This window comes from Rosa chinensis, chromosome 1 (genome assembly GCF_002994745.2).
Source record: "Rosa chinensis cultivar Old Blush chromosome 1, RchiOBHm-V2, whole genome shotgun sequence".
Classification (NCBI taxonomy): Eukaryota; Viridiplantae; Streptophyta; class Magnoliopsida; order Rosales; family Rosaceae; genus Rosa; species Rosa chinensis.
In genome coordinates this window covers 15,129,656-15,201,391 of record NC_037088.1, presented here as the reverse complement: position 1 = coordinate 15,201,391, position 71,736 = coordinate 15,129,656, and the positions used below count along the sequence as shown (strand labels likewise).

The following is a 71,736-nucleotide window of genomic DNA, read 5'->3' as shown; positions in this document are numbered from 1 at the left end:
AATTTGAACTCTTTGTTGATATATTGATCTTCTATGGGCTGCTTGGTTGAAATTTCATCACAGGTCTGAGAATCTGAGATATGCCCACGAGGTGTTTGATAAAATGCCCGAGAGAAACATTCTATGAAGATGACGTGCTTTGCAGACTTGGGGGGCAGAATTATCAGTCCTCAGGACAAACAAGCTTGGGAGTAAGAGCACAGAATTTCCGGGACTCCAAGAAGAGCTATTGCGAGAAAGAAGAGCTGGAATTAGTTGAGCTTATTCGAGCCAAACATTCATGGCCGTGTAAATATCAAGACTTCCTTTCCATGGTTTTGTTGTTTTGCTTTCAATACTACAGGGCCTCAGATTCTTTATTTCATAAAGACCTCTGAATACAGAAGTGAATGGATGGATCAATGAGGGACTCATCTTCAGGGAAGCATGAAATTCAATTGTTATCAGAGGCAAAGACGAGTATACTCCCATGTATAGCAGCAGTTTCCTATATTCTGGAACATGAAAGTTAAAGCTGGGTGACCTGGCAACTTGTTGTTTTGTGGGGCTTTGATGCAAGATGAAAAAGTAGAGCAGCTAATTTTATATATATCATCAATGAACATGATGGAGAACTGTTCAAACAGAGGCTTAACTCAAAAATTGGAAGTAAGTGGTACAAAAAATGACCCGCGTGGATGACAAGCTCGTACTCGAGCAAGAAGTAGACAAGGGCCTTTGAATCCTAACCAACTTATGAGTACTGGTAGTGTGCTCGAGGAGGTATACAGGCTTTGAGTGAAGTCAAGGTTCCGGATTTTATCCAAACTTTGACCGTCACATATGTTGATGATTCAAGTGAGGAATTAAAGTCGGTTGGTGGTGACGATTACAAAGCTGGAGACGCATTGGAGAGATCTAGTTGATGAAAATCTAGGATGCAGCACTTGGTTTCAATGCAGTTATGCAGGGTCGCAGGTGATTGCTTCTTCTCACATAGGCGGAGTTCTGAGTTGCAGCGGTGATTGGTATGGAGCAATAGTTAGTTACCGTAGGCCAACCCATGTGGCCTTTGAAGGTTACTTGCTGTTGAAACAAAAAAAGATAGATAATAAAAAAGGACAGAAAATGCGTGAAGGTCAATTGCCCATAATTACACATGAGCTTATTAAGTATTAGAGTTTGATTGCAACTGATGCACGGTAATTCCCTGATAGGGATCATAGTTATCTCTTGGTGTTTCATGTCATGTCAAGTACAAGAGTCTCTCTAAAACTCAACCATACCATCAGTACACTATATAAGAGGCCAAGAAGGCCGTACAAGAAAAAAAAGAAAAAGGAGGCAGACGGAGAAGGAAAGCAAAGGAGACAGAGGACGCTGCAGCGTGTTCCATAGGAAAAAGGTGGAGAATCCATCTCTTTATGGTTTTACCACTTTCAAAGCTCCGGTGGCGGTACCTTTCGGTGCCAATACTGTTTCAGAGCTCCATTCGGCGTGCCTTAGGGTGCCGAAACTGCTTTCAAAGCTCCGGTGGCGGTGCCTTACGGTGCCAATACTGTTTTAGAACTTTGACACGGCGTGCCTTAGGGTGCCGATTTTATCCTCAAGTTTTGGCTGTTTAAAACACCAAACTGACAGAGGGCCCTTTGTGAATTACCATAGGGTTGTGATGGTTCAATATAAAAAAAAAAATAACAGTAACTCTGTCAATTCCTTTTAAACACCACATATAATTCCTCCCTGCATCTTTTCAAAACTCCATAGCCGAAAAAAGAGCCAGTCCCAACCTCCGTTCCGAAACACCTATTCTAAACAAACCAGTGGGAAGTTAAAAAAGTCTCACCCTTGAGTTTGAATCCTGGAATTCCGATACTTGGCCGAACTGCAGCTGCTATCCTCGCCTTACACCTGCACAAAGGGTTTATCAAGTTTAAAATCCTTAAAGTTGCAGCAGTAGGAGTTGACAAAGCACAAAGAAATCGTTTTTGGTGCAAAGAAACTAAAAGAAAAGGACAGAAGACTCACAGTCGAAGTCAGAAGTCTGGAACTCTAGAATTTTTGACACCACAGCTCCTGTACTTGTTTTGTACCTGAGTAAAGACAATAATAACAAGGTTTCATCAAATTAACGAAAGCCTTGAACTTGCAGCAGTTGAAGTTACCAAAATACAAAGAAAAAGATACAAAGGAAGAGGAAGCAAGAATGATGTTCTGGTGGCATTTGCAGAGGAGAGGGTTCCATCAAATTGCACAAGTACAAACTAAATGACAAAAGTGTCTGGCGGTGGCTTTAACCCAAGTCTTGGTCAATGTCAACAAAGCAATTCCAGACATTCACAAATGCACAAAGCAATATAAAAAAAAAAAAAAGTTCTGGCAATGTTGCAGGGCATGTGAGAAGGTTTGATTAAGCTGAGCACAAAATGGAAGGCTTAGTTAACAATTGCACAAGTTACAAGCTCGATGAGGTGTTGCCATAGGAACAAATGAAGAAAAGTCTGGCATTGATTTTTATAATCAAGCCTAAAGAAAGTCTGGCGGTGGAATGACAAAAACAAAACAACTTGAAGCTTTGAATGGAGACAAATTGGTACACTGTTCGTCAAAAATATGTTGAAAGTGCACTATCATTCAAGACATATTCCAAAGCCAAATTAAATGTATTCAAGGAGAGGGCAACAAGTCCTGAACCAATATTGTTGCAAGAGGCTGAAGAGGGGCTCACATGGAAAAGTAGAGAGGGAAATATCTTGGTCTGGGATCTTTTAAACCAAGTATGATTGTTTAATTAATCATATCTTCCTTTTTGCAAAGTGTGCTGTGTGAAATAACGCCACAAAGAAGAAAGGATAAAGGAAGCATAATTGATGAAAACTAGTTTTGTCTCTTTACAAATAAAGAAGTCTTGAAATTTAGACCAAGAGCTCCAACTCAGATAGCACAAGGAGGGAAAAGATAAACAGAGTTTAAATGGACATAGGCTCACCCTGAAATTGAAACTCTGGGATCTCAACTGCAGCTGCTATCCTCACCTTATATCTACACAAAGGGCTATCAAATTTAAAATCCTTAAGGTTGCGGCATTAGGACTTGACAAAACACCAAGATAAATGTTTTCGGTGCAGAGAAACTAAAAAAGGACAAAAGAGCCGCTGCAGAGGGGAGAGTTCAATCAAATTGTGAAACACAACGACACTGGAGAATTTGTTTTCCAAAAAGTCTCGAAGCGGTGCCGGCATGAAAACTAAAGAAGAAAAGCCTTTGGCGGTGGCATCCTTGTCCATAGCATGAAACCTTAATCTAAGTGGGCCAACATCATCAAAACCATTCCAGAGATTGACAGAGGCACAAAGCAACAAAAACAAAAAAGAAAAGAAAGAGAGGTGATTGACATTCTGGTGGCATTGCGGATAAGAGAGTATAACCAAATTGTGCATGAGACAAGAACTTAATTAAGCTATGCATGAGACAAAAAGCTTAATTAAGTAAGGCAATAGAGCTTCGTACTGGGTTTGTTAATATAAAGGCCAAGAAGCAAAAAGGGAAAACTATAATTGAATACTTACCCGATACAAATCACCACGAGCCTAGGCCAATTCTCTCATCAAGATCACTGCAAAATATCAAAGAAAGGATGTTAAGACCTGCGTTCGCGGATTACGAAGCCAGAAGCAAAAAATAAAGTGGGAATTTTCTTACCCAATTTCCCTTCACGGAATAGGAGGATGAAGCTGATTGCAAGCTTTAGATGTTGGGGGAATTCTTTTGTGACGAAGACCCAGTTGCAATTCCATCTCCAAGTTGGCTTCCACCCTCAAGTCCATCTCGAAATCCAATTTGCAGAAGTTTGTGTCCTACTGTGTTTCGAATAGGGTGGACCGAAGGCAGTGAAGAGTAAAGCCGAGCAATAGTGAGAAAAGAAAAATAAAAGAATGGTAAAATAAAAATGTAGCAGCTGGGCCTCTGGAAAGCATTGGGTTTCTGAGAAGTTTGTGGGTGTCCATAGCAAAATTTGATGGCCATAGAAAAGTTTGATGCACGTCTTCGAATTTTGGACAAGAGAATTGAGACACGGAGTTCATTCGTTACATTGAGGGTTCCTATATTAAATCTGGGGCTGAGAAAAGTTCATGGATCGAGGAACATGACTCGCAAGGATACAAAAGAAGTCCATATCCAAATTTGGGCCTGTTGGAAGAATTCGGCAAAGCATGACGCTATGGGTTCCGTTTCCGGATGGCCAGGCTTTGGTTTCGTAAAAAAATGCTCCGGAACCTAAAAAAAATATCCTTTTGGTACAAAACCAAGAAAAAAAAATCCCAAATTTCCAAAAAAAATTATGAACTACAATGGTTTGATCCCTTCACAGGGTATGTAGGCAATCTGGATTTAAATCTGGATGCAACCACAACGTAAACCGAATCCCTGGTTCTTTTAAAACCAAATTCACCCAAACACCTCACCAGAATTGTTTCGATAGGTCATCAACCTATTGAAACTCCAAAGCCACGAAAACTTGAACTACGAGTGGCTTGATCCCTTCCGGGGTACGTAGGCAACCTGTAAAACAACCCAGGTGCAGCCGCAATTTTTCACAAACACACACATCTCCATATGTTAACTTTGTACTTGGAATCAAAGGGTTTTCCCTTAAAGTGAGGGGTTGTAATTAAGAGATTGTTGTTATCTTGAATGGGTCGAACCTGACATAATAAAAACTCTATTTTGTCAATAAAATAGAGCGAAATTGTGTTGAGTATAAATTTACAATTTTTGCTCAACACTTGCTCATCGACAAATTCATGTTTAGCACTCTACTGTGATCAGTTGCAAAGAAAAGTGTGTTCCCCATGTGTAGCAGCAGTAGAGTGAAGTGATGTTTCCCTGGAGGGAAATAATAAAGCCTGTGGAGAAAGCGGTTCTACATGCTCGCTGATAATGATTCAAGATTCTTTAGAGCATGAAAGCTAAAGAACTACTCGCAATATGAGTTCACATGGAGGAAACAAGATGCAGGGAAGGAAAGCTTTATTGTTTGATTGTTATTTCTTCTTTGTCAAAAGAGTGCATCTGAGGTGGTGAAGAGGAACAAAGAGAAGCGCAGATGAAGAGCATAATCATATCAAATTCTGGGCCAAATTCCATGTTTTTTTCTTGGCCAAATTCTGGGGGCGTAAGCTTTTGGATGCTCTTGTTTTTCTTGGTTCATGCTTGGGGGGCAACGGAGCTGCCACAAGAAGACGTCGCTACATTACAATGGTCCAGAGCTTGAGGAAAGAAATCTTCCCCTAGATGTGATAATGCTGCTATGAAGTGAACTACTTTCTAGGTTCTTTGTCTATATGCTTTTCTGCAATTTTACTCCATTTGATGTCGAGGTCTGAAGGGTATTGCTACGAGCCAACATTTCCAAGGTGTGAAATTTCAAAGTCGATCTAAGGCCTACCTAGAGGCTAGATCATAGTGGCTGAACCATGAAATCATTCAAAGTCCAGCTTTGTTGAGAAGTCAGAGGAAGGTAAAAGCTCTTTGGTTATTTGTCTCATCTCTTATTCAGTGACACGAAGAATGAAGGGGTATTAAACATGTGCATGCTAAGGTGTGCTGCAAAGAGACCATGAACACATGCCCTGCATTGAAGTTGGATTAAGGAGGCACCTTGACTCCATTTATGATCAACCTGATTCATCCAAAACACAATTGTTTGGTCATCAATTTTCAAGGCCATGCCAATATCTGTGGCCTTTTATTTTGGAAGCCTCCATTCTATCTTAACATATCAGATCAAGTCCCCGTGGCGGATTGGAAGAAATTCATCAAAGATGTTGATAGCATCCGCGATCGACGTACCAGGGGCCTATCTAGGATTCGTCTAGTGATATCAGTAAGTGATTTCAAATTACTACCCATAAGATTACTCATTTTTTCTCCTAATACCCAATTAAGTTTATTTCTTTTATTTTTTGTTTATTTGTGGGATTAATTGGCCTTCTCTTCCTTTGTCACTTAGAGAGAGAAAGAAGTTATCGGTGACTTGCCGAAATCCGGTCGCCAGAATAGGTTAGCAGTCACCGGATTTCTCTTAAAACCTCGCTAGAGGTCCCAAAGATGTTATCAAAGATCTCATAGGTCACCGGAGACTTTTATTGCCCCCAATAAAACCCAATAAACTTTTATTGCTCCCCAAAAAAAGATTTTGAATTAATGTAATCTCCTCATGAACTTGTTCTTCAATCAAAGTTTTATTTATCTAATTTAAAGGAGATTAGTTTTATTTATCTACTTTTAGAGAGATTAGTCATTTTTCTCCCAATAAAAGGTTTTAAATTGATGTAATCTCCTCATCTTTTTTTTTTTTGGAATAGAAGTTGATTACACGTATGTAATTATATCTATAACACTAGAAATAAGCAAATCTCTGTGTCAATTAATATATAATTAATATATTTTTATTTATTTTGTATAAAATAAGCGGAATTGCAGAAATGAGAGAAAATGGTGTGAAATTGGAGTAAATTGGAATTTTCAGACAAAATGACAGAATAGTCAATGCGAGTCAATATTGGTCAATGCTATCAAGAGAGCAGAATTCAATCACTTCCAATAATATATGTGGGAGTGGGAGTGCATTGAGAAGAGAGAAGAAAAGAAAGAAAATGAGAGAAGGAAGAAGAAGGAGGAACCAAAAAAAAAAAAAAAACTTACCGATGTCAGCATGCAGTGACATCATCATCATCAGCTTTCTTTTTGCCCTCCTTCACGTGGGCTGCACTTGTATTCTTATTTTATTTATTATTTTTTGCCCTTTTTTCTTCTATCTTTCTTTTTGGCTGGTCTCTTTCTCTTCTTCCTCTCTCACGGAGACAATAACCCATTTCCTCTCTTCTTCCTCTCTCACGCTCAGATCCGATTCCAATTCCTATTTTTCCTTTTCAGCCACACCACACCACACATCATTCTCCATTTCTTCTCCTCACCAAGATCCACACCTCCTCATATTAATGCTCAAAAGTCTGGCGGTAGCCAAACCTTGGTCTAACGCTGGTCCGGCAGGCGGACCGCTACTCTGCCGCTCTGAGGATTACTGCTAGCTGCCAAACACAAGACAGGGCGTTAGAGGGAGACCGCGTTGGGCGGTCTTCAACTCTCCGATGCCTAAGTCAGTCAATGCATATAGGCAGCATAACAATGCTGAGTAGTAAAAATGCGTCATTAATGAGGAGAGAGGAGAGGACCTTTTATAGGTGAGGAAGAGGATGATCTTCTCCTTGTTTTCGATGTGGGACTGATGTGCTTCAGTTCCCAGTTTCAGTAGCTTCTGGTGCTAACTTGACACGGCGCGTGGTGGCGCGTCGGCGGTGCTTTGGGGTTGATCCGGGGCTCAGGCGGTAACCCGGCTAGCTGTCTTTACGCCAGTCACACATATGGTGGGCGTTGGTACCCCTGGCGGTATAATGAGCGTGGCTCATTATAGCTAATTATGCTTGCAAATGCACATGTATGTACAAGTCCCCCAAATCCCCAGTCAAGGAGGGCAATCTTGGTTGGGGAGTTGATCGGCGGTTTGAAGCGTTTCTCCCGCTAGACTTTGCAGAAGCATAATTAGCGTCAGTGCGTCGTCAACCATGGATTTACTGAGCAAACGCTTTGTGCCCTTTCGGATGGGCCCCTGCTAGGCCCCCCAGGGAAACCTTGAACAAAAAGTCATCCCATCACAATCACCATGACTAACGGTAGCGGGGGAAATGTCGAGGAGCAGGCAGACCAGTCCGCCGTTCCCCAACCCGCCCACCCAGCGGTAAGCATCAACCGCGCACTATTCAGCACCCCGGTCAACCCTGGCGGTGAAACAAATCCAAGCGGCAGCCGCCCCCCAGGTCAGGACCTCACCTCCTTGTATGAGCTGGCGCTGGCGGACCTCCACAAAGCAAACAGAGAGCGCGAGCAGGAACGCAAGGAAAAGGCTGAGGCCCAGGAGCAGGTGGCCACGCTGATGACACGTTTCGACGAGCTAAAGCGGGCGCTGGACTCAAACGCCAACCCAGCACGAAATGAGCAGTCACACAGCACCGGACACAGCCGGCCTACCGCTGGTATAGGACCCATTGTGCAAATGCAGGTACCGCTAAACCCACCTGAGCTGGCAGGAATGGGACCACCCCCTGTCCCCCAACTGTTGGAGCAGGAGGCGGAGTCATCGCTGCGCACCCACCCCTCGAGAACTAGAGCAAGGACTGAGGGCAGTCTACCCATTCCCGGGCGAGGGTCAGTTCCGCGGAGCGCCCGAGCGGGCCCCGCTGGCAACGCAACCGCCCAAATTTTGGAGAGGATACAGCAGTTAGAACAGAGGCTAGTCCTGGCGGAGGCAGGCACCCCGGCGCCAGCCCCAAACCCACTCTTCGCGTCCAGGCCAGGACCATTCACCGCTACAATTTTGCAAGCCGTCAGGCCAGCGTTTGCAAAGACCCCAAAAATGTCACATTATAGCGGTAAGACCGATCCCTTCGTCCACATGGACACATTCAAGAAGGTCACCAACAACAAGGGATTTGATGACGCCACCCTGTGCCACTTGTTCAGCGAAACGCTGGATAGTGAGGCAATGAGTTGGTTTTTCGAGTGTCCGCCAGGGTCCATCGGCTCATTCCAGGCGTTATCTCATGCTTTCCTCTCTCGATTCATCTTGTTGTCCGCCGGTCATCACAACACGAGCCAGTTGTTTGGCGTCCGGCAGGGAGAGGAAGAATCATTGAAGGCATTCGTCACAAGATGGCGAGCGGCAGCATCTCAGTGCCGCGATCTCGACAAAACAATGGCTTCGGCGGCTTTCAAGCAGGGACTCCTCAAGGGACCATTCCTCTATCACCTCAACTACAATCATCCAAACGCGGCGTATGATCACCTTATGAGTGAGGCGGTCATTCATGCCCAAGCAGAGTTTATCACATATGGAGAAACCCCACCGCCACCAGCAACACCAACAAAATCATCTCAACCCTCCTCCAGCCACCAGGAGACCGCCAGCAAGGCCCCCACTGCACCGCCAGCTGACAAGAAGAGGGAGTGGCAACAGGGCAGTTATCAAAGCAAGAGGCAGAAAGACAACCACTACAAGGGCAACCGCCCATCCCATCGGGACAATCGCAACAAGCAGACGGAGTCCTCTCAGCGGTATGCAGTATTCACGGTCCTCACAGCCTCGTACGAGGAAATTTACAATCAGTGCAAGGATCGGATACCACCGCCACCCTCACCGAAATTCCCCAAAAAGGGCAAGCCAAGAAACACCGGCATGTGGTGCAAATACCACGAGGACAGCGGTCACAATACCAACAGTTGCAACGCTCTCAAAACGGCCATTGAGACCCTGTACCGTGACGGCAAGATGGATCAATTCAAGGTGCGCCAACCGCCACCTGTAATTGCCAACATTGAGCCATTGGGCCGCATCAACACCATCGATGGCGGGGCTCTAATCACCAACATGTCTCACAGGGCAAGAAAGCGTTACGCACGCGCCAATCACCCAAAGGAAGTCTGTAACATCCGCTACGAGAGATCCGCCAAACTCCCAAAGTCTGGTTGGGAGCCCATCACCTTCTCAGAGGAGGAGGAGCGCGGAGTACATCTACCCCATGACGACCCATTTCTGATCGATGCCATTCTCGACAGATGGTCAGTGGGAAGAATCCTGGTGGATAGCGGATCTGCTGTCAATGTCATATTCAGCGGTTGTTACAACAACCTTAAGCGGAACAAGAAACTACTGCAAGACCATGAGCCATTGCTTAGCTTCTCCGGCGATATCACTCAGCCGCTGGGTTCTGACTACATGCGGTTAACCATCGGCTCCAGTCCATGTATGGCGGAGGTACATACTGAATTTATAATTGTGGATTGTTTCAGTTCGTATAACGCCATCATAGGACGGCCGGCACTCAACAAGCTCAAATGCATCATCGCCGGATACATGCTTCTCATGAAGTTCCCCACACCCAACGGCACGGGTTGCGTCAAGGGAAGTCAGCAATTGGCAAGAGAGTGCTACTCAACCACCATTGCGCGGTCAACCCGCCGCCACGAAATCCTAACGGTAGGAAATCAGGCACCGCAGCCAGATATCTTCGAGGATCCTAGGGATGAGGAGAAGAAATATGTGAAGAAGGAACCGGTCAATCCAGAAACATCGTTGAAGGTCATCAGCATCTCCGACGAGCACCTAGAGCGGACAGTCCGCATAGGAGCTCAGCTAGACCCAGAGGTGGCGGCAGAACTCACTCAATTCCTACGGGACAACGCCGCCGTCTTCGCATGGTCATATGCAGACATGCCAGGTATCTCTCCTGAAATCATCACACACAAGCTAACCATCAAGCCATCCTTCTATCCTATCAAGCAGAAGCGAAGGGCCTTTGACGAGGAGAAATACCGCGCCATAGGAGAGGAGGTCGCCAAGCTCCAGGGCATGGGATTCATCCGCCAAGTAATCTATCCCCAGTGGATCTCCAACCTGGTCATGGTCAAGAAGCCTAGCGGCAAGTGGCGGATGTGTGTCGACTTCAAAAATCTCAACAAGGCGTGCCCAAAGGACAGTTTCCCTCTACCACGCATTGATCAGCTGGTTGACGCAACAGCCGGGCATGAACTCCTCAGCATGATGGACGCTTTCTCCGGCTACAATCAGATCAAGATGCATCCCAGCGATCAGGAGTGTACCACCTTCACCACCGACAAGGGCCTGTACTGCTACAATGTTATGCCTTTCGGTCTGAAGAACGCCGGTGCAACTTATCAGCGGCTGATGAATGTTATGTTCGCTGAACATTTGGGCAAGATAATCGAAGTCTACGTGGACGACATGTTGGTCAAGAGTATAAAGGCCAGCGGACATGTGGCAAACCTCAAGATCATAGTTACCATCCTCCTGGCCTATGGCATGCGCCTCAACCCAGAAAAATGCTTCTTTGGCGTCACCGCCAGCAAATTTCTGGGTTATATCGTCAGTGAACGAGGAATCGAGGCTAACCCGGACAAGGTACAGGCCATACTCGACCTGGCGGACCCTGAATATAAGGTACATGTCCAGTGCCTCCAAGGCAAGTTAACCGCCCTTTCTCGATTCATCTCCAGGCTCACTGACAGGTGTGCCCCATTTTTCAAACTCCTCAAAACGACTCACAAGAAAGTCATCAACTGGAACCCAGAATGTCAGACGGCGTTTCAGGGCTTGAAGGATTACCTAGCGGCAGTCCCACTACTCTCTATCCCTGTGCAAGGAGAGACACTGTTCATATACCTAGCGGTATCGATATCAGCGGTGAGTTGCGCCATTGTCCGGCGGGAGGGACATGACGAGCTCCCGGTTTTCTACGCCGGCAGAGGCATGAACGGGGCAGAAACAAGATACCCACCCTTGGAGCAGCTAGCTCTCGCACTCATCGTTGCCGCCAGGCGCCTCTGCCAATATTTTCAAGCACACACAATCCATGTGCTAACTAATCAACTGCTGAGACAGGTGATGCAGAACCCTGAACATTCAGGGCGCCTCAGCAAGTGGGCCATCGAGCTCAGTGAATTTGACATAGATTACAAGCCAAGAACCGCCATGAAGGGCCAGGCGGTAGCGGACTTCATCGCTGAGCTCACCGAGAGTCAGCCCAATCCCGGCACGGGGGCTGAGCCCGGGACGGAAATGGTAACCGCTGAGGAGCCAGCTCCCCTACAGTCAGATTGGAACCTGCATGTGGACGGCTCCGCCAGCGCCAAGGCCAGCGGCGCCGGAGTCATCCTGACAGGACCAGGGGGGCTGAACGTGGAATACCCATTGAAATTCAACTTCAAGGCCTCCAACAATATGGCGGAGTACGAAGCACTCATTGCCGGCTTACTCCTCGCCATCGATTCAGGGGCTGACAGTGTCAACATCTTCAGTGATTCCCAGTTGGTCGTTAACCAGGTCAATAGCAGCTTCCAGGCCAAGGACCAACAGTTAGCGGCATACTTGGGGTACGTTAAGACACTCCTCAAGAAATTCAAATTTCATAACATCACACAAATCCCCAGGGAAAAGAACGCCGAGGCTGATTCACTGGCACGACTGGCAACCGCCCAGCCACATCAGAGTCCGGCGGACACAAGAGTGGAGTGTCTTGACAAGCCAAGTATCACAAAAACCCTGGCGGAGATCTTCAACATTGAGGTCAATACCAGCTGGATGGACGAAGTCCTTGAGTACAAGCGCAATGGCACATTGCCGGAAGACAAAGTTAAGGCGCGACAACTCAAGCGGAGGGCAACCCGCTACAACATCCAGAACGGCAAGCTGTACCGCCAGGGATTCACCCATCCCAACCTCCGCTGCCTAACCCCAGAGGAGGGAAAGGTTGTTCTGGCAGCAATTCATAGCGGAGAATGCGGAAACCACTCAGGCGCCAGATCCTTAGCCAATCGCACAATGCGGCAAGGCTATTTTTGGCCTACTCTCGGCGATGATGCCCGCCAGATGTCGAGATCATGCCACAAATGCCAACAATTTGCTGATCTCCCACATGCACCGGCGAAACCACTATCGGTCATCATCGCTCCATGGATTCACTCAACTTGGGGCCTGGATCTGATGGGAAAATTTCGAACCGCCAAGGGCCAGTTCAAGTACATCATAGTTGCTATCGACTACAACAGCAAGTGGATAGAGGCGGAGCCACTAACGGCAATAACTACCGCCAAGGTAATTCACTTCCTCTGGAAGAACATCTACTGCCGTTACGGTGTCCCACACACAATAATCACAGACAACGGCACACAGTTCAACAACAAGGAGCTCATCTCTTTCACCGCCAACTTGGGTACCAAGATGAGTTTTGCATCTGTCGCCCACCCCCAGACCAACGGTCAGGTCGAAGCAGCAAACAAGATAATCAAAAAGCTGCTGAAGAAAAAACTCGACAAAGCAAAGGGTCTATGGGCGGAGAAACTCCCGGAAGTTCTATGGGCCATCAGAACAACCCCAACTTCCGCAACTGGTGAAACTCCTTTTTGCATGATGTTCGGAACGGAGGCTGTCCTGCCTATTGAGGTTACTCAACCTACCGCCAGAGTCGAGGGCTACCGCCCAGAAACCAACACTGACGGCATCAACCTGGACAAGGACCTCCTGGAGGAAAAGCGACACAAGGCCCACTTATGCAACCTGCAAAACAAGCAGCGGGTATCGCGTTTCTACAACGCCAGAGTCAAAGCCCGGAACCTCCAACTGGGAGACTGGGTAATGAAGGAAGTCATTCCACCGCCAACAAAGCTTCGCCCAACTTGGGAAGGTCCATACAAAATTGTGGAAGTCGTCAGCCCAGGCACCTTCTACTTAATGGACAAGGATGGCGTCACAACGACCCACCCTTGGAATACCGAACACCTTCGGTATTATTACAAATAGTCATGCCGCTACCCAAAGGCATCTTGACTTAGCTAAATTTTTGTTCAATATTTAGCTAAGGGAAGCTACCCAACGGGTACTACCCCCCTTTTGTAAACGCTGATCAGTCAGCTATCAATGAAACGAGGAATTATTCAAACCATTGTTACCAAGTCTAGCACTGAGGGCAACTGGCAACGCCAGGAATCGTCAGCGGACCACGTCCGCTACGTTGTGCACTTGGACCAATTTTAATTCCTTTAATGTTTCATTGCTTGGCAAAAGAAAAATCTCTAAGTCAAAACTCTAGTGGTACAAACACATCATGACAAACATCAAACTTTGAAATTTCATTTCAGGGCTGAGACTCCCCACCCAAAGTTGTTCATTACTTCAAAATGTCGAAACTCAGCCAACAAAAAAAAAAAACAAAATAAAATAAAAACAACACATGTAGGAGCTCAGCTCTTCGGGTTGGCTTCAACATCTCCACCTTCCGCAGGCGGCTGTGGTTGTGCGCGGCTTGTCTGGTCAGACCCTCTGGCGGTAGGACTTGGAGTCTCTATGGTGCCATCCGGACGAGTGTGTGCCGCCAGGAAACCGGCACGGGACACCTCCGACTGGGTAGGCAGAGGAGTCTGCTGAGAACCATCCGCGGGCTGTGCACCACTTTCCCCGCTTCCTGAGCGCACACCTTCAGGCTGGACAGGAACCGCAGCTTGCACCGGCGGAGCATTTTTGACTGGCAGAACAGGTGGCTGGGACGCCTTCGCAAAGTCAATGGCGCCCCTCTGCTTCAGTATCTCCACGTTGGCTAGGGCGCCGGCCTTCGCCGATTCAGTCATCGCCTTTTTGTACTCCGCCGACTGTTTGAATTTCTCCACAGCGGCGGCAGCGGCACGGGTCCCTTCGTCCCGCAGGCGAGCTACCTCAGCCTCCAGGTTCGTCACCGCTGCTTGCTTGGCGGCAGACTCCCGCTGCAGGATATCAATCTTTTTCTCCTTAGCAGCCACCCGCTCCTGCAGCAGAGACATGTCTTGTTCCATCCTGGAGATGTCGTTGTTCCGTTCCACGTCCCGCCGGATTGCCACTTCCAACTTGCCGCGAGCATCCGCGGCGTCGCAATCCGCCTTCGTCAGGCGCCGCTCCACATCCGCCAGCCTGTCCTTGGCGTCCCCCAGTTCCCTCTCGAGACCGCTGATCTCGTCCCTGAGCTGCCGCTCAACCCCGGGCTGCTTCTGCGCCGCCATGAACATCTCATGCAGCCCAACCGAAAGGTGACCAAAAGCTGAACTGAAGGGTGACCCGTCAATCGCCGTTGGGCGGGAAATCCCCGCCAAACCACCAAACCCCAGTATCTCGCAGAGGTGGTGGAGAAATCCCCGTTCATTGTCAGTCATGAACTCGGCATAGGCGGCAAACGAGTCCAGGTCACTCGCAGGCGCCTCTTCTGCAGCGGCCACTGGCGCCTTCAGCGGAGCTTGGCGGGCCTTCTTTTGCTGGCGGACCCCGATAACCTCATCATCATCATCATCATCATCCTCCTCGTCGGAGTCAGTCTGCCGACGCTTCCGCAACAACCGCGTCTGTCCAGCGGCCGCAGGCCTTGACCCCCGTTGCTGTTGACCCACCGTAGCGGCAGCCCCCGCCGGCCGCACCACCTTTTGTGGCCCACGTCCCACGTTGGGCACTCTCTCTGTCTACGGCGCGGCGCCAAACCCCTTCTTTCCACCCCCCACATTGGCACCCGTCTGAACTACGGGTAGGCCGTCGGCCCCAAGGTGGGAATGCAGCGGCATTGGCAGCACCACCGGGACCTCGGATGGGCTCACCGCCAACGTCACCGGGTCTATCAATGTCTTTTGAGCCGCATCCCCTGAGGCATACATGGCCTCCAAAAAGTTGTCAATCTCCGCGCGGTCCATGCCTTTGGCAAATGCGTCACGGCTCCTAGCGTTACCTGGCGGCGTCTCTAAATACACAGAAACCAACTCAGTCAACCACAGGGCCAAATTAACTAAGTGTACAAGGTAGCGGAGATTTCTTACCAACGGCGCGAGTCAATCGTTGATCGACCAACAGCTCCCAACCGGTAAGTAGGCGGAAGTCCAACAAATTGCGATTCCGCCAGCAACCTTTGATGCGCGCCACACGACACTCTTCTTCACGAGTCAGGTTGTAGCGCAAGCCCACTGCAAAACAAGGATAAACGTTAGCAGGGTTCAAGACTAAGCACCACGTAAACCGCCAGCAATATTCAGCGGAGACCGACAAACCACCTCGGATAGGTTGGAACTCTGACTTAATCCTAAACGCCGGTTCCCCGTCATTGGATTCCGCCTGATATTCCCACCCTGTCGTGGCAACGCAAAATGTGTCCCGCCAATACGACATAGAATCCCTCAGGTTCTCTATCAACTTGGGGGCTCCCTGGCGGCGACTTAAGTTCACTTGGCCTCCGCAGCCCTGACGCTTCACATACGTCAGCTCATAGAAATGCAGCACCTCTGCCACGGTTGGTCCCTCACAGCCGGACAACCGCCACAGCGAAGTCATCGCCAACATCAATCGCCACATGTTGGGGCAGACTTGCCCAAAGGCTAGGCCGAACTCGCACACCAAGATCTGAAGACTGGGCACGAGCGGTAGTGTCACTCCCTGGCGGAATATTGCCTCATGCACAGCGGCAAACCCCCAGGGAAGAATTGAAGCCTTTTCATCCACCGTCGGTGGACGCAGTTTAACCGCGCCGGGCAACCGAAACATCCGCTTTATCCGGTTGACATTGGCAACGGTCATCCGCCCTCCCGCCTCGTCAATAGGAATCGCATCCGGAAGAACCCATGCCGATTCGGTATCCTCCCCTGTCGCATCTCCCCCGTCAGCGGAGCCACTGGCAGCGCTGTTACTTGCCAACCGCTCCTCACGCCTATTCTGAGCAGCGGCAGCCTCCCTGGCCCTAGAACTCTTGGGGCGTGAAGCACGACCCATTACTACTTCCCAGGGTATGGTTTGTAGCGGCTCGATGTCTAGCGGTTCTGGCAGTGAGGTTCCTGCACGGGCAGACGGACGCAACGAGTCAATAAAATTCCTATCCGCCGCGCTGAACGACACGTCAAACCCGGAATCCTCACTGCTCGAAATCTCTACGACGCTAGCCATCCCAAACCCTAAAACCCAAACCGGTCAGTTTACACAAGATCTAGCCTTTACCTATATTCGTTTAGTGCAAAAACATCAAGAATAATTACCCAGAAAAATACCAAAACAAGAACAAACGCACACTCAACCCAGACTCGACCATCTAGCAAAACCCAAAACCCCAACTCTCTGTCAAACACCATAACCTCCCTCAAATCTCTCTCTACACCCTCAGAGAACACCAAAGAAACAAGATCACACCATTAACAGAAATAGCAAAACCCAGAAACCACCATTGCAGATTCAATGAAACAGGAAAAGGATTCGAAATACCAACCTCACGTCGAAGCTGTGGCATGCAACTCGTCTTCACTAACAGATATTTCGTCCTCTCGAGTCCGACAAGCTCCACGCAAACCGGGGAATCTTCTTCGCAATTCACAGACGAACAAGGCTCGAAGGAGGCGACTCAGATTTGAAGATTTTCCAGAAGTGTCGAAACTCGCTGAGTTCCCCCCCTTTATGTCAACATCAAGCAATCCTGAGCCGTCCGCTAGAAAACGACATCACGTAGCAACAGTACACGTGTCCCACGTCTTCAATGACTCCTCGGATTAACCGAGGCGTCGCCTCGGTTACGAAATCCATCATTACTCGCATTAATGACGAGAAGACGGCTAGGCTTAGGAGACAAGCCTCAAGACGCTAACCCTCTAGGAGTTGGCCACGTGTCAACCGTCGTCTCCTTTAGCTTCCAAGGGAAGTAACCACTTGAGAAGAAAACCCCCAACCATTGGAAGTCTCCGCTGAGCGAAGCCCCGCCAGCGGATCTTCACCTGTCATGCTCCAAGTGACGGAATCTCCGCTGAGCGAAACCCCGCCAGCAGATCTTCACTTGTCATGCTCCAAGTAACGGAGTCTCCGCTGAGCGAAACCCCGCCAGCGGATCTTTACTTGTCATCCTCCAAGTGGAGTCTCCGCTGAGCGAAACCCCGCCAGCGGAACTTCTCTTATCACCATCGAAGTCTCCAACGGAACTTCTCTCGTCGTTCGGTAAACGGGGCGTTCTCCGCTACACAGCACACCGCTAGCGGACCCCCTTTCTCATCTGACAAGCCGCGTACTTTATTCAGCGCAATACCGCTCAATAAAATACCGCCAAGCACGTCTACTTGACGCTGCTTCCTGCTACATCTAGCGGGGGACTTCCGCCAGCGGCGGATCCCAAGGCCACGCCTCTGACAACGCCGCCACGCGGAGTTACGGTCAGAATGTCCCTACGGGACACGGGGACTAGTCAACAGTCTACGACAGCCCTGATCAGGTACGTTGACCCCCGTCATTTGGGTGCTAAGATTGGGCTCGCAACCCAACACCCTCTGCTCCGTGCAGCTCCCCCTCAACAAACAATAATAACGACCATCCGGAGGTCCATCTTAGCCGGGGAGTGGGGGACTCCCTGGGGGGCCTAGCAGGGGCCCACCCGAAAGGGCACAAAGCGTTTGCTCAGTAAATCCATGGTTGACGACGCACTGACGCTAATTATGCTTCTGCAAAGTCTAGCGGGAGAAACGCTTCAAACCGCCGATCAACTCCCCAACCAAGATTGCCCTCCTTGACTGGGGATTTGGGGACTTGTACATACATGTGCATTTGCAAGCATAATTAGCTATAATGAGCCACGCTCATTATACCGCCAGGGGTACCAACGCCCACCATATGTGTGACTGGCGTAAAGACAGCTAGCCGGGTTACCGCCTGAGCCCCGGATCAACCCCAAAGCACCGCCGACTCGCCACCACGCGCCGTGTCAAGTTAGCACCAGAAGCTACTGAAACTGGGAACTGAAGCACATCAGTCCCACATCGAAAACAAGGAGAAGATCATCCTCTTCCTCACCTATAAAAGGTCCTCTCCTCTCTCCTCATTAATGACGCATTTTTACTACTCAGCATTGTTATGCTGCCTATATGCATTGACTGACTTAGGCATCGGAGAGTTGAAGACCGCCCAACGCGGTCTCCCTCTAACGCCCTGTCTTGTGTTTGGCAGCTAGCAGTAATCCTCAGAGCGACAGAGTAGCGGTCCGCCTGCCGGACCAGCGTTAGACCAAGGTTTGGCTACCGCCAGACTTTTGAGCATTAACACCTCACTAAGATCCACCTCACTAAAATTTCATCTTCTCATCAATTTCACAAGATTCAAAAAGGAAGCACTTTAAGCATAAAGGGTTTAATCACCACTTGGGTAAAAGGGAGAAATTATAATTTCAAGGCTTGTTATGTTTGCTTTTTAGCATTTGTAACTTGTTTTGGTTTTTCTCTCTCTTCTATATCTTTTCCTCTTTTGTTTGTATGAAATTGATGGAATTGATGATGTATATATTTATGGGTAGTGAGTAGAAATTTTGTTGGGGATCAGGGTTGTGTGCTCTAGCCCAAATTTTATGTAATGGATGCCTATTTTAATGTCATGATGCAATTTAATTTGATGGATGCTTATATCAATTTTGGTTAGGTTGAAATGTATGTCTAGGAACCTAGTCAACTCTACGGTATGTATTTTGAGCATGTTTAGGATGGAGTTAAAGACTTGACCTCATCTTATTCCTAAGCTAGAACCCTCAATTTGGTATTGCAGGGGTTATAAGCATGGTGATTTACACCCGCCACGTGATTGCGAGGGTGAATCACTTAGTGGTCTAATTATTGAGCTTTATGCCAATTAGAGCAACTTAGAGACCCTTGAACTGACTCTAACTCTCTTTAATTGAGTTTGTGTGACCTTTGAAACGGCACATTAATACTATAATTGAGAAAATATGGTTATTGAGCTTTGAACCGCCTTGAATATAACTACCGCCTAATAAAAAATTTTGCGTCTACATTAGATAGCTTCCGACACATAGGATTTGAGTGAAGGAATCTCCCTAGCATCCAACACTCTGTTGTCTTGAATTTTTCGCAAACTACTTTATCATTGCATTTTCATTTTAGTAATTTTCTATTTTTGGTTCTCATATTTAGTTTAAGTTTTCACAATCAAAAATCACAATTTCAGATACTTGTTGCTAGGATAATTTGTATTTGTGCTTAGTTGTCCGTAACTAAGTGGGGTTCCCTATTCTCTTGGGTACGATACTTAGAGCTTAATTTATTTGCCCTAAACTTGATGACCGTGTTGTATTACACGTGAGGCGCTAGTATATGCACCGAATCAGAAGTTGAATTCATTAGATCAACAGCAAAATGGTTGTAGTTTACCAAAACTTACATAAGATATCCGGCAAGAAAATCCGGAGTGAAAAAATTAAAGATTACTGAGACACTCACATTTAAGCGAGCCTATACAAGAATGAAAAAACCTCCCCTCTTACGGAAAATAAATTATTCAACTAGCCCCTACTTGCCAGTCATGCAATTGTGGTACAAGTAAGACACTAGAAACTTCATAGAAGACACATAAAAGTTAATCCAACTTCACATAAGCTCAATACCCTAATACATTAGTGCCCAGATTGCCTTGCCCTAAGCCCAGCCTGTAGGCCCATGCCCAACTCAACACTTGACTAGCAAGAAGACTCCCTTGCGCCATCAGCCTAATGATGAGCCCAGGCCCAACCCCAAGCCAATAGAGGAGTCGCCTCCACCATCTGCACCGCCGCCCAGTTTGGCGGCCGTCTCTGTCCACAGACCATGTCCAACCGGCACTGGTGTCAAAAACTGAAACACCAAACTTGCCAAAACTCGGCCTGGAGCACCCCTGCAAACCGCTCCAACAAGTGATGAAACCGAAGAACCAGATCCCAATCCAGTAACCTTCGAACAGATTGAGCCTTCCTCCTTCGAGATCCGACGATATAGATCTAAGAAGACAACGTCAAGAAACAACCACCGTACTCTGCAATCGGAACAATCCAAATGGAAAGCCTCTAGTTCGTGCCTTCCCCTGCGCTCGATAACACCACTTGGAAAACACCTCGTTTGGCCGAGACCAAACACTGAGCATTGACGGACCAACCGAGCGCTGCCGGCTACTGCTTGCTGAATCCCTCCCCTCATTTGCAAACCTTGCAAACCCTAGAGAGAGAAACGGCGTTATTCTCCCAAAATTAGAGGGTTCATGTCTTCTTTCCTCACAAGAAAATTGTAAGCTTATAATCCCCTCATCTTCTTCCTCAATCAAAATTTTATTTGTCTAACTTTAAGGAAATTACTCTCTGTTCCCCAATAAAGATGAGATTTTCAACGAAGTCTCCGATTTAATTATTTGGAGGCCAGACTTGTCTTTTTACCTTTAAATGGGGTAAGTAGGCATAAAGTAAGTGGGTTCCTGTTGGGCCAAATTTTGGACATTTTTGTCAAGAGCCTTAAATTTTAATGAATTGTTTCCGATGGTACATGAGTTGCAACTATTTAATAATTCTATAATACAATATTTATTATATTTCTTTATAATATAAAGATAACATATAATTTATAAACAATAAACTTATAACATTAGATTTTAATGAATAGGTTTCGATGGTACATGAGTTGCAACTTATATTTATGATATTGGTTTCGACTAATTTTAATTTTCGGCACTATATGAGCATGGCACAATCCGCTTATTGGCCAGGCACAAGCATGGCCCTACACGTTGTGGGCTTGGGCTGTAGATCGGGCTGGGCCTAATGTTTGAGTATATGGGTCGCCCCGAACCTGATAAAAAAATGGGCTGACTAGGGCCGGCCAGAAACTCGATTGTTCCAACAAGGTCAACACCTATCGACGTTGAACCTAGGTTTGAATGGGCTTGGATGTGTCTTCAAGACTCACTATGAAGGACAGAACCCAATGACTCGAGCCACAGGCCTTGAGCCCAAAGTGAAGACCCGCAATTGTGACCTTATGTGGACCTGCCCTTGCATCTCCTAAACCCAACTCCGACAAAATTCCCTTAAATATTAAACCGTAGTTTGTCCCATACTGAAACACTCCGCACTCGCAGTACAAACCCCTCTCCTGTCCTCCCGTCTCCGCTTCCAGCCGCTGCCACCGTCAACCGCTCGCTCCGTCTCCGATTTGGGTACCTATTTCCTCTCCCTCTCTTTCTTTTGTTCTTTCAATCTATATTCCCTAAACTGTAATGGCTTCCCTTATCTGGGTTGCTATGTTTTTCAGCTTCTACTATTCTTGGAGTATCGTTTGAGCGACTGATTCCTACCTTTGCCACTGCTTGTAGTGCCCATGTTCCCTTAGTTTGTCCGTGCTCTTCAAGCAAATAGTTTACAATTATGCCCTTCTTTGGTTTTGGAATTTGTTGTTACAATGGCATAATCTGTAGGAATTTTATTTATTTTCCTAAGAAATTTAGAGCTAAACCCAAATCAAATATAGTGCCGCAAGGCTTGCATTTTGTGGGTTCTATCTAAACTAGGTTATAAATTTATTTATTTTCTGCAAAAGCTACTGGAGCTCTGGCTCTGCTGATAGTTTTATATAATTCTAAGTTTCTACCAATTGGACGTTCCACCCAAACTGCAAAGTGATTGGGTTTCTAGGAAATATGGTTGGGCTTATGGTTCGACCCTGACTTTGTTAACCTAGTTCACCACGATAGCGTTTGCCTTGATTTTATGCCATACATATTCTTGACTACTTATTTGTCTTCCATTAGATGGATAGTTTTGAGTAATCTTAACATTACAGCATTGTTCAGTGTTTTAAAAGCCAAGTTGTCAGGCTGGTGGCATTGCTGGTGTTTGTAGTTAGCCATGCATAAAATCCTGTTTTCCTGGAAACATTTACAGGCGGCATGATTGAGGCCATTCCATTAAATCCGAATTGGTTAAGTTGCCAAGTTGACAGGAACAGAAAAGAAGACTGCTAGTTCAGTTGCTATAGCCTAACGGAGGACACTTAAAAAAATATGTACATAGTTAAATTGAACTTAGCAGGCAATAGGCTATTGACCTATCCCACCCCCTCAGGCCCATCCTTAGTCAGCCTTCATTCTCCAGTTGACCTCATTGAAATGTTGTCAAACTCCCTAGCAGCCCAAATTGTGAATGAGCCCTTGAGTTTTATGTTTTTTGGACTCCTTTTCATTGATCAATATTTCTTATTTGGTTGCCAACGTTAGGAAGCTCAGTAGTCACCTTCACAGGACCATTTTCCAATTTCAGCTGTTCCCAACTCAAGAAACATTGAGGTTCATTTTTGTCAAACTGTAATTTGTCTTTCTGGAATATGTTTCCTAATTTTTGTTCTCAAGTTATTCCAGCTCCTCATACTTGGATTGTTGATTTTCTGATTAACATGGATATTTGGGTAGTTCATTCTTGATCCTTTTGTGTAGGGAATTGCTACCAATGTTCTGGAGTTTTTTGGGTCTTACTGTTCACTGATAAGAGTAGTGAGTTTGGGAACTGTGGGGTTACATCAGGGTTGGAGGTGTTAGGCTTCATGTGTTTGGTCATACATATATCGTATGGAAATGCTTTTTATGTTTCCAGCACATATGGCTTAAATTACAATGGCCTTCAAAATGCTTGTCATATCGAGGCATCTAGCACTGTCTGTTTTATTTGGTCAAGATGAGCGCTTTAACTTGTTTTACTGAATCTAACTTAAAGACTTCGAATATCTCTTCAGTCCTCACGCACCCCAGCCCTTAAGTTCTAAACGAGGGATGATCAATTCTTTGTGGTATTATGTGTCTCCCCTAAACATTCTGAACAGAGGAATATTAATTCTTTGGTATTATCATATATATCTTTTCTGTTTTCTCCTTGAGTATACATTGTTGATTCTGACATTCTTTCTCTCTGTCTCTTTCTTGCAGAAACTTTTGCTTATCAAGAAGCCTCAGAATTGAAATATGTCCGGTGGCCCTGGTCTTGAGTCACTTGTTGATCGTATGGAAATTCTTGACTCTCTATTTTCATTGCCATTAACTCTTTTGATTCTTATGCATGAATATAATTTTTGTGTCCAGCGGTCACAAGTTCAAGCCTTCAAGGCGAGGATAAGCTTTTTGCATTTTTTTGTGACAAATGGATAATCCAACCAATAGACGAAATAATCTAACCCAGTCTATTTGGAAAAGTATTACTTGTTGAGCATTTCAAATTTCAGACTTCTCTCTCTAACTGTTAAAACACTTCTATTTGCAGAAACAATTTCAGTTATCACAAATGATGGACGCAATATTGTGGTATACTTCACAGCAATGCACCTTTACATCTTTTTAATCTAATTAATTGTAACTATTAACAATTTTGATTTTTAATTCAGGGAGTCTTGAAAGGCTTTGACCAGGCTACTAATATCATTCTTGATGAGTCTCATGAACGTGTCTTCTCTACAAAGGTTTGCATCTTTACTATTACTAGCTTTCAAGCTCCTACTGTATCCTTATTATTCCTTTTTTTTTTAAAATGACTTGAATAATTGGACTGAGATAAAGGAATTTAGGAGTCATACTTCTGGCAGTTGAAATTATCCTCAGTTTTCCAGATTAATGCTGTCTGATACTTGTAGATTTGGTTACTTCTGCATTAATGCCAGTTAAACTTACCTGTCTGGTTTTATTGTCCCACTGTCTATCACTGGGCTAACTTGTTCATTCTGACTGGCAGGAGGGTGTTCAGCAACTTGTGTTGGGATTGTATATAATCAGGGGCGACAACATGTAAGTGTGAACAAATTAATTTATGTAAATTAGTTTCATGTGAGTTGTTGGGAAAAGGTTTCTTTTGGTAAACAAGTATTTTCTGTTGGTTGGTTTTTTGTAAACAAGTTGGTTCATATTTTGGCGCTTACAGATTTCGTTGTATTTGATATAATCTGTATCTTTCTATCAATGCAGAAGCATCGTTGGGGAACTAGATGCAGATCTTGATTCAAGCCTTGACTGGTCGAAGATGAGAGCGTATCCTCTGAAGCCTGTCATCCATTGACTGATTCATGAAAGCCATAGAGATGTTGTAGGCTCGATGAGTAGGTTATGGCGAACCGAACAAATGTGTTACTTATAGGTGTATAATGATGGACATTCGGGTTTGTAATACTCATTTGGTTTCTAAACTGTTGGATTGTAATTCTACTTATGCGCTAGACAATGAATTGGTCATAATGTTCCTATTCGTATTCTTTTCTCGAGTGCTGATGTAACAGAGCAGAATTTATCAGCAAGAATATGAGTGATATTTAATTACCCCCTTTTGAATTCATTCTAAAGCGCCAAAATGTTTGGTTTTTTTACCTTTTGCGATACAGGCCAATATGTTTGGGTTTTTCTTATATTTAGTTGCACTATTGATGGTGAAGCTCTTCGAACCCCAATTCATTTGATTTTCTAAACCAAAACTTCATTTCTTTCGTAGGCGTCTCTACTTTACCTTTCACTTCGAAATTTAAAAAAAAAAAAAAAAAAAAGAAGATCTCCAATCAAACAACCTTCACTGTGCATACTCTGCACTCCAGGCTGGGACCTTAGTGCCGACTTGTGCATGTTTGATTCTTGTTTTTCAAGTCTGCAATCTTATTTCAATTTTTGGGATAGGGCAACTTCTAAACAAACAATCGTCTTGGGCACAATACTTCAATACTTTCTCCAAGTATAACTGGCAAATTTTTAACAGTGTACTAGTAGTATAACAAAATTATAATAGAACATCTCATATGTCACAAAATTTGTGTCAAATTTGAATTTGAAGGCCAATGTTGCAAATGACATTTTGCTAAACTTGTCCAACAAATGGGTCATTTAAGATCGTAGAAAAGGGCAAGGTGTTTGTGTTTATTTGAAGCACTCAATCAAGCACATCTTCCTTCTGCTGCTAAAGTTTGAGGTCCTTCATCATCAAGTTTCTAGTTACATATACACATCAAGATCCTGCATCATCAAGTTTCTGGTTGCAGAGCTACATAGATTCTTCATTTCAGGCATCTTCTCTAATTTCTAGGTGACCTTGGTCGAAGATATATATCAGTTGGTGGTTACCATCTCCCTTCACTCTACTATTTGGTTTGCTGTTACTCTCATTGTCTACAGAAACTATGTATATGAAGATCTTCATTCCAATTTGGTACTCAAATTGGAATGTGCTTCATTCTTTATTGTTCTTACAAATTTTCATGATAATCAGATAAGATCTGAAGAAGTAATTGATATTGCCTACAAGATTACATCTTTATTCTGCTTACTCCAGTTTTCGGCAAATTTTGGTAGTATAATGTGAGTAGAAAGGGATTTGACAGATTTGGAAGATCTACCAAATTTGGCAGATCGGCTTGGTATGCAAGATCCACGAAAGATTTGGGAGATTTGCTGAAGTTGGTTTCATCTGCCATTTCTTGTCGTTGAGCCTCCAACTTGTCATTTGGCGGATGGGTTGGAGTTTCTCTTATATACTAATTCTCAACTGTGTCAAGTCTACTCTATCAAAGCTAATTGAGGGACTTGCTGAGTTAAATCAGCCAAAACATGAAGAGATTAAACTATTGACTCGAAGTCTTAAACCCAGTCCCTATTCCCCGCCTAGGCTCGAAACTAGATCCATACTCGTCAACAACCAAAGTTGACCACTCCTCGCAGACTATTGAGTGATGTCAATTAGAGAGAAAGAAACCAAGGCACGTAAGATCGCACAATTCACAACAGTGAGTGCCCAATTACCCATGAACACCATGCATGGGATCATGTAGGCATACCCCACGAGGGTTGGATTATGCCTAAAAGACAATCGACATGGCAATATATTGTTGAATCTTATGCAGCAATCTATTGTCGAGCGCCCCCTGAAAGGGTAAGTGGTAATATCAGTCAATCGAACAGGCGACCAAACAGAGCTTTTTTGAAAGCCTGACTTGTCTGGATTAATTTCAGGAATCTTAAATCGTAAGGACGAGATTGTAAGAATGTTACAATCCCAAGACATTTACTTTGCGAATCATTACGTCTTGAACCATAAGATGATCTATTAAGACTAAAGGCGGATTCATGTCGTATTATGTAATACATCTCCGGTTAAGAGTAGTTAATTTCAAAAGTGTTTGACTAAAATATCATATAAAAATCTCTAACGTCACTCAAATATCCACAACCTCATTCCCGATTTCTCAGCCACCCTCCTCCCTAATCCTAGCTGCTATGCAGATAGTCTCCCGTGTCCACATAGGTCTATCTGAGACTTTATCCCAGTCTTTAGGACCGGTTTTATTGCAGTTTGTTGTTGCGTTTTCTCTTACACACTAGTCATTGTGTTTACTTTTTGTATCTTCGCTCTTTTTTGAGCTTTCAATTGAAGTATTTTTCAGATTAAAAAAAAAAAAAGCCTCCGTGCATCTAGTCATAAGGGCAATAAAATCCCATGTCAACATTTGCCAAAAAAAAAGAAAAGAAGAAGATTGCAGCAGAAGGCAATGGGGAACCTTTTCTCCCCATCCAACGTGGTAAGATAATGTTAAGACAAAAAAAACAAAAAGAGAAGTGGTAAGATAATAGAAGATTCCTTTTAAGGAAAAAAAGAGAGAGAGAAAAAGAAAAAAAAAAAACTTTAGGGCTATGGGGCTGTGGGCGCGGGCCCACTAAAGCTGAAAACGACATTTAGATGTCGCAAAACGACACGGAAACCCAATGCGCCCCGACTCTCTTCCCACATGTGGGCAGTTCTGCTGTTACCGAGAGAGAGAGAGAGAGAGAATCCCAAAAAAGGTTCCGTCACCCACGCCGTAACGGCGGCAAACGGAATTCATTGCGAATCTCGTCAGTCGTAACGGCGAGAAATTTTGGCGGTAAAAAACACCTAACCCGCATGACGTGTCCTCCCCCGATTCGCCCTCTATGTATGTATGCATGTGAGTCATGATGGCATGGCATGTTGTTTTTCCCGCGCGAGACAACAGTCCAGGGTTTTCCCCCAAAAAGAGGCCCTCAACACCAAACCAAAAAAATTAGAGAGAGAGAGAAAGATAGGGTTTCCCAAAGACTGAAAAAAGAGCTCTGCTTCCCTCTGTTTCGATTCCGATCCCCCCAAAACGCCGTCGTTTTCGTTATTGGGCCTCGCCGGATCTTACTCCCCCCCTTTCTCACACTGAAATATCACGCAGATCTGTGCCGACGAAAATTCGTAAGCTTTTTTTAAAAAAATTTCTCTTCGTTTTGTGAAGGCTTCAATTGCTGGCTCTGGTTTTCGCTGTCACGCATTTTGTGCTTTTTCGTGGGTGGGTGGGTGCTTAGGTTTAATTCCCACGGAAATTGATTTTTTTTTTTTTTTTGAACTTGAATTTCGGTGAAGAAATTGAGTGATTTGTGTTCTGGGTTTCGAAAATTTCGGTTCTTTTTGGGACGAATTGCAGAAATTAAGGATTTGGGATTGAGTTTTTGGTTTTTTTGGTTGAGCTAGGGTTTAGATGAGTCCACCGGCTGTGCTGAACATGGAAGATACGAAGCCGGAGGTCTCTGCATCCAACAATTCGAATTCGGGAACTGGAGATTTGGACCCTGTTAAAGCTCGATTTACTGATTTGTGCAAGGTTGGTTTTTTTTTTTTTACTGTGATCAGACTTGCCCAGCTGGTCTTTCTTGTTGTAATGCCACTGTGTTTAATGTTTAATCTTTCGATGATTCCGGTGTACAATTTCTTTCTCTGAATATATATGATGTTTGCAGAATGGATTGTCGTTGGACGAGAACACGCTGACGCAAGCTATCAAGCTGCTGATAGAAACGAAACATGTTCTAATATCAAATCTATCGGCTATCGGAAATGGAACGGTAATGTTTTTATCAATTCTTGAATGTGTAGTGACATTATTGATTCATGATGAAAGAAAGTATCGTTTAATAGGCAACTTAACTACCTTTCTGTGTGCAGCCTGAAGAAGCAGAGCGGTTCTGGTTTTCGTTTGTTTTGTTCTCGGTGAAAACATTGAGTGAGAAGAGTTCTGATAATTCACAAAGGGGGTCTGATGATAATGGATTCTCTCTCATCCAAATTTTGAGAGCTGCTAAGCTGAAGTATGTTGTTTGTCAATCTGTTTTTTTTTCTTTCTTTCTTTCTTTCTTGTAGCTTATGTTGCTTGCTCATGAATTCTTCTCATTTTGTTTTTCGGTTGCTTCCAGCATTGTGGATTTCTTTAAGGAGCTTCCACAGTTTATTGTTAAGGCCGGCCCAATTTTAAGTAATCTGTATGGCGTAGATTGGGAGAGCAAACTTGAGGTATTAATTCTTCAGAGATTCAGTTACTTCACGACACTGTCTTTTATGTATTTTACTTGATCACTCATGAGTTTGAGTTCTTAATTTGTAGGCAAAAGAGTTGCAGGCCAATTTTCTGTACTTGAGCCTTTTAAGCAAGTAAGTGCCCTTTATTTTACTTATCGCGCTTGATGTATTACTATGTTACAAAATATTCTGCTTTTCCTTTAAGCTTTTCTGAATCTTGTGTACGATATCTTCAGTTAGGATGGGACCAATACAAAACTAAGCATGAGTAATATGTGTCTGTGTGGGGTAATGTTAGATATAGTAATAACTGCTTTGGTGGGAGACTGTTAGGCGTACTAGTTTTGTCTGATGGTAGTGCTTGGAATAGAAAATTGTTGATGAGGCTGTAATGGCACTGGCTGACAGTGGTGTTAGGACTTAAAATAGATTAGAATTAAATGTGATTAAAAAGGAAAGAGAAAAAAACTCTTTAGCAGCTTCGTTGTATCAGAATCTGTTGGTTTTCATCCTTATCTATCCAAAATACTTTAAAAAATGTGATGTTAACTGAAAATTTTTTTTTGCTGCGTTTTCTCGTGAAACACTATGCTTCTTGTTTGGTTATGAGTTCTTGAAAATAGGACCTTGCTACCATAAATTGCTTGCCACTGAGTGCTATAGTTACATGAATTTAGTTTGAATTTAAAGAATTAACTCGAGTCTAGGTATGCCCCTTGGTGGTTTGTCAAGTCTCAGTCTTGGTTTCTAGAGAGTACATTCAGTTGTTGGCATATGGACTTCTGATCCTTTAAAAATTAGTGGCTGAATATATATTCATCTACCATGTAGCCGGATAAGCAACTATTATGAGTCTGTTACTCCGTAACATTGACTGTAATTTTAGACATATTGGTTGTGTTAAACTGACTATTTAACTTCCAGTTTCGGTAATTTTGGTTCATCGAAGACTTTTAAATTTTGGCCAACTGAGTGAAACAGTGAGTATATATCTATAGGGTAACTGATTACCTAGTTGAAACTTGTTGTACATAATGCAACACCCCAGTTGATGAATCTATGGTTATACCATTGATCTAGATGTCTATCTAATTGATCATGAAATTTAAATGGGGTACTCTGAATTAAGCAAGCATCCATACGGGTGTCTTTCTGCTTACCGTGAGCACCTTACAGCGGTATTGCAAATCCATATATTTTTCATGATTTGTAATACATTTAGGAGAGAGTTTAAGTTGTATGGATAAGAAGTTTCCATTAATTCTACATTTTCATACTCATTGAATTTATCCAAGGGACATTTTCATCTCTCAGATTTGTAGATTATATTGCAATACTGCAGTATTTTGTGAAGTTTTGTTATATGGTTTAGCTGTGTACCTGATACATGTTTCTTCATGGTTTTGGTTTCATGTATAAAAGATATTTGAGTTAATAGTATGATATCATAAAATTTTTATGCTTCAAGGTACTTCAAAAAAGCATACCGGGAATTCTTCTTGACAAGTGATGCAACTGTTGATAAGAAGTCAGCCATTACCAGTGGAGCTGGCTATGTGTCAGAGTATCATAGATTTGGATGGCTGCTGTTTTTGGCCCTTCGGGTACATGTATTTGGGCGAGTTAAAGACCTGGTGACATGCACAAACGGCTTGGTTTCCATATTGGTTAGTTGCCTTTTTGTATTATGTAGTTAGAGTCTAAGATGCTATCAGATAGTTGAACTGCTGACATAAAATGGATTTCCATTTCAGTTAAGAAAAAGAGATTTCTGGCTCTCTCTCTATTTTAGCTCTCTACTTCACAGGTGCCTTTTTTCTTACTGCTTGATTCTGTCTTTGTACAGGCAATTTTAATTATTCACGTCCCCGTTCGCTTCAGAAACTTTAGAATCCATGATTCACCGCGTTTTGGTAATATTCCACTTGGCTTGTTAGCACTCTTTCTTTTATGATTTTCCAAGAGGATATCAAAAGTAGAAAATTTGCTTGGACTTTTGATCTCCCCATCTTTTCCCCTTTTTGGCTGTGCATTTTGGAATTCTTCATTGGAGCTCATTGATTAATGTCTAATGCAGTGAGGAAAGGCAACAAAGGTGTGGACCTGCTTGCATCACTTTGCAACACTTATGACACCTCAGAAGAGGAGTTGAGAAAAACAATGGAAAAGGCTAATACATTGATATCAGATCTTTTGAAGAAGAAGCCTTGTTTGGCATCTGAGTGTAAAAATGAAAATCTAAAGAATATTGATACAGGTGTGTTGCAAAAGTTCCTCATTTGTGCAATGGTTGATAAGAAAATCTAAAGCCGTTCTTCTGAAGTATCATCCTGTTTGATGCAGATGGTTTGACCTATTTTGAAGGACTTCTGGATGAACTTTCTTTGTCATCCAGTTTAGATATTCTAGAAAAAGATCATGATGATGCAATTCGGAATAAGGGTGAACTGGATGAGAGAGTATTTATAAATGAGGAGGACAGCTTACTTGGTTCAGGGAGCTTGTCAGGAGGGTCCTTGAATTTATCTGGTGTCAAGGTATGCTCTCAATAATGAATTCCACTATTCAGGAACATATGTGTTTTCAGATGTTCTTTCTGTTTCCAATGCTGTTATTTTGTTTATAGAAAATTTGTTGATAATCTTATTTGTACTATTATGTTAGAGGAAATTTGATTCAATGGCCTCCCCAACAAAGACAATTACAAGTCCACTCTCTCCCCATCGCTCTCCAGCCTCGCATGTTAATGGTGGTGTTAATTCAAAGATGGCAGCTACACCTGTGAGCACTGCAATGACAACTGCAAAGTGGCTTAGGACTTTTATTTCCCCACTTCCATCAAAACCCTCACCCGAGCTCGAGGGTTTTCTGGCATCATGTGATAGGAACGTTAGTAATGATGTGATACGCAGGGCGCAAATAATACTTGAGGCCATATTTCCAAGTAGTGCTTTGGGGGAGCGATGTGTAACTGGTAGTCTGCAAAGTGCTAACCTCATGGACAATGTGTGGGCAGAACAACGAAGACTGGAAGCACTCAAGCTTTATTATAGAGTTTTGGAAGCAATGTGTAGGGCAGAGGCTCAAGTTCTGCATGCTACTAATTTGACCTCTTTATTAACAAATGAGAGGTTCCATAGATGCATGCTAGCATGCTCTGCTGAGTTAGTCCTGGCAACACATAAGACGGTCACAATGTTGTTTCCTGCCGTACTAGAAAGGACAGGCATTACAGCTTTTGATCTTAGCAAGGTGATAGAGAGCTTCATTAGACATGAAGAATCTCTACCAAGAGAATTGAGACGACATCTAAATTCATTGGAAGAACGACTTTTGGAGAGCATGGTATGGGAGAAGGGTTCCTCAATGTACAATTCTTTGACAGTTGCTAGGCCTGCCTTCTCGGCTGAAATCAACCGTCTCGGGTTATTAGCAGAACCAATGCCATCTTTGGATGCAATAGCTTTGCATATCAACTTCTCTTGTGGAGGGTTGCCCCCAGTAGCTTCTTTACAGAAGCATGAGACTTCCCCAGGTATTGTTTATTTTATTTTTTTATTATTTTTTTGATATATACATATTACAATCTGAAGTACTAATGCCCTGACGTTGTATTTGGGATGTGTAAGTCCACGGTCATTGGAAATAAATTTCTATCCACTTCGTGGCTCATGATATAGTAATATGCTCAAGTGGTGAATTTCTTTTACTGTAACTTTTCAGGTCAGAATGGAGATCTCAGGTCTCCGAAGAGACCCTGCACAGAATATAGGGGTGTATTACTGGAGCGAAATTCCTTTACTTCTCCAGTGAAGGATCGTCTCCTGGCCTTAAGTAACCTTAAATCAAAGCTGCCACCGCCACCTCTACAATCTGCATTTGCAAGGTACCAATTTCTTGTCCCAGGAAGTCGTAAATGCAATTCCTTCCTGTTTCATTTATTTCGTCATGGAATTCTCTGTCTGAAATTTTTTTGTGCAGTCCAACACGACCAAATCCAGCAGGTGGAGGGGAAACATGTGCAGAAACTGGAGTTAGTATTTTCTTTAATAAGGTGCGAGACAGTGTTCCATCGCCTTTTTTTTTTTTTGTGTGTGTGTGGGTGTAATAAATCTCAGAAAAACTGCCCGGTTGACATATTACGTATGGTTAAAAGTTTTGAGGCCTGTTCATGACTTATATGTCACTGAAGAGGATTTGTGGTAGAGATACTAGTTCATGCTATCGAGGATGTGATTGTATTTACATTGACCTTATAATTTTGATTTATCGGGATTTATCTTATGCTTTATACCTATGTGAATTTCTTGTATCATAGATCATCAAGCTGGCTGCTGTAAGAATTAATGGTATGGTCGAAAGGTTGCAATTGTCTCAGCAAATCAGGGAGAATGTTTATCGCCTCTTCCAACAAATACTTGTTCAGCGGACATCTCTCTTTTTTAACCGCCATATTGACCAAATTATCCTTTGTTGTTTTTACGGGGTTGCCAAGGTATGATGTGACTTCTGACGAGTTTTCTAGGCTGCTGTTACATAATTTTAATCTTTATGTACACTCATCAATTGTTTTCTGGATGCAGATTTCTCAACTAAGTCTTACATTTAGGGAAATCATACACAACTACAGGAAGCAACCACAATGCAAACCACAAGTTTTTCGAAGTGTCTTTGTTGACTGGTCATCAGCTAGACGCAATGGGGTATGATGCCTAATCTTTACTCTTATAGCCGTTTCCTACTTAGATCCATATCAAATTATATTTCTAGTTGAATACTAAGTTCCTATCCCTTCACATGTTCTGGAACCAGCGGCCTGGACAGGAACACGTAGATATCATTAGATTTTACAATGAAGTATTCATTCCTTCTGTCAAGACCCTGCTTGTTGAGCTTGGGCCAGCTGTTACAACTACAAGAGCCAATGTAGTTCCTGAAGCTAACAACAACAATGATGGTATGATTCTGTCAAAACTGATGTCTAGTTTTTCGCTTTGTGTTTGTTGTTCCTCTTGTAACACTCGTTCTAGAACTCCCTAATAAGTCCCATACTGTTTTCATTGGCAATTAGCTCAATGTCCAGGATCACCTAAAGTATCCACCTTTCCAAGTCTCCCTGATATGTCTCCAAAGAAAGTATCTGCAGCACACAATGTTTATGTATCTCCATTGCGATCATCAAAGGTACTTGTTTAGGTTTCTGATTCTCTTTTTCCTGTTTCACATATACAGTATGCTGATTATAAAGTGGGTTAACTATTGCAATTCTGTTGTGCATCTTTTGATTTTTTGAACTACATACACGTTTTCCTTTTTTTATTTTATTCATTACTAAACCAGGAACCACATGACACTAATTGTTTTAGCACATACCCAGTATATTTATTGTTTAACTGAATTACGTACTACTGGTGCACCATGTACTATGGAGAAGTATTCTCTTTAGCTTTTTTGCTATTTTGATAGGATCTTGTTTTGTATTTTGCTTCCATGCATTCTCACTATGATCCTCTTCATCAGCATTTGGTGTATTGACTTATGTCTTGGCATTTCTCATTTTGTTATGGACCAAAACTTTGGTTTTTCACTTTCAAGTTCCAGTTGGTTGGATATAAATACCAGATATCTATGTAATGCACTTGCACATTAATATAGAGTTTGATTTAGGTGATGCAAGTGAAATTACGCTAACCTTTTCTTTGATTCCATCTTTGTTTATGTTTTGCTATGACGGTTGTAAGGTCTGTATCTTGATGATGCAGCTCTTATTCCTTCTTGAATATGATAAAAATCCATTTCTAAAACAAAACAAAAACAACAGGTCTACCTAACTTGTGTGGGGTTCACATATTCATTCACCAAAAGCCACTTCATTTTCATCTTACTAGCAATTATGCAAACACTTCACGTGTAAGATGCAAATACTGTTGCTTCAACCACCGTCCCATTAATATAGTTTAATACTGTTGCTTTCTTCTTATCTTCCTACTTTGACACTGCACACTCTCATTGTTTAACTATTTTCCTTCTCAAATTTTGACACAATAATATTCTTCTACTGGTTCTTATGAAGTTTGGTTAGTTGTTAGCTAATCTTCACGAGGTAAATATGTGATGTTAACTAAGTATCACGTGTCCTGTGACTGTATTCTTCAAGTGTTTTTAGATCCTGATCCTTGATAATGTACTCAGAAGTCCTCAATGTCTTTGCAGTACATTTTAATTCATTTTTGCTGGGAACTGTACTGTTGAATTTATTTATTCCGAGGCTAACTATGACCCTGCTACAGATGGATGCCTTAATCTCACATAGCTCAAAGAGCTATTATGCTTGTGTTGGGGAGAGTACTCATGCGTATCAGAGCCCTTCAAAAGATCTGACAGCCATTAACAACCGCTTGAATGGGTATGCTTTCAGCACAATGATGATTCAAACCAAAGTGTTTTACCAAATTAATGATTTCATCTAATGCATGGTTTCCTTTTTCAGCACACGAAAACGCACACTCGACTTTGATAATGTGGATGTTGGGGTTGGTTTGGTTAGTGATTCTATGGTGGCCAATAGCTTGTACCTTCAAAATGGGAGTTGTGCATCCTCATCGGGTGGACCATTGAAAACCGAGCAACCTGACTTGTAGTCCAACTGCTGTATAGTTTTCGTCTATGTAAATCTAGGTTTTTTGTTCTTCATATTTTATGCAATACATACTATGTTTATGACATGGGGTCCTGAATGAGTGGCGAGTTACTGTAGAATGGCCACCACAGACCCCTTTTCTCTCAAGTGCTAATGTATGTTAGTTAGGTAGGAGACTCTTGATTTAATAAAATGTTTTGGTTTTCGCCTTGGTCTTCAAGTAATTTGTATCCTCAATTCTTCTGTCAATGGAGTTCTTGGCAACAAAGTCCATTTCATTTTGCTCCTTAGTTGCATTGGTTTAATGTAAACAACAAATAAGAGAGAAGTTAAGAAAATTAAGATATGTTAACAGAATCAAAGTGTGCTAATTGTAGAGTTATTAATTCTTTCGCCTTTTTCCTCAAATTTCCACCCCCGGCTAAGATAATCCCCATAGGTATCGGCAGTCCAAATTAAGGATATATCAACAGTTCAACACTGATTCGGTTGTGGGAGATATCAGCAGTCCAAATTAAGGGAGATATCTCCGATATATCGATAATGAAGAGTATTTGTTAGGGCAGTCTAAATTAAGAATATATCAATATATCTTTTTTTTTTAATCAAGTCCACGGGGCGCAATAGTATATTCAACACAAACCAGAATAGACCATTACATACCTTTCCGCTGTCATTCAAGGACATAGACAGGCAAGAAGGTAGTGGTAATACCCAGTACACACAGTGGTACGTAGAAATAGACCCACTCATTATACATTTCAGATTGTAGAGATAGTGGAGATCCTCCTTTGGTACTACGTCGGAAATTAGACAACAAAATTATTGAATTTAGACAAACGCTAAAAACATAGGTTGGGCCAAGATTCAAAGACCCTAGCCCAAATTTAGAAGCTACTGGACTAGAGCAGACCCCAGCCCCTTGATAAATTGGTCTTTTTTTTTGTTTTTTGAGAAGATGAAGAGTATTTGTTCGGAATAGTAGATATTTTGGCTCGTAAAAAAAAGTATATATCTAGGAATATATATCTACAAATATTTCAAACCTTGATAGTGAGAATCCCAAAACAAATCCCAATAACGTAGGAAGGAAGCATATCATGATAATATGCCAGAGAAATCTGAAAGACGTAACTAATCAATCACACAATATTCGTACGTTTCTGTTTCAAATTCCAAATCGTGTAATCAACCCAAAACCCAACCCTACTAGAACTCCATATAACTCGCATTGCTACTCAGGAACCCTAACAAATTAAACCTCATCAACTTGCTTGGATCAGAAACTCTCATATCGCCCGTGGCCCTCGATCGATCTCATTGTTTACGATCATGGTGTGCATCTCTTTCTACTGATTACGAGCCTCTTTGTTTTCAAACGGTAAGTCAAAGAACGCCATGAAATGGATTTCATGACGTTTTTCAAAGTATGCTGATTTTGATTTTGATTTTTTGATTTTTTTCCAAAGTAGAACATCGACGGTGAAAGATTTATCCTTTGTTCTGTCTTGATTCTTGGCAATGACCTTCTGTTTCTGCTAATTCCTTTTTTGTTTTCGTTTGATCAAATGCTATTTCTTTCATGTTTGTTTAATTTGTTTTCTGAAAAGAACTCATCGAAAAAAAATAAAGAATTCTGAATAGGTGGATGGAAAGTTTTTCTTTTTGATATGATTGAGTCTCTATACAGGTTCGACACATCTAGTCGGAAAAAAACTAAAGTGTGCCCGGGAAAGAGAGGGCCATCTACAGGCTCAAAGCTGCCATTAGATTGTTGTAAATCTTGATCCTGAGCATGGGAGGCATATTCACAAAGGTGAATTAAGAAAGGAGGTGGAGGTCAGTGTTTTGTTAATTAATTAACTAATTTGTTTATAGTGTGCATTTTTTTTAGATAAAAACATATAAAAAAGTTGAGAAATTTTAAATACACACCCTTAATTACTTAATATACATCCCTATTATTTTATAGGTTGTCATTTAGAAGATACAAATGATAGTTTAGGTCAAAGATAATAATAGCGTATGATAATTCAGGTCACGCAGTAACTATCTAACACTAAAAAATTTATGAAAACTGCCACTTAGGTTTTCTAATCCGAGCCCAACTCTATCTCTTATTCTCTTTTCAGTTTCGCAATTTCAAAAACACATAAACCGCTCTAGACTTTCCACTGGTGAGACGATTCCAAATTCTCTTCGGCTCGACACCTACTCCTGCGCACACCTTCGATGACGACTGTTTTTCCTACACCATGCAGCGACGTCGCCTCCAGCAAGAGTGCTTCAGCAACGAAGTCCCAAATTCTAGAGTTTTGCAAACTTCCCGGCCTCAAATCGTCTACCTCGAGCTGGTAATGTTTCAGCCTCGATTCCATCGCTATCATCTCTTTGCGTATTTGGCATTGTCTAGTGATCGATGAAATTGCTTGATACTTATCTAACTTTGCTTCTGCTTCCTGCTTTGAGTTCGTTCATAGCTTTATGAAATGTAGAATTTTGGAACCAAAATTGTTTTTGAGGCCATTGTGTGACTATGTTTTGATTGTGGTGTGGCTGTGTTTTGATTTTGGTTTGATACAGAGACATGGACAGTGACATATACATTTATGTGGAGATGATGAATGTGTGTGATGCTATTTAGGTTGTATGGTTTGCTAAAATCGATGTGATGTTGGGTCAAATATATATAATGCAAATGGCCAATGAGGTCTCACTGGCCAGGTCACTAGCCAAGTCACTGGCTAGTGAAGTCACTCGCAAGGCCAGGTGTCATGTCTCTGGCCATGAAGTCACTGGCAAGGCTAGGTCCTTAGCCAGATGTGTGTTAACCTCATGTCATTGACCATGTCACTGATATGGCAAGTGACTTCACTGCGCAGTCCCTGGCTAAGTCACTGGTCATATAACTATCAATTAAAGTCAATGCTAATCTTCTTATTCTAACAATTTTGTACAGAATTTACGATTAGAAATGGCAAGAGGAAAAAGAAAAGAAATGGAACTAAGCAATGATTAAGAAGATTACAAAGAGGTCGAATCAGAAGAAGAAGATGATCAAGCGATGAAGAAGAAGAAGGGTTCGAAGAAGGATAAAAAGCAACAAAAAAAAAACAGGAAGTAAAAGATGTAGAAGATTCTGAGACAGAAGAAGAATTAGTATTACCAAAGAAAAAAGGGATACAAAGAAGTGCAGCAACGGGAGACAAATAAAAAAGGGAAAAACTGTACTAGAAGATTCTGAAGAGGACGACAAAGAAGAAGAACAAGCACAAAAAAATGTAGAAGATTCTGAGAAAGAAGAAGAATTAGTATCACAAATAAAAAAAAGGATATAAAGAAGAGTAGCAAGGGGAGACAAACAAAAAAGGGAAAAATTGTACCAGATTCTGAAGAAGAAGAAGATGTAGAAGCCGAAGTTGTGCCGAAGAAGAGGAAGAGATATTTGAAAGTAGGGCACGTGCAATATAGGTGCACAATAATCAGTTTTTTGAAGACGATTTCAGATAACTGAATGAAAGAACATTAGCTTTACTAAGGGAGACACCGTTTGGAAAGATTGTGGATGCATTCCGTGGTGGGTATATAGAGAAGAAGTCGGCAAAGAAATCTGATGATTTCATTATCCTACTCTTGTAGGCTTACAATCATGAAAAATACCTCTTTTTAGTTGGAAAGAAGAAATTTAGAATCTCCACAAGCGACATTTCAATGATCCTAGGACTACTAGCACAATGAGAGTTGGTTCCAAAGACTTCTGAGGGTGCATATGAGTCCGATTTTGTGTAGGAGTATTTCCAGAGACGAAGAGGGTTAACAAGAGTACTGTTGTGAGAATTTGAAAGACACATTGAAAAAGAAGCTAAAAATAGAGGCAGGGATCGAGAAAGATAAAAATGTGGCAAGGTTAATATTGCTGCATTTGTTAATCAAGTTTTTGTCCCCAAACGCAATGGGGACAATTTCATGGAATTATGTTAAGGCTTGTGAAAAGTTGGATGATATTGGATCTTATGGCTGGGTTAAGGAAGTCGGGAACTTCCTAAAAAAGTCTATGCATATGCTGAAGAAGAAGGAGTCAGGCAACTCATATACTATGGGTGGCTGCATCGTATTAATACTGGTCACTGTCAGACTGAATGTCACTAGCCAAGTTAGACTGCATGTCACTGGGCAATTCACTTGTTAAACTGCATGTCACTGGCTAAGTCATTAATCAATTTGCTTTTCCGAAACTAGCTTTTTTTTTTTTCCTTTTCTTTTGTCCAAGCAGTATTGGTTCTGTGAAAAGACTAGAACAATGAAGCCAACAACTGGAAGGGAGAATGCAGAGCATGAAATGAGAAAATGGGACATCAAAAGCCTGATCTTGGAAAAACTGAATGTATGTTTTTCTCTATCAAAATAGTTGTCACAGGCCAAGTCATTATACATATCACTTACCAAATCACTGTCACACTGCATGTCACTAGCCAATTCACACTTCCTGTCACTGGCCCATGTAACTATTGTAAACATGTCACTGGTTATGTCACATAGCATGTCATTGACATATTGCGGATTCTTCTTTCAGAAACTCTTCGCAAAGCTGAAAGAAGATGCAGAGGAGACAAAATCTAACGAGTTTGGTTCTGATGATGGGACGAATGGTTCGGAACCAGAGGTTCAAGCTGCTGATGATCAGAGTTCTGAAGAGGAAAAGGATAACCAAGAAGGTGAAATGGGTGAACATGAAGGAACTGAGATGACAATAACAAGATGCAACGAAGAAGAAAAAGCCAAGTGGGAGGAACAAAAAAGAAAGAAAAAGGAATAGGAGGTAAGAAGTCTGACTGTGAAAAAAAAAAAAAAATTGGAAGGAGAGATTGAAGTTGGAGAAAAATATACTGCAAAAGAAATATCAGCTGAGGGAATTGAAAGAGGACAAGAAGCTTCTGAAGGAAGAACATGTTGCCCTCGTAACAGTGAAAATTTGCCTCACATCATCAGTGCAGGAGTTAGACAAAAAAGTGAAGAAGTTAGAGGGAATGATGATTGCAATGACTCACTACCTCGAGACCCTATTGGCGACGAGGGCATTGTTTAGCTTTGGTGAGGGAGGTTTGTTAGCTTCTTAATGCCTAAGATGCAGAGACATGGTGTGAGCATTGTGTCATGTATTGTCACGGACACGTACTCAAATAGGGAACTTTTTGCTTCTCTCGTTCTGTAATGGCACCTTGCTACCCACCATAAGATAACAAGAGTGTCCTTTTAGCAACACCTCAGAGTAAACTGTGCTCAACCACTAATTATAAGCGAGGCTTGCCACTTTTCACCCAAGTGTTTCTCTCACACCAAGTAGATACCAAGACATGAATTAAATTCAACCCACAGAACCGACAAATTACCGAAAATCCAAACCTTGTGGTAACTCCTACTTAATAATGAACATGTGTTTAGATCCCTACAATAACATTCTAAACGGATGTATCTTTCCAAACTTGGATGTGCCTAGAGTCTCAACTATGATGGCTATTTATAGAGTAGCCTACTCTCGGAATTTGACAACCCAACTTCCTTAGGTACGTGTATCGAACAATGCACATTTTTCTCTTGACAATTGATATTCCCAACCGCTTAGGGATTGAGTACAGTAACTATTTGTTCTTATCTAAGAGCATCTCTAACAGTGATAGCTAAAACTGAAATATAAATAATTATTTTTTGAGTTCTGTCCTAGCAGAATACCTAAATTTCAAATTAAATTTAAGTTTTTGGTGCTTTGGGTAGCACCAAAATGAACTAAAATTATCCTATTTATCCCAGCAACATATTTTTTTTCCCACTAACCCAATTTAACTGCTAAATGACAAATTCACCGTCAGCCTAATTAAAAATCTACTTTCATGCCACTCTGTCTATCTCACCCCACAACTGGTCTCTCTCTCTCTCTGCGGGACTGCATCTCCGATTCCGAGCAGAAACAGCTCCCCCAAAAAAGAAGAAGCGGGATTCTTCTACTGATCCAAATCAGATCCAATTCGATCCAGCCATGACGCCCCGACGATCACAAGTTAGCCGCCATGCGAAGAAGACACAAGAAGAAGAGCACCGTCACAATTATAGCCTATGCAAGACTTGCTGAAAAGCCTCCTCCTGGGGTTTTGTTGAAAAACCACCGAGTAAGATCATGAAGATTACAAGATGGAGATGCAGGGCAAGAGCTTCTTCTAACGGATCTGACATCACAGACTTTGATATCTACGATCTTATGGGCATCAATAGCTCTGCGAATCACTTTGAAATAATTAAGAAAAGCATTTAGGACACTTAGGTGTCACTTGGACATTGTTGGCGCAGCAGGCCATGACATGGCCATCATTCTCAATGAAGCACTCTTCTCTCTGATCCTAATCAATGCCTGGCTTATGATAAGTTCCACATGGTGGCATGACCCTTTTTTTTTTTTTTTTTTTAACTCTCTTGTGGAATTATAGTCTATTTGTACTTGTTTTTTAATCTATATTTTTTTTTTTAATTTGGATGGAGACTACTGCTGCTTCTGTATTACAAATCAATGGTACTTCTGTTTTGCAACAGAAGGTCCGGAAGGAAAGAAAAAAAGGTCCGGAAGGAAAGAAAAAAGAAAAAAAATATTTTATTGCCCTCCAATAGACGTCTATTTCTGGGGGGCAATAGACGTTTCAAATTGATGTAATTTTTTCATTTTTTTTTTCTTTAATCAAAGTTTTATTTGTTTAAATTTAGGGAGATCAGTTCTCATTCAGGCGACTGAAAGTTCTATTAGAGGGCAATAGACGTTTATTGAGGGGCAATACATGTTTATTCAGGGGGCAATAAACCTCTCCGATTCCATATGAGATCTACAACAACCTCTTTGGAGACTTCTGGCAAGGTTTCATATACCTCTATTGCCTCCTAATTGATGTCTATTGGGGGGCAATAGAGGTTTATTTCCCCTCTATTGGGAGGCAATAGATGTATATTTTGGGGCAATAAACCTTTCCGGCAACCTCTTTGGGGACCTCCGGTGAGGTTTTCAGATAAGTCCGGTAGGCGGCGGCAGGTGACTGAAATCTCTCTCTTCCATTCTCTCTCTCTCTCTCTCTCTCTCTAAGTAACAAAGAGGTGAGGGTAAAATAGTCTCAAAATTAAACAAAAAAATAAATAAAAAAACTTAATGGGGTATTAGGAAAAACTTCCTTAGAGTGTTTTGGGTAAGGGGGAATTAAAAAAACTTAATGGGGTAAGTGGGAAAAAAATCCCTACAAATGGGGTAAATGGATAAAATCCCTTAAGTTTTAGTTAAATTGTCTCTCATCTTTAACTAAATATAGCTAGTTTTTTTTCGCTAAATTCTAAAGTTAAATTTAGCTTTTGTTTAGCTAGTCTATTGGAGATCAAACTTAGCCTAAAATTAGTAAAATTTCAAATTTTTTTATTTGAAATGAGTTTTAGGTTGGAGATTCCCTAAGTGTGGTTAACATCCCCAACCACCCCGGATTATCCGAAAGGGAGGATTACATCAAGTAACTCCTCTTAACTTCCCTTAGATAGATATGCATCGCTAACTTCTGGCAATTTCCCTCTTATATCAACCCTCTTTGCTTGCTTGAGTCATTGCTTGCTGGTTTGCTTCATTACTTGCTTGCTTGCTTATAGCCTTAGCCAGCACTATCTGTCTATTGGCCAGCCCCGACCGACAGCTTGCGGCCAACCTTGGCCAACATTGGCTAGACAGTGGCAGGAAGCGTCCACGGTAGGTTGCGGCTAGATTCGGTGGCTCTCGACAGATTGGCTTGTCAATCTTGTCAACATGCGTCTTACCCTTACTAGAAGTCTCACGCAGGTCATGTATTACCTACTCTAAATGCATGGGCTTGCCATCAGTGCTAAACTATGCTACCTCCTTGTCTACCGATTGCGTCAGTGCTAGGCAATGCCCTGCCTACCGCTTGGCCAAAGCCTTGCACATAGTGTGCCCGCTGATGTGCAGCTGAGGCTGGCTAAGGTTGGCGCAAGACATGCTAACAGGTGGTGTTTTCAACCCTTGCCATCTTTAAGGGTGTAATAAACTTGCCATTTGATCTTGAAAATGCCCTTGTTGTCAATGGGCCTTGGTTTCTTGTCTCGACATCACTCACATCGCCATCTAGATACTTTGTATCTACTTGAAACTCCTCTTAGTGTGCATAGACCTGAGCTTGCTCCTCCGTGAACCTCAGTTTATCACATACACTATCGACAAGCCATCTAGAAGCCTTGCATCTATGTAAAAAGGCGGTTTGGGGGGGGGGGGGATAATTAGATTAGGCCTACAAACAAGAAATATGGAGCAAGGGATAAACCCGACAAGATGTGAGCCTAAAGCACATGTTCTTATCCAGATGCACCAAACTGCCTATGAGTATGAATTTAGAGACATGTGGGCTTAAGGTGTTTGGGCAGAGGTCCTATCATTGCGACACAGGGATCGGGTCGAGAATCTGGCAGCCCAATTATAAGTGGGAGTAGATTGCGGTCAAAGCTACAAATAACTTATGGATAAGGCTTTTCACCCTATAAATACACCATTAAGTGGGTTTGGTAAGACATTCAGTCACTCTTACTCCTACTTACTTATAAGAAGGTTGCTCATTTAGGCATTGAAAGATTGCAAGTATAATCTAGAGACATGTGGTACGAAGGTTGCAGCAGGCATCGAAGGTTGCTTGTGAGTAGGAATCAAGAAACATGTGCTTAAGGTGTTGGCAGAGGCCCATTCGTTGCGGCATAGGGCTTGGGTCGAGAGATGGGCAACCCAATGATTGGTGATAGTAGATTGTGACACAAGAAGGCATTGAAAGATTTTTTGCAAGTATGAATCTAGAGACATGTGGTACGAAGGTTGCGGCAGGCATCGAAGGTTGCCTATGAGTACGAATCGAGAAACATGTGCTTAAGTTGTTGGCAGAAGCCCTATTGTTGCTGCACAAGGCCCGGGTCGAGAGATGGGCAACCCAATGATAGGTGATAGTACATTGTGGCGCAAGATGCAACCAACTTATAGATAAGGCTTTTCACCCTATAATTACACCCTTAAGTGGGTTTGGTAAGACATTTGATCACTCTTACTCCCACTCACTTATAAGATGGTTGCTCATTTAGGAATTGAAGGGTTTTTTGAAAGTAATTGTTAGAGCATTGTCTGAAATCCCACATTAGAAACCAAGTCCCCTATTATTTATGAAGAATATCACTTAAGTAATAGACTGCATAAAAGAATTCTGACAAAACTTGCTTAAGCAAAAAAACTCAGAATTTTAAAACATATAAGAGTAACTCCAACATCTTTCCATATTTCGATTTATCTCTATTTTAGGGAAAAATAAGCCTTTTTTGCTCGAACATATTTTCTATAACTATCTCCATTTTAGGGATGGTAGGAAATAGAAAACAAAATTCCTTAAATTTACAGCAATCTCTAAAATTTTAAGGAAAAATTATAGAGATTTTGGAGATTGCTGTAAAATAGAGAATCTGTTGGAGTTGGAAAAGAAAAATTATGGAAAACTTTGACTTTTGATTCCCAATAATACAAAAATTATAGAGAAGCTGTTGGAGTTGCTTTAAGTATACATGTATATAAAGTGGGCCTTGGGCCTCGAGGCTCTTGGGCTTTAAGGACTTAGTTAAATTCCAATAAAGGATTTTTTTTTTCTTTTGTATATTCGGATAAAGATGTTTTTGGATAACACTGATTCAGACAGTTGCAACTGTTCTGTTCAAATTCAAAACATACAAACAGTTGCATCTCCTTGTTCGAACTTTATAAAAGGACGAAAACGTTCATTGATATGCACATTAGTTTTTCCTGACATCTCTTCTACAAAAAAACTCGACAAAAACACAAGTGAAGTTCGCCAGGTTTCAAGACATCTGTGCAACGCCTTCAAACACAGAGTAGTATCCTACAACACATGTGTAGGGACAAAATTCTGTCTTAGGACATTGCTATTGCAAGCCTTTCTCTCAAGAATCAAGTCAGTGATTTTAATTCTATTTATTTCTTGTTTCATTTGTATATAAGATACAAAATTATTGCACTCGTGTATTAGGATTGATACATTACTGCAATACTTTTGTACTGTATCTATATATTGTTGTTAAATTCTGTTTATATATACTGTAATTATATATTGTATTCAGCGACTAAGGATTGATCCGAGACTAAATATCGCTACGTTTCAAACGATCTAAGACAAAAAAATTTGTACTTAAGGATGGACCAATAGGCGATTATCACTAAGACCTCTCATGCTGAGAAGCCAGATAAGTTCATCAAGGGAGTCGATTTCAAGAGATGGCAACAAAAGATGTTGTGTTATCTCACGACCTTGAACTTGGCACAAGTGGTCTCGCTAAAGAAACCAGTGGCAGAACTTCCAGTAACAGTAAAGAGATTGAATACCATTGACGCTTGGACTCATAGTGAATTCTTGTGCAAAACCTATATCCTTAATGGATTGATGATACACTCTATGATGTCTCAAATTTGCAAAAGAATTATGGGAGTCCTTGGAGAAGAAGTATTTGTCACAAGCTGCATGTGCAAGCAAATTTATCATTGCCAAGTTTCTAAACCATAGGATGTGGATCACAAAACTATTCTCAACCAAGTTGAAGAACTGTAAATCATAATACATGAATTGCACATTGAAGGCATGATTCTGGATGAGAAAAATTTGAAGCGGGAGCGGTCATTTATTGAAAAGATTCTCCATCTTGTAAGCATTTCAAGAAAACCTTAAAACATATGACTGAGGAATTGTCGGTTGAAAAAACTAGTTTTAAAAAAGCTTCCAGTGGAAGAGGACAACCAAGTAAATAAGAAGAATGATGTCTCATTCATGGAAGCCAAGGAAAACATTGTTGAAGGAGACAATTCAAAGTCCAATTAAGCCTACTTTTTTGAAGAAAAACAAAGGCAAAGGCAAGGCTGCATCTATTGCTCCAAAAAACTAAAGGTGGTGGTTGGGTGTGTGGCAAACCAGGCCGCAAGGTACAAACTTGTCGCCACAAGAAAGAGCAACATGCTGGAAACCAAGGTAACAATAACCAAGCTAATATGGCTGTTGATACTGACTTTATTGGTATGGTTTTAGAAGTTAACTTGGTTGGTGACCCAAATGATTGGTGGGTTGAACTAGTGCAACAAGGCACATATGTGCAGATAATAGGAGTCTGTTCATTACCTACCAAGAGATTGATGGCAAAAACCTATATATGCGAAATGCTTCTACATCTGGAAAGGAAGGGCACAGTGATACTTAAGCTTACTTCTGAAAACTAATTGGCCTTTCTTGATGTGCTCCATGCATTTGAAATTTGCATGAACTTTGTGTCTGGTCCTATTCTAGTGAATAAGAGATTTAAACTTGTAACGATTATAGGTGGACAGTTTGTAGGGAAGGACTACGGGCTACCGGCTACCTAGCTAATAGGCTCTTCAAACTAAATGTTTTGCTTATTGATGGTTGTACTACTACTACTACTATTAATAAAATAATTAAGGCTACTACTTACTTGCTTAAGTCCTTTGACTTATGGCATGCCAGACTAGGCCGTGTAAATTATTGTTCTTTAAAAAGAATGGTTAACTTAGGATTTCTGCCAAAGTGCAATCCTAATGGCAATGATCAACACATATGTGAAGTATGCAATGAATCTAAATTTATTAGGCAGCCTTTCAAATATGTTGACAGGTCGAATGAAGGGCTAGGTTTGATACATTCGAACCTTTGTGACTTTAAGGCAACACAACTTGCAGAGGGAACAAGTATTATATATCATTTATAGATGATTGCAGCAAATTATGCTATGTTTACTTAATTTATAGTAAAGATGAGGCCTTGGACATATTTAAATACAACAAGGTTGAAGTACAGAATCAACTTGATACAAAAATCAAGATCATAAGATTAGATAGAGGTGGACAATATGAATAATGCTTTTTCGGATTTTTTTTCTTCACATGAAATTGTTCATCAAACAACTGCACCATACACTCCACAACAAAATGGAGTTGCAAAATTAAAAAATTGAACGTTTAGAGATATGATCAATTCCAGCTCAATAGTTCTGGTGTTCCACATAATTTGTGGGGTGATTTTCTATTTGCTACAAATGAAATTCCCTTCAAGAAGACAAACAAGTCTCCTTGTGAAGTATGGAAAGGAAAGATTCCTTCTTATAAAAAGCGAAACTGTGGGGTTGTCTTGCTAAGGTTCGAGTTCCTCTTCTTAAGAGAACGAAGCTTGGACCAAAAACTACAAACATGTGTGTTTATTAGATATGCCAAGAATAGTGCGGCATTTAGATTTTTAGTATTTAAATATGAAATTACTGGTATACATGCTAACACAATAATTGAAAGTGATGATGCTACATTCATTGAACAAATATTTCCATTATCAGTTTAATATCTGATACGTGGATCAATGATCCACATGATATTAAATTAATTTTTTTAAGGGGCAAGTCCATCACAATAGCTTGCTATTGGGGCTTGCATGTGTCATCCTTGTGTTGCACTATTACAAGGTTTGGCGCACCCTACTGAAAAAAAAAAAAAAAAAAAAACCCGTAATATGCACAAATGAAATCGTGATATTAGTAATATGGATCAAGGCTTATCATCTTCTAATGTACAGAAAAATGAAGAAAACAAACCTAGAAGAGCTTAAAGAAGATTTGGGAGAATGTTTTTTCATATATTCTCATTGATATGTATAGACAATCCCTTGGTGAAGATGTTTGCGAGTTGATCTTGAGAGCAAATATAACCTATTTGAATCTCTTTGCGGACCCCTTTTTCTCGAATGTATTGGTAATCACCTTCCACATGTCTAGTTCTTGTGTGGAAAACAGTATTCAAAGCAAAAGATATGGCACTAATATTGTCACACCATAGTTTGGGGGGGGGGGGGGAGGGAGGGGAGCTGGAGAGGAAGGCTGAAGTCACAAAATAAAATTCGAAACCAGGATAGATGTGCAACAGTATAAGCCAAGTGACGATACTCAACTTATGTGCTAGAACGAGACACCCGACTTTACTTTTTAGAGCTCCATGAAATCAGGTTTGAACCTAAGTAAATACAAGTGCCACCTCTGGAGATTCTTGTATCTAGATCTCCAGCATAATCAGAGTCACTAAAACTTGTTAAGTGGAAAGTACCTGGGCGGGTGGCTTGGGGTATTTTTCAAATAACGGAGAATCCGTTTGATAGCCACCCAATGCACACTAGTAGGAGAATGCAAAAACTAACAGACTTGATTGACAACATAGGAGATATCAGGTCGAGTTAACATTAAGTACTGCAGGGCTCCCACAACACTGCAATAGTTGGTGACACCAAGAAGAGGAGTGCCATATGTGATGCTCAAACGTTTGCCACTAGTCACAAGAGTTGACACAAGCTTAGCATCTGTCATGTTTATGCGATGAAGGAGATCTAAGGTATACTTGGTTTGAGTTAAAGCAAGACCATTAGGAGACCTTACAGCTTCAATGCCTAAGAAATATTGCAATGGACCAAATCCTTTGCGGAGAAGAGCTTGCTCAGATTAGAGATTAGGATATTTATATGCTTAACATGAGTGCCAGTGAGTAGGATATCATCCACATATATAAGCAAATAACGCTTAATGGTGCCTGAGTGATAAACAAATAAAGAAGAATCTGCCTGAGATGCATTGAAACCCAAGTCCTCCAAATAAGTAGAGAAACAAGAGAACTAAGCTCGTGGTGCCTGTTTGAGGCCATAAAGAGAGCGTTGTAACTTACAAACATACTGAGGATATTTGGGATCAACAAACCTCTGCGGTTGTTGTATATAAACATCTTGTGACAAATATCCATGTAAAAAGGCATTTTGAATATCCAATTGTCTAGTAATCCAGTCAAAAGAAACTGTTAGTGCTAAGATCAACATAAAGGAATGTTTAATTAACGGACTGAAGATTTCACCATAATCAACACCTTCTTGCTGCCGGAACCCTTTGGCAACCAATCGAGCTTTTTATCACTCCACAGAACCATCAGGCTTCCGCTTAATGCGATAGACCCACTTGTTGGGAAGAACATTCATTGAGATGAACGGGGAATGAACTGCCAAGTACCAGCTTGAATGAGACCATTGAATTCACTACTCATTGCCAGACTCCATTCCTCCTACTTCATTGCCTGACTAAAACAACCTAGTTCAATTGGTTAAGTCACAGAGCTAACAACCATAGCATATTTGGGATTGGGTTTAACAATTCCACGTTGACTACGAGTAACAGGCCCATAGTTGTGTGGAATATGATTCACATCAGGGCTCAATAGAGGGGCGATGGGAGTTGTCATCGGTAGAGGGAAGAAGAAGGGGGGTTGGGGTGGAGTTGATTCTGATGGAGATGCAGGCTGAGTGCTTTGAGGTATTGATGAAGATGGTGTGTTTGCTAATTAGGCTGGTAGAAAGGGTGAAGGGTGGGTTGGTTGGTAAGAATGGGAAATGGTAGTGATTAAAGGGAATGAGTTATGTTGGGTTTAAGGAGTAGCGTCTACAGGGGGTGGTAGTAATGGATTTTTGGGACAGAAAATTGGACTTGTCAAAAATAATATGACGCGAAAAAAACTCGACCACTAGACAAATCTAAACAGTGATAACCTTTGTGATTTAATGAGTAACCAACAAAATCACATTTTTTGGAACAGAAATCCAAATTACTTTTAGTGTGAGGACGAATGTAAGGAAAGCAAGCACAACCAAAGGTACGAAGAAAAGAATAATTGGGAGTGTAGTGAAATAATTTATCATAAGGAGAGGAAAAGTTTAGGATACGTGTTGGTAAACGATTTACTAGATAGAGGGCGGTGTTAATTGCTTCAACCCAATATGATTTAGGGACTGAAGAATGGGCAAGAAGAGTTAACGCTATTTTGACAAGATAGCGATGCTTACGTTCTGCTAAACCATTTTGTTCAGGATGATGTGGGCAAGAGAGTCTATGATGAATGCCTTTTTGAAGCAAAAATTGTTTGAATGCATGACTAGTGTATTCACTATCACCGTCTATTTAGATATTTTTTTATTTTTGTGGAGAATTGATTTTCAATGCAAGTAAAAAAGGCTACAAAGATGGTAAAGACCTTAGATTTGTTTTCATGGGAAGCAACCAAACATATCGTGAAAAATCATCCACAAACACAACATAATATTTGAAACCTTGAATTGAAAGAGTAGGAGAGGTCCATACATTACTATGAATTAATTCAAAAAAAAAGAAGAAGGTAGAAATAGACTCAGACAAACAAAAGGGCAATTTAGTGGACTTGCCCAATGGACACGAATGACATTTTGAGAAAGGATGATTGTCTAACAATGAAATCCTAGATGCAAGATAATGAAGAATTTGTGTTGATGGATGCCTAAGCGAGAGTACCACACGTCCACAGTAACTCGATTTGCTAAAAAAGTAGTAAAAAGACTCGAATTATTGGATGACGATGAACCATTATTGATTGGAAAAAATCTATTATTACTCCGACCTTCCAAAAGCGTCCTCCCTGAACTCAATCCTTTACATAAAAGGCATTATGAAACATTAGAATATAATAAGGCCCTGTTTGGTTGGTGGAAAGTAAAGGAATCATTTTCCTTTCTATTGGGAAAGTGAATCTTGAGGGGGAGGAACCAATTTCCTCCACTTTTTCCTTTCCTTTGGGAACCAATTTCCCTTCCTTGGCTGTCCCAAACGCAGGAAAGGAAACTCCTAATGCCCAGATTCTGGGAAACAAACATGGCCTAAATGTTCTCAGAGAGTAATTTATGTGCGGACAATGTGTGCGTTTGGGGGGGGGGGGTTGGTGGGTGGTGGTTCTTGGCTCCTCTGCTTAGAAGCAACGCACGTAGAAGTGTTTGGTAACTCTGACTATAGCCCACTTCTAACATAAGCTGCGGCTTTTTTAAGGGAAAAGTCGAAGTCAGGAGAGACCTGCTTTTAGAAGCAGAAGCTGCAGTGCTCACTGTAGCACTATCTAATACTAGTGATTGCCCTCCAGGAACATATCATATTACATCGGAGTCTCTTCACGCAGACACAAAATAATTCTCTGTTGCTCACTCCGATTATGAAGAGAGAAGTGACATTAAATCACTCACTCCGATTCTGATCATATCAGAGTCCTAACCACTCCAATCAGATCAGCTTCTCTATTTCTCCGATCGATTTCGCTATGGGTACTGTGAACTATGAACTCGATCGTCTCAGTCTATTTTTTCTGATTGTGAATTTTTGTTTTTGTTTTAGTTCATCTGTGACGGGTTTGATTGATCGCAGCGGGCGGAGAAACTGTTCAAGAGTATATTGAAATCGCTTGAGAAGCCGGACGACGGCGAGTTCGGAAAGTACTACAGCTTGCCAGCTCTCAATGATCCTAGGGTAGGTAAATTTTTAGCTCCAATTTACTTGTGATTGTGTTTTGCATCTGGTGACCGATAGTGAACATTAGGAAATGAAATTGCATATGTATGATTTGTGGTGGTTTGATATGCCAAGTTGTTTTGGATAGATGATTCGGTGGTGGAATCTTCTTGTTTCTTTTGATTCATCAAGAGTAATGGAATACTGGAAATGGTTGTATAAATGGCTTTGTGATTCTCTTGTGAGCGGTGCATTGTTTTACTGTTTTGAGTTTCAAGTGTGAATTTTTATGATGATGTATTGACTGTGGTTGTATTGATGTTTGTGATGCAGATAAGCTACCGTACTCTATTAAGATCCTTCTTGAGTCTGCAATCTATAACTGCCATGAGTTTCAGGTTAAGAGTACGTATTTGAGAAAAGTTGTAATTTGTTATTAGCATTTAGGACCCTCTTTGTCTTTGTGTGTGTGTTTATCTGGCTTGCAGTCTTGAATATATGACCTTGTGTTTGTGTTTGTGTTTGCTTCACTGGAAGGCAGCTTTATTCCAAGTTTTTGGCCATTAGGATGCTTTTTCTACAGTTCTCTATTTGCATCGAGTGTAGTTCTCTGGTTTTACGCTGTTTGCTTCTCTCTGTTGGGACTTTCTGGTTCTGAGGCCCTCCGTCCATGCGCTGTTTGGTAATAGTTTCGTATAGTAATTGGTTTTGAAAGTTCTTGATCAGGTCTTACAAGTCCCGGTTTAAGGTATTGAATGATGACACTATTCGATGGCGGAGGGAGGGCAAGCGGCACAATGCACATCTGAAGGTATGTACCTTTTTTCCCTACCGAATTATTGTTTATCGACTCCTCAACTAGAACCAAAACCCAAATCCCAAATCCTAATAAAAATGGGTGGTTAATAACCTTCCCATTGTGGAGGCAGAGATGGCCCAGGAGCTCGAAAGCGAAATTCGAGTGTGTGTTTAGTGAAGTTGGTGTTGTTAAAGAAGATGGGTTTTCGATGCATATGAACCCCAGCAGCCAAGAAACCCTGGGTCATTGTTTCATAGAGTTTAATTCTCCTCAGGTAGTTACTTTATTCCCCTGCTCTGTTTTAGTTTCAATTGTTTCTTGGGTTTGTTTAGTGTAATGCAGTGATATGGTTTTTGTTTTATGGAATTGAATTTCACTTGAATTTGATAACCCAGTTGTGAAAGAATTCACAGGGATACAGGGTTTTAGTTTCTGTAGCATAGATAGAGTGCACTACATTCTGTTTCCACATTGTAGACTACAGGTTATAGTTATCAGATTGTATATGAAAACTTGCAAATGAGTGTAGAGCTTAGAACAATGCAGAGTTCATAAGACTCCATTTTATTTCGAGACAAGGAATGGGGAATGATTTCAGTGTATATTAGCTTTTTTCCCTGGAGGATGGATGAAATAGCTTTGTTCCCTGGAGGATGGATGAAATCAAAACAAAATGAAGTTTGAAACAAGCAATGGTTTTAGACTTCTTGTTAGTCTTCAGTTTCCTCTTAGTTTCAGTAAAAACAGTTTTCCTCATTCATCTAGGAATTAGAATGCAAACGTGGTCTCTTTAGTTCTCTTTTGCTTAGATGAGAATAGCATGAACAAAAAGTATTGGTAAAACAGTAACTACTAGATCCAACAAGCTGTTTACTTTGGCTTCACATTATTAGAGGCACTTACAACTTGCCATGTCCTTAGTGTGCTACAAACAGTAGTGTTCCCTTAGTTGCATCATTATGCAATTTAAGTTCACAACTCTTCCATGATGCAGTTAAGTGGCCCACCATCCAACTATACTAGTGATTCTTGTTATCTCAACTTATTTTCACCATAATAGTGTCTTGACTCCTGAGTCCTGACACCTTGTGCTGTTGAGTCCAATGGCAAAAAACATCTGAATGATCTAACTTACGGCAAGAGGTGGTCACCTGTGGCAATACTAACTAATTGCTTGGGTTAGTGTTATTCAGGATCTAAATGATTCTAAACATTTTTATCACATCCTACACCACCTTTGTCATGTTGTATTTTTTTCATTCATGAAGGGATTGGAGCATGAACACTAATACTAGTCTCTAATATATGGAATCTTCTATTGTCATGGTACCAATTACAATAATTTCTTCATCTAGTATCTTGAGTTCTTATGTTGGCTGATGTGTTGGGATGCATCATAACATTCTGATGGTCTATTTTTATCTGCTCAAATGATCCTCACTTAACAGAGGATTCAGTCTCTACAAATCACTACGGATTCCATTGAACTATTTGTTGCTTGATGCTTCAACTGATTTGAATTTTTTACCAGATTTGACAATTGGAATTCTGCTAGCAAATTTATGTTTTTAGTATTGGTTGCTCAGATATTTACTCTTTTATGCTGCACTCCTCAAGGTTTCTAGGATCTCCTTCCTTGCTTAGTCCCGTAACAGAGGAAGATGAAGAACCCGTTCATAGTGATGAAACTAGTGCAGGTGACCATGAAGACATAATGCAGTGGAGTGAGCAAGAAATGGATGATGATGTAGAAGAAGAATATCATGGTCATGGTGCACAAGAAATAGAAACAATAAGAAATAGCATTACTCAAAGTTTGATGAATGCGTGTAATAACGTAAACATTTGAATATGTTATGATATTTTTTGTGGTTACTTGATGCGAATAAGAAACCAATTGTTATTAATGTTACTAATATATTTGTATAAATTATTTTTAAAATTGTCCAATATTAATCATATGGTCACCATGATTTATAAAAATTGAAAGTTAATAAAAAATTAATAAGGACATAATGAAGATTAAAAATAATAACAAGAGCATTTGAACAACATTGTATTACCAAATAATCAAGACAAAATAATCTCTCATGTCCAATTTGGTCATTCCACAAACAAAAAGCAAAGCCAGTTTGAGTTTACCAAACACTTTGCCACTGCTTTTGCCACTGACAGTTCTTATAAAAAGCCAGTTTACCAAACACTCAGTTGCTTTGCTTTTCAGCCACTTATTCTCAGAAATAACTCAGAAATAAGCAGAAGCCAGCTTTTCTGAAAAGCCCAGCCATACCAAACATAGCCAATATATTGGCAGAAGCATGTGGGCAATAAAGAACATTATGAAGAGTGATAGGAGAGTGGAAAGAAGGTAAAGAGCAATTTTCAATTTTTGAAATTTACAAACCTTGACCGGAGACAACGCCACCAATGGTGTTGGAACCATGGTATTCTCGTGAATCTGTTAAGTTATGAGGGTCATTGGTGATGTGAGTGTTGGAGCCAGTGTCAAGGAGCCAAGCAGAGGGATCATGGCGAGAAGTCATAGTAGCAACCATGGCAAACAGACGAGAGCTTGGAGTCCAACCTTTGTAGACCATGTTGAGTCTATGGAAGAAATCAAGTGTTGTATGACCATTGCGCTTGCAGATTTTCCATGGGTCACAAGAGTCAAAAGTAGAGGGAGGTCAATTAGATAGAGCCGGACCAAGAATAGAACCATCACGAGCTAGAAACTGAGAGCTGGAACCATGGCTGTAGGTGGAAGGACCAGAAAAGGATCCGTGACCATAAGTGTTGGGGTGGCCTCTTTGAGATCTAGAGAATGTGCCACGTCTACGAGATCCACCAACCTAATGTTTGTGAGTTAAGAAAGCAGTGGGAGTTGACTCCAAGCCAATAAGAGCCTGATTCTTGAGGCGACTTTCAGCACCCAAAAGCAATACTTCAAGAGCATCATAGTAATTGGCATTTCACGAGTTTGGGCAGAGCTAATAGTGTTCTCATAGAGAGGGCCAACGTTGTTCATAATGATTGAAATCAAGTCTTCGTCATCAATGACATGCCTAGATAAGGCAAGTGTATCAGCAATCTGATTAACTTTGTCCAAGTAATCAGAGATGGATAGATCACCTCTAGTGGTGTGGAGTAGGTTGCCACAAAGCTAGAGAATGCAGTTGTGATTTTGAGAAGCATATCTAGAGCAAAAGATGTCCAGGTGCTGTGTGAAGTAATGGAACAGGAAACAGTGGCAAAAACAGAAGGCGTGAGGGAGCCATTGATCCATCCTAGGATCATTTGATCAATAGCTATCTATTCTTCATTGCTGGGTCCACGGTCTTAATTAACTCACCATCCTCATTCTGAAGAAAGGCTAGAGGGCAAGGCTTTTTTCCGTCAACAAAACCCATGAGATTTCGGCTTTTGAGTAGAGGAGTTATCTAGGCTAACCACAATGAGTAGTTGGTTTTGTCTAGTTTGATGACGAGAAAATTTGATGTAGTGGTGTTGGTGTTGGTGGGAGTGACCATGGGATTGGGAGGGAGAAAAAAAAAAGGAGATAAGAAGAGAGGATGTCATTTAGACAGAGGCCTCTGATACCATAAAGAAGATTTGGGAGAATGTTTTCTTTTTTCATATATTCTCATTGATATGTGTCAGTTTATATACATGATTGATGATTAATTTAGATCCTAAAGATGAGCAATTACAATGAACACAAATCAATACAGTTGACAACTATTGATACTAGTAACTGATAATCGGAGAAATAAAGAGGTGATCAAGATGAGGTAAATGCAATTCATTGCTGTGTATTAATGGATTCCTTATCAGAGCTAATAAGAGGCCAAGAGTTGCCAAAGACTTTGGACCTGATTTCCTGACCTATAAACCGAAGGAGAACCACAAACTTATAAAATGCCTATGACATCTCTGGAAGCTAGCTCATTTTTTGAAGGAAACAATTAATAGTGAAATGGAATCCTCATGCATAATAATACATGGCAATTGGTAGATTACCTCCTAGTAGTAAACTAATTGGCCAATTGGTTTTAAATGGATTTTCAAGAAGAAATTAAAGCCCGATGGTACTATAGACAAATATAAGGCTCGTTTAGTAGCTAAAGGATACCGTCAAAAGGAAGGGCTCATTTCTTTAATACATATGCACATGTTTCTAGAATCACTTCCATAAAAATGCTGACCGCAATAGCATCTGTATTCAACTTGGGAACTTGATCACCAAATGGATGTAAAAACTGCATTCTTAAATGGTGAATTAGAGGAAGAAGTGCAAAGGGAACCCAAAGTTTGTACACTTGGTGGTTAAAGGTCAAAAGCACAAAGTTTGTACACTTGTGAAGTCCTTGTATGGATTAAAACAAGAACCCAAACTATGGAATGAAAAATTCGATAATACATTGCTTTCACATGGTTTCAAAATAAATGAATGTGATAAATGTGTATACATGAAATATTATCAAAATAATTCATGTGTCATTATATGTTTGTACGTGGATGTTATGCTCATCATGGGTACAAAAAACGATGTAATTAATTTGACAAAGAAATTCTTGAGTTCATGCTTTGATATGAAAGATATGGGCAGAGCAGATGTAATATTCGTTGTTAAAATTCATAGAGATGATAATGGTTAATCCATTACTCAATCTCACTATGTGGAAAAGGTATTGAAGAAGTTTGTTCACTTTGAAGATAGACCTATTACTACTCCTTTTGATCCCAATACTAGACTAGTGAAAAATGAAGGTGAAGGATTATTTCAATTAAGACATTTACAAGTGATTGGGAGCTTAATGTATATCATGAATAGAACAAGATTGGATAAATCAGTTTTGGTTAGTAAACTTAGCCAATATACAAGCAATCCTGGAAAGGATTATTGGAATGCACTAGTTAGACTATTAAGGTATTTAAAACATACCATAAACTATGGTCTACACTATAAGAGATATCCAGCCGTGTCGGAAAGATATAGCGATGCCAATTGGATTTCCAATACCACCAGATCAAGATCAACAAGTGGATATGTATTTAACTTAGAGGAGCAGCCGTATCATGGAGATTTTCCAAACAAACGTGCATTGCACTATCGACAATGAAATCAGAATTTATAACCTTAGACAAGGTTGGAGAGGAAGTGGAATGGCTTCGAAACTTTCTAGAGGATATTCCATTTTGGCCTAAGCCCTTGACAGTAGTATGTGTATATTTTGACAACAAAGCTACATAAGCTAGAGCTAAAAGTATAATTTATAATGAGAAGTCAAGGCATCTAGGGTGAAGACATAATTCCATCAAACAATTGCTCAATAATAGAACAATTTCCATTGATTACATTCAAAGAAAAATATAGCGGATCCTTTGACAAAAGACTACCAAAAGACCAAGTTATTTATACATAAAGGGAAATGGGTTTAATGCCAATTCAATGAACTAACTCAGTGGAAACCTAACCTACTTGATTGGCGATCCCATGGTCTAGGATAGGCAAATTGGTTAGGAAGTTTCAATAGTTTAGAACACGCTAACTCACTCATTCATATGATGTAGAGAGTCTGTTACCTGTTAAAGTATAGGGTGGACATTAATCTTCTTAATGATACCAATCTATTCTATTATTAAGAGAAGATAATTTGTCAACCAAAATGGAAATTTTTTTACCAAAATATCCCTCAAGTATTAAGAAAAAAACCTTTGAATTGAAAAATTCAAAAAGGACAAAAAGACCAATTCACAAAATAAAAGAAAAAGAAAAGAAATTTAACAAAAAAATAGAAATAAAAAACAAAAAATGTGGAGCAATTTTCTCCACATTTTGTGAAATAACTGCCCACGTAGTTATCCACAACCATATGGTATGTTTGGCGTTTAGTATCCTTTAATTAGGAGGAATATGGTAGGATATTCCTAATTAGTATCATCTATATGAGTGATCTGGGTCGCATCTATGAGAATTAAATGGTTGTATTCTCTAGAGCTCTCATGAATTCAGGATATGTCCAAGACTAAAACGAACGCAACAGTAAGAAACGAACGCAACCGTAAGAACCGAACTGTGCTAGGTTCGATAGGTGTGATATTTGTTATCTCAATTTGCTACAAAAGTGAATAGTTTGAGAATTCATTTCAAAATGTTGGAAAGTAAATCCGACAAGTGTTCACGAAAGAAGGTTCAAGTTCAAAAGACACCTCTCTTGATGCCTTTCGAGTCTTCCTTTCTCTCAAGTTGAGGAGATGTTGATATCCCAAAACTCTTATTCTCTATTCAAATATGGGGTATCCCAAATATGGGGTATATATTGTTGGAGTTTGAACAAAAAATGTGGGCTATTGTTATAACTTTGTTTGAGACCCCACATTGGAAAACAAGTCCTATGTTATTTCTGAATAATATCTCTCAAGAAAAGGCTTGCAGAAAATAATTCTGATGAAACTGACTTAAGCAAAAAAACTAAGAAATTTAGAACATGTAAGTATACATGTATATAAACTGGGCCTTGAGCCTTGTGGCTTTTGGGCTTTGAAGACTTAGTTAAATTCCAATAAAAGAATTTTTCTTTTTTTCTTTTTGTAAACTTGGATAAAGATGTTTTTGAATAACACAGATCCAGACAGTTGCAAATGTTCTATTCAAATTCAAAACATACGAACAGTTGCATCTCCTTGTTCGAACGCTATAAAAGGACGACAACATTCATTGACATGCACATAAGTTTTTCCTGACATCTCTTCTACAAAAAACTCGACAAAAACACAAATCAATTTCGCCAAGCAACGCCTTGAAACAGAGAGTTGTATCTTTGTATCTTGCGAGAAATATTTAGCCTACCAGTTTTCGGTTCAGCTAAGCTATACCGAGTTAGGCTTTTGGCTCGGCTATGATATGAAGATTTGCATACCATCGGTACGATATGTATGTATACATACCGCATAATATATAAAAAGGACAAAAATTGGCAACAGGCGGGGTTCAAATCCCTCACCTCTAACACAAAAGCCATGCTCCTCTAAATAATACACAAATTTTATATTTATTTCTTCTTTCGCTATAAAATTATAACAAAATAGGACCCTCTTTTACTTTTATATTTTTCTTTCTCTATTCTCTTCCTAGTCTTTTTCTTTTGCAGTTCTGCTTCATCTCTTCTTCTTCTCATTTTTTTTTCTGCTTCCCTCCTAATCCTCATTCTGTAGTTCTCATCTTCTTCACTTTGACAAATCTAAGGGTTTATGACTCCCAAGATCTATAGATCTCTCTCTTCTTCATCATTAATTGAAATCTCTTGGACCCAGATTTCCTCCTTTCAAATCTCATTCCACAGCTTCACCACCTCCCTATTATCATCATTCTTGTTCAAAGCCTTCGTCTTGAACCAAATTACAGTCATCACTCGCCCAATCGTTAAAGCTCCCTCATCTTTCTCTGGGTCTCATTCAATCACCTTCATCTCCGTATCAAAAATTTTCAGCTTCTCTCCCTCTTCAAACGTCAGCCTTTTTTCTCCATCGCTGCCATCTCTTCCTCCACTGGAGTTCTAAACGATGCCAACTGATAGCGAGCCGATTTCTCAGTATACCGATTATCGGTAACCGGCAAAGATCGGTCCGGTATCGGCTGAAGATTTTGGAGACCGACAAAGTTCGGCTCGGTTTCAATATCAACGAAAAGTGGTTGGTGTTTTGATCACACTATGATATTATTATATTATGATTATCACTTTTTGTACCAAATTCCAATGGGTTAAAAAACAGAAGTTATCATCACTCTTTTTCACATTCATTCATTTGGATGTGATCATTCTAGTTTCTCAAGGGATGACCAATTCCCAAAGATGGGAAGGATTCGGAGCGACCTCTATCGGACAACTTCTTGTGTTGTGGCTATAAAAGGTATTTTTTTATTTGATTGAGCAAGTCAAGTGAATCATTTGAATCAGATATTTATACTATGGGAATTGAAATGATGAAAAGATTGGGAGGAAATCACATGTCCCCAAATATGGTGTTCCAATTCTGTCACTTCCATACTTTGTTGACACCTGTCCTTACTACTAACTTAACTCAAACTCTTGTTAACTATACTAAAAATGAAATAAACTTCAAGAAAAAATAAATATATTTTAAGGAGAATATCACAAATGGTCACTAAACTTTAACTTGTTCGACACTTTGGTCACTGACTTTTCAAATATATCACTTCAGTCACTCATCTTTTATATTGTCTTACACATTAAACTGCCACTAAATATTGAGTTATAATCTTGTAAATAATGCATATTGTGAGGATATGTTCATCTAAGTTGAGATTTTTCCTATAAATCATATTAAATTATTAAATAGATTAGGAGAGGTATAGATCTCCCTTTATCTGTAATCTCCATTCAACACAAATATATATGGACGAGGAGAGGAACATGGTTTTCATGTTATTAAGACCGGGTTGTGTTTGTATTGTTCACGTCTGTGATTGGTAATGATTTGATGGGTTGTGCAAGTTCTATTGAATTCATGACTGAGTGGTTATTGATGAAACCAAAAACTGGGCAGCAGTCAAAGTGTAGAAAAATAAAAAGATCTTGATGAATGATGCATCTTTTAGAAGCCTGTAACCCACTCTGCTGCTCTATTAATGGAGAAGAAGATCAGATGGAGAGACAGTTCTGGTTTGGTCGTGGATGTCAATTGAAAGCCTTGTTGTAGAGAATCGGAAAAATTGTATTGTATTCATCTCACCATGAGGTTTATATAGGGTTACATCATGAATACAAAAGGCAATACATAATAGCTATACTAATCAATCTCACATTACAAGTATGTCAATCGCATACATTACGAGTCTGTCAATCGCACATTACAAGTATGTCAATCGCACATTACAAGTATGTCAATTGCATACATTAAGCAATACATATTACATGAATAGTCATTATCGTTTACAACACTCCCCCATGGATATTCCATGTCAATAGTGTTGCCTCTGCTATGTGCTTCTAAGTTGTCTTGTCAGAAACCTTGCCAAATAATAAAAATCCTGTGGGAAAAAACAACCTTGGTCGAAGGAGAAAAAGAGCACAACGCGCATGAATGTGGAGTAGTCGACATCCTTCAACACTCCTCGTTGTGCTGCTCAAACTCGGTGATGACACTTTACTCGTTGCCTCACTAAAAACCTTGCCAGGTAATAAAACCCTGTGGGACAAAAATAACCCTGGTCGAAGGGTAAAAAGTGCACAATACGTCCTTCACTCTTCGAGATCGAACATGTTGACATCATACCTCCCCCTGATGTCAAGGTCTCCCCTTGATTTCTACAATTATGAGAGTTTGGATAACTTTCTTAATCCGATGCTCTTCACATTTTTCTCGAAGGTGGATTTAGGTAACGACTTAGTAAACAAGTCCGCTACATTATCCTCTGAACGGATTTGATTCACTTCAATATTTAGAAGTGTTTGTTGTTGCTGATTGTAAAAGAACTCAGGCGATATATGCTTGGTGTTGTCGCCCTTGATGAAACCTAACTTCATTTGCTCAATACAAGCTGCATTATCTTCATAAATGCATGTAGGTTCATCTGTGGTAGACTTCAAACCACAAGTTCCTCGAATGTGTCTAACTACAGACCTTAGCCATATGCATTCTCGTACAGCTTCATGTAGAGCGATAATCTCTGCATGATTTGAGGAAGTAGCAACAAGGGTCTGCTTTGTAGACCTCCAAGATATCACAGTGCTTCCCATGGTAAAGACATAACCCATTTGGGAGCGACGTTTGTGAGGGTCAGAGAGATACCCTGCATCAGCAAAACCCATCAAGACATCGTTGTCATTTTGATGGAGGGGAGGAGGAGCACGGAAGGTGGCGTTTTTCCTTGTGGAGTCCGATCCTACACTTCCGTTATTTCTTTTCTCTCTATAGGGATAGAACAAGCCCATATCAATCGTACCTCTCAAGTATCGAAAGATTGTCTTTATGCCAATCCAATGGCGGCATGTTGGCACAGAACTGTGTCGAGCTAACAAGTTTACTACGAATGAGATGTCTGGTCTTGTGCATTGAACTAAGTACAATAATGCGCCTATTGCACTTAGAAAGGGCACTTCAGCCTCTAATAAGTCTTCGTCCTCATCCCTTGGACGAAATGGATCTTTTTCAGGCTCAAGACTACAACTGATCATGGGAGTACTCACAGGCTTTGCTTTATGTTCATTAAAGCGCCTTAATAATTTTTGGGTATATGCTTACTGATGGATCATAATCCCATCACTACGGTGCTCGAGTTCTAGTTCGAGGCAAAACCGCGTTTTCCCAAGATGTTTCATCTCAAATTCGGATTTCAAGTACTTAGCAGTTTCCTTTAACTCATCTAGAGTTCCAATTAGGTTCATGTTATCGACATAAACTGCTACAATTGCAAATCCGAAACTTGTCCTTTTTATAAACACGCATGGGCATATTTCATTGTTCTCATATCCCTTCCCAATCAAGTAGTCACTTAGACGGTTATACCACATCCGTCCAGATGGTTTCAATCCATATTGTGAGCATCTCAATCTTATTGAAAAAGCGCTCCGTGGTTTAGAGCCACTTGACTTGGGTTATTGAAGTCCATCTTGGACCTTCATATATATCTCTGAATCTAGATCCCCATAGAGATAAGCTGTAACCACATCCATAAGCTGCATGTCAAGTTTTTCAAAAACTACCAAACTTACAAGGTAGCGGAACGTTATAACTTCCATTACGGGAGAATATGTCTCCTCGTAGTCGATTCCAGGGCGTTATGAGAAACCTTGCGCCACAAGGCGGGCTTTGTATCTAACAACCTCATTTTTCTCATTACACTTTCTAACAAAGACTTATTTATGGCCAACAGGCTTTATATTTGGGGGTGTCAGTGTCATAGGCCCAAATACCTGTCTCTTTGTTAGTGAATCCAATTCAACCTGGATCGCATCTTTCCATTTAGGCCAGTTTGCTCTTCGTTGACATTCTTCAACGGAGTGAGGTTCAATATCATCGTGTTCTATAATTCCTTGAGCAATAGAATATGCGAACACATCATCAAGGATAATAGAATCTCGATTCAACGTCTCATGTACACTAGTGTAATTCATGGAGATCTCCCTATTCCCTGGAATTGGTTCTAACATTGGAGTGTCCCCCAATGATGTCTCTTGGATATAACCATAATCCGGAATATCTTCATGAGACGGGCTATTTATGTCGATGATTAATGGATCTTTCTGTGCCAAACTCGCTTTCTTTCTCGGGCGAGAATTCATCGAACCTTTGGGCCTCCTAGGTTTCCTTGCTGGGAGCTCGGCCTAAACCACATTACCATCACTATAAGTGGTGGCGGCACCATGCCCAATACCTCTAGGGGTGGCGCCATGTCCATGATTTTTAGGGACATCAATCCTTGTAGGCACGTTTGCAGCAGGTATATGTGATCTTGTCACTTTAGCGATATCAGAAAATGCATCAGGCATAGAGTCTGCTACGTTCTGAAGATCAAGAATTCTCCGCACTTCAATTTCGGACTGTGCGGTTTGGGGATCAAGATGAGACAAAGTGGGGACAGACCACGACAATTCCTGTCGTTTCTGTTGAACATTATTGTTCCTATCTCCCCCTAACGACGGGAAGACGGTCTCATCAAAGTGACAATCCGCAAATCTAGCGGTAAATAGATAGCTTGTCAAGGGTTCTAAGTAGCGGATAATGGTTGGAGAGTCATATCCAACATAAATGCCTAATCGTCTTTGAGGACCCATTTTGGTGCGCTGTGGTGGCTCAATCGACACATAAACTGTACACCCAAATATGCGTAAGTGTGAGACATCAAGCTCATATCCAGTAACCATCTGGGATGCAGAAAAGGGTTGAGTGGCAGTAGGCCTCAGATGAATGAGCACAACTGCATGCAATATTGCATAGCCCCAAGCAGAAACAGGAAGATTGGTGCGCATAACCAATGCTCTAGCGACCATTTGAAGTCTTTTAATGGAAGCTTCTGCGAGACCATTTTGGGTTTGAACATGAGGAACAGGGTGTTCAACCTCAATCCCAATGGACATGCAATATTCATCAAACTTTTTTGATGTAAACTCTCCAACATTGTCAAGACGAATTGACTTAATGGGATGATCAGGGTGGTGAGCCCTTAATTTAATGATTTGTGCTAGGAGTTTAGCAAATGCAGCATTTCTTGTGGACAATAGCATGACATGTGACCATCGTGTCGATGCATCAACCAACACCATAAAATATCTAAATAGTCCGCAAGTTGGTTGAATAGGTCCACAAATATCACTTTGGATTCTTTGTAAGAATGGAATATTGTCCTTAGTGTCCTTTGCATAGGATGGTCTCGATCCTAATTTTGCTAAAGAGCAGGCTTTGCAAAATGAAAGAGGGGCTTTAGAAGCAACCAGGGAAGTATCCGGTTTAGCCACGAAGTCACAATTGACTTTAGAAGTAGAAAAAGGAACCAAAGAGGTATTGGTGGTGTCAATACCACTTTTTGGCTACAGTGCGTAGGCGGCGCCAGCGCTATCTTGGATCGAATTTTGGTTCTGACTTCTTTTCGTTTTGAAAAATGGATGTCCATGTGAAGTCTTTAATATACGGATTATCATATCACGACCTGGGTGTCCCAAACGGTCATGCCAAAGCCTATATGTGTAAGAATCCCATAAGTCATCTCTCATGATATGGTTGGATTCAATAATTCGAATAGTGGTTGCATACAACCCACTAGAACGACACATAAGTTTCTTTAATACCCGTTTATGTCCGTAGTCATTAGAGGTGATGCAAAGGAACTCTTGTCCATTCTCACAATGTGTTCCCACATGAAAACCATTGGCTCTTATATCTTTAAAACCAAATAGGGTCCTTCCAGCCCTAGGAGCATATAGAGCTTCGGTGACATTAATACTTGTGCCATTTGGCAACATAAATTGAGCTGGTCCTCGACCATGAATCAATTGTGATGGTCCAGCCATCGTAGTCACAGAAGATCGACTAGGCGTCATCCATAGAAATAGTCGCCTATGTCGTAATATAGTATGTGTGGTGCCACTTTCAACAAGGCATTCCAACTCTCCAGGAAACATACTGAAAAATAATAAAGTTCGGAATTAAAACATGTCCATGACATCAAATAATAATACGATACTTTATTAATAAAGATAGTCAATGATTACATTAAAGGTCCCAAAAAGTCTAAAATAAAATCAAACTAAGACACATTGTAGTCACTCTATCCGTTTGGTTACTCCAATCAAATATGACAAGGAAAGTAGAGAGAGATGTTGGTGGAGCGAGGTTCTCTTAAGTACCATTAATCTCAATGACTTTCCTAGACATCATATTTCATTGGGTGCACCACATAACAAAGTGTTTAATACAATTGTCATTTATTGACTAAGGCATATTGCCATTACAAAAATTCTTGGAAAATAAGAGGACTAATCTAATCAAAGTCTACAGCATCCTTGTGCACTTCATCGTCAGTTTTGAAGTTCTCTATGGTGAGATGGACGTCTCCACCATTTTCTTCTTCTTCTGCAATGTACACTTCTTGCTCCCTCAGGTCCCTGTATGCCCTGTATCTTGCAACTAGTTGCTCGCTTGCCTTGCATTGCTTGAATCAATGCTCACTTGATCCACATCGATGACACACATCATTGTGGTTGCCTCTCTTTAATTGAGGTGCACGTTTTGCACGTTGTGGGTGTTCCCTAGGAGGGTTGGTGCCACCACCACGGACCATGGCGCCACCACCACGGCCAGGGTTGCCACGACCCCCTCTCCCACGTGTGGCATTGCCACCATGTGTATCAACACCAAACTTGTGGTTTCCTTCCTGGTTAGGGCGTTATATGGACCCATATGTCCCTCATATCCCTTATTCTTAGGGTTCCGCTCCTTGCGCCCTCTTTTGGGTGCATTATAATTCGCCTCATGAATGCTCTTAGTTCCAATGGGCCATGAATTGTAATTTCTCACGAGTAGGGCTGGGCATATGTCTGGCCGGTTCGGTTTGAAGCCCAAACCGTTTCCGACCCAAAGTAGTCAGTTGGGCCTAATTTCAAACCGACAGCAGAATAAAAAATGAGTGGGCCAAGTTTTCAGTTGGGCCGAATTTTCGAGTCGGCCCGGTTCGGTTTCTGGTTGGGCCGAACTTTCAGTTTTGGCCCATTTTTCCTTTTAAGTTGCTTTTTTTTTTTGGACCAATTTGAAGGCCCAAGTTTTAAGTCTTTACGTTTTACGTTTTTACCTACTTTTTTGGCCCAATTTCAAGCCATTTTCAAGCCCAATTTTGTATTTAGCAAAAGTATTAAAAGAACAAACAAATACTATACCAGTTTTCTAACATTGGTGATTTGTGTGCTTGAATACAACTTACGCGCAATAAGGGCACGGTCATCAAAGAAGTGGGAAATATTTGAACCCGAAATTATCGTACCACGGGGATTGAAAAGCTAACTTCAATCCTTGGTTATGCCGATTACTAAGTCACCAACAATTCAACAAACAATACCTAAAAATAGCACCAAGCTATTTACATACCCGGCTAGGAACAACCAAGCCTAAAATGGGTCAAGAGAACCACAAATAAATGCGGAAGCTCACAACCAAATGGTATGGACAATGAAAGTGGTTTGTGAAATTTGATTTTTTTAATTGCGAAGAAAATAAAATTGACAATTGAAAATTAAAATTAAAAATAAAAATAAAGATAATAAAAACTAATCAAGATATGGAAATTAGGTCACTAGGGTATCCTCCTAGCCAAATTTAATGCACAAATATGCTCCGACAATGGTCACTCAATTTATAATGTCATCAAGAACCATACCCAAGGCTCATGGGTCATTAGATTCCTTAAAGAATATTCCTACTCCGGATCAAGGGTCGTAGAAACTTAATTGGGACAATCTAGAGCCTTGTTAGGGCCTCTAGTTGCACCAAAAGGCGAAGAGTCCTAGAATCAAGGTTCCCAAGCTAGCCAATACGGCAATCGAAATTGGTATTATAGCTAACCATGTTCTAAACAAGTGTCCTAGCCATAAATTAGAGAAGTGATTAGGTCCCCTAATTTGTTCTAGACATGCTCATCTACACATTCAAGAGTTAATCAAGCTCCTAAGCATGCATCTAAGCCAAATATTATAGAATATAACATATGCCAAACACGAAATTGAAAACCATTAAATCAAAACATATTTATTACATTAAATCCATGCTAGGGCTCAAACCATAGCTTCCTAAATAGACTACTCACAACCCATCCACAAATCAACAACAATATTCATTAATTAAAGAGGTAAAGGTGAAGAAGAGTGAAAAGTAACAAGAACAAGTCACAAATTGCTATGGAGCAATTATGACAAGCCTATTTATGGCTTCGTACTATACCCAATCTCAAATCTTGATGTAGATGAGATCCCTTGAAGCTCCTTGAAATCCCTTTGAGAAATTGATGACGATTTGATGGAATTTTGGTAAGGTAAATCTTGGTGAGCAGGAAAATGGATCTTGGTGAGGTGATGGTGGATCTTGATGAGGAGGTTTTTGGTGTGGAGGAAAATGGTGTGGAGGGGTGGTTTTGGGTGTAGAGTGAGAGAGAGAGTAATGGAGTGAATGGTATATGAAAATGGGGAGTGCGGCCTGTAGCTGCTGTGTGAGAAAGTAGGTTTTGATGGGAGCAGAATCAATACATATGCTGGTCTCCACTCTCCAGGCTACCGTTGACAAGAGAGATAGAATACTAGGTGGCTTTCCTCGTCTGAAGAAAAATGGAGATAAGAAAAGGTACGTGGCACTACATGAAAGGAAGAGCATGGATCCAAGGCATAATTAAGCAAAGGTACGTGTGCCGCATTCCAAGCCTTCTTTCTTTATTTTTTTCTTTATTTTTTTTTCCTCTGTTCCACCTGCCTTACACGTACACGTGATGGGCAAAGCTGCACATGCAATTATTTAATTAATCAAAGTGCAATTGCTTAATTAACCATTCGATTAGATAAGCAATTAATCATTTAATTAATTAAATGTTCTTTTCTTTCTTTTTCTTCTTTTTTCTTCTTGAGAGTTTCTATTGGGACATTCAAATCTGCTCACTTGATCTCACTCTATTATGAATTATTAAATGACATATATAACCTATTATAAAATGACTATTAATGACAATAATTATACCAAAAAAAATATTATATTTATTTTATGTAGACTTTCCAATTCAATAATATTAGATTGTATTCCTTATTATTTTCCTTATCTATTTTCCAAGGTTCGAAAAATCGCTAGGCGCTAGTCGGGCGGTGGGCTAGGGAGGAGCGCCTAGGCGGGAGTCTAGGCGGCGCCTAGGCGGTTTTGTATTTTTTAATTTTTAATTTTTATTTTTATAACTTTTATTTATATAATTAAAAATATATAAACTTATAAAGACTTGTAGAGTAATAAACTAAATATTTATCTTCCTCAAATAAAAAATAAACTAAATGGAAATTTGGTGGAGCGATGTGAGCCATAGATCCCCTCACTGCTTGATCTAGGCCGTCCATTGTTAAATGGACCAATTTATTTATAGCTGTTGACCAGATCAAAGAGAGATGGAGAGAATAAGCTCGAGAGAGAGAGAGAGCCCGAGAGCTCCGTGCTCTCAGACCCGAAGCACGACCCGACCGGCGCCACTCCTTCCGGCCACGGAGCAGCGGCGAACCACCGGCATCGTCTTCGTCTCGCTGGCGCCAGAAACCTCCTATCCTTGGATCGTACATGCACTGAACGGAGAAGGAGACTCGACGACTGAAAGCTCCGAGACTTCTCCAACGATCTCTGCAATTTCCGGCGATTCCGGCCATCGTTTAGGCCTCCTGTGGTCTAGGCGAGGTATTGTGAAGCCTTCCAGGCTGTAGCCCGACGAATCATCAGTTCATCACCATTCTAGTTTTGGCAGTGAGCTTGAGGAAACTGAGCTTGGGTTGATTCAAGGGATTTCCGACTTCCGAAGGTATAATTCGAATTCTTGAGTGGTAGTTTGGTTCTTGTTGTGTGGATCGAAATTTGTGGCTAGTATTGGAACTTTGTAATCAATGGTTGTGTAATGACCTGTGGAGTTGTGGTGGAGCTCGGATTTGTCTGGGATGTGTGTTTAGCTTGTTAAGTTGCAACTCCAGAGTCCAGAACGCCCAGAGCGCCCAGGCGGACGCCCAGGCCGCCTAGGCGGCCGCCCAAATTCTATCCGCCTAAGGCCTCCGATTTGCCGTTACTCGCCTCGGTCTGCTGCCGCCCAGCGCCTAGGCGGCCTGGGCGGCCGAGTTTTAGAACACTGCTATTTTCATTTTCCAATTTCACTACATACTCATTAAAAATTCATATATATATATATAATAAGAATTAAAAATATGATTAAGATCATGTGACATAAAAATATATGATATATATGTTGAACACATATTGGTGAGGGAAAACAAAATAAATCCTCTTATGATTTATGACCTAAATCTAAAACAATCCATTATATTTGCCAAAAAAAATAGTATTTAAATAATTAATCATGTGGTACAAAAAATACAAAAAAAAAAAATAAACATTAAAAAACGAATGATTTATTTTTGTTTGAGAATAAAAACAAATGATTTTTTTTTTTGCACAGCTAAAATAGAATTTAAAAAAAAAAAAACTAATAGTTCATGCATTTTCTTGTTGATTAAACATTAATTTTTCAAACTCAAGTTTGATTAAGAAATGTATATTTAGTTAAGATTTATAGAATGATTAAATCATTGCAATGACTAAATTTTTTATTTTAAAGATAATAATTTGTTTACAAATTATATGAGTAAGGTTATTTGAGGAATTTGAGTGAGGTTTAGTGAATAAATTTAGTATTTGAAAATTTGATAAGAGGTGTAAAAAGCATAGAGGTCAAGTAAGTAAATTTGGAGATTCCAATAGAAAATTCTCAATGCACTTCTGCAAATACTACCAGAGATAATTGGATTCCACTCTCTTGATGGAGTTGACCACAGTTGACCCGCATTGACAATTTCGTCCTTTTATCGGAAACTCCATTTTGCTCAATTTTCGAGTCATTTTCTTTCGATTTCCGCAACTCCGCTTATTTCCTACAAGTAAATAAAAATGGATTACTTACATAATAATTTACTTAAAGATTAGCTCAATTCTAGTATTTAGAGTGCAATTACGTGCGTAGAAATGCGTGTAATCAATTGGGGTATTTTCTTTTTTGTTCCAAAGTGAAATTCATGAACTAACTCGTGAGATTCATGAATTGGTATTTTCTCAGCTTAATAGCTTAGATTTGCCGATTATTATTTTCTGAGCTTATTAGCCCAAATTTGCAGACTATAATAAACAATAAATCATTTGATCTGGCCAAGTGCTCCCATTTGGAATCTATAGGTTAACATCACCATCGCCTATATATTTCTTGGCAAAGGTGTTATTAATTCTCTACAAACATCAGAAACACTACGTAAATAATCAGTTATAATAATTCCAATCCAGCCAAATATGCAAGCAACTAATTTCTCTAACAGAACCAAAAACCTCTCGGATCTAAATAGTTTGTTCTGAACCCATGCAATCTAAAGGGAGGCAGATGCTTACAAACCCATATCTCACCATTACATACTGATCGAATCTAAAGTATCAAAATTGAAAGAGAAATAGCAGATCCATGAACATGAATCTAGTCGAATCTATAATAGTTTCAATGAATCTAAAACATGAAGCGAAAAGAAAAACTAAAAGAGATCAGATCTATGAACATGAAACTTATGAAAGAATTAATAATAGTATAACAGAGAAGTACCTTTGGACACGAGAGGCTGTGGGATGACGTAGTGGACGCAGTGGACCTCATGTTGACAGCGTGAGATAGAAGAGGGTGCGAGAGAAAAGGGTGAGAGAGGGCTAAGAGTCTAAGACGTGAGAGAGAAGCGGCTGAGACCGCTAGAGAGAGGGATGAGGTGAGGATATGAGAAAAGCTTCTAGGGTTGTTAGCTTTTATAGTAGGTGTTAAGATCGTGTGT

General features: G+C 40.9%; 2 protein-coding genes, 2 long non-coding RNA genes and 1 pseudogene across 6 annotated transcripts in view; 4 read left to right on the top strand and 1 right to left on the bottom strand.

Annotated features, from left to right (window-relative positions):
- The window catches only part of LOC121050969, a 4,828-nt gene extending 542 nt beyond the window's left edge, over nt 1-4,286 (bottom strand). Inside the window, exons 1-5 of the long non-coding RNA XR_005804585.1 lie at nt 3,682-4,286; nt 3,549-3,595; nt 2,008-2,072; nt 1,826-1,890; nt 1-1,613 (exon numbers count right to left, since the gene is read on the bottom strand). The exon at nt 1-1,613 is cut by the window's left edge and continues 542 nt beyond it. This is a non-coding gene — a long non-coding RNA (uncharacterized LOC121050969). The remainder of the gene's footprint in view (nt 1,614-1,825; nt 1,891-2,007; nt 2,073-3,548; nt 3,596-3,681) is intronic.
- A 17,163-nt stretch (nt 4,287-21,449) lies between these two features.
- On the top strand, nt 21,450-24,752 carry LOC112182993 (sm-like protein LSM8). Of its 3 annotated transcripts, none has more exons than XM_024321586.2 (6): nt 21,450-21,604; nt 23,363-23,435; nt 23,694-23,734; nt 23,815-23,889; nt 24,159-24,211; nt 24,389-24,752. In XM_024321586.2, exons 2-6 carry the CDS (start codon nt 23,399-23,401, stop codon nt 24,477-24,479), a joined length of 297 nt encoding a protein of 98 aa, XP_024177354.1. In that variant the 5' UTR covers nt 21,450-21,604; nt 23,363-23,398; the 3' UTR covers nt 24,480-24,752. The 3 variants fall into 3 exon arrangements, with proteins under 3 accessions (XP_024177354.1, XP_024177362.1, XP_024177366.1); XM_024321594.2 differs by lacking the exon at nt 21,450-21,604 and adding an exon at nt 23,165-23,226; XM_024321598.2 differs by lacking the exon at nt 21,450-21,604 and adding an exon at nt 23,192-23,277.
- Nucleotides 24,753-27,432: 2,680 nt separating this feature from the next.
- LOC112196810 (retinoblastoma-related protein) lies at nt 27,433-35,611 on the top strand. Its single transcript, XM_024337268.2, has 19 exons — nt 27,433-27,653; nt 27,930-28,059; nt 28,196-28,300; nt 28,401-28,543; nt 28,649-28,745; nt 28,837-28,883; nt 30,220-30,418; nt 30,598-30,664; nt 30,829-31,008; nt 31,095-31,288; nt 31,416-32,286; nt 32,475-32,637; nt 32,733-32,805; nt 33,070-33,246; nt 33,335-33,454; nt 33,564-33,708; nt 33,823-33,935; nt 35,042-35,157; nt 35,242-35,611. Exons 2-19 carry the CDS (start codon nt 27,937-27,939, stop codon nt 35,390-35,392), a joined length of 3,084 nt encoding a protein of 1,027 aa, XP_024193036.1. The 5' UTR covers nt 27,433-27,653; nt 27,930-27,936; the 3' UTR covers nt 35,393-35,611.
- A 947-nt stretch (nt 35,612-36,558) lies between these two features.
- Nucleotides 36,559-40,516, top strand: LOC121052716. Its single transcript, XR_005809894.1, has 5 exons — nt 36,559-36,772; nt 37,082-37,230; nt 37,524-37,745; nt 38,351-39,775; nt 39,965-40,516. It is a non-coding gene; the product is annotated as an uncharacterized LOC121052716 (long non-coding RNA).
- Nucleotides 40,517-47,817: 7,301 nt separating this feature from the next.
- On the top strand, nt 47,818-47,992 carry LOC112183139 (annotated as a pseudogene).
- The last annotated feature ends 23,744 nt before the right edge of the window (nt 47,993-71,736 follow it).

What these genes read in the sequence shown, in the direction of transcription:
- LOC112182993 (XM_024321586.2), top strand. Translation starts at nt 23,399, where the DNA reads ATGTCCGGTGGCCCTGGTCTTGAGTCACTTGTTGATC. An exon ending in AACGTGTCTTCTCTACAAAG is followed by an intron (nt 23,890 to 24,158) that starts GTTTGCATCTTT and finishes TCTGACTGGCAG; the next exon opens with GAGGGTGTTCAGCAACTTGT. An exon ending in ATAATCAGGGGCGACAACAT is followed by an intron (nt 24,212 to 24,388) that starts GTAAGTGTGAAC and finishes CTATCAATGCAG; the next exon opens with AAGCATCGTTGGGGAACTAG.
- LOC112196810 (XM_024337268.2), top strand. Translation starts at nt 27,937, where the DNA reads ATGAGTCCACCGGCTGTGCTGAACATGGAAGATACGAAGCCGGAGGTC. An exon ending in GAAGCATGAGACTTCCCCAG is followed by an intron (nt 32,287 to 32,474) that starts GTATTGTTTATT and finishes GTAACTTTTCAG; the next exon opens with GTCAGAATGGAGATCTCAGG. An exon ending in CTCCATTGCGATCATCAAAG is followed by an intron (nt 33,936 to 35,041) that starts GTACTTGTTTAG and finishes ACCCTGCTACAG; the next exon opens with ATGGATGCCTTAATCTCACA.